Below are 72089 nucleotides of genomic sequence, written 5' to 3'. Positions count from 1 at the left end.
AATAACTGTCTCTCTCACTTGTGAACACACACACACACACACACACACACACACACACACACCTGGATCTTTTTCAGATTATTTCTGCTCTACCTCACAGAGTCATCCTGTTATTTAATAAGGCTCACAGTGTGTTCAGTAGTGTGCCAGGCATTGAGCATTGAGATCTCAGGGTCAAATGAGACATTTGCTTCTGGTCTCACAGACTCTGGTGAAAGTTGGAAGCAGGAAAGCCTTCAGAGAATGGTCAGCAGTGCTATGAGCTACCTGTGATCATGTGACCCATTTTGTGGGAACATGGCTTCTTTTATATTGCACACTTCTCCCAGGACTCTACTCTATGGTTTGTAAAGTACTGACTGCTCAAGGGGACGTCCCAAGGCCTGACACTAATACTGAGGCTATGGAGTGCTCACAAAAAGGGACCTAGCATGCTTCACTCTGGAAGATCCAACAAGCAACTGAAAGACTCAGATGCAGATATTTGCACCCAACCAATAGACAGAAGCAGCTGACCTCTGTTGTTGAGTTAGGGAAGGCTGAAAGAAGCTGAGGAGAAGGGCAGCCCTGTAGGAGGACCAGCAGTCTCAATTAATCTGGACCCCTGAGATCTCTTAAACACTGGACCACCAAATAGGCAGCATACATTAGCTGATATGAGTCCCCCAACACGTATACAGCAGAGGACTGCCAGGTCTGCGTTCAATCAGAGATGATGTATCTAGACCTCAAGAGACTGGAGGCCCGAGGGAGTTTAGATGTCTGGAGGAGTGGGGGGTGTGGACATCCTCATGGACACAAGGGTATGGGGAGGAGGTATGGGATGTGAAACAATCAGAGGGTGGAGGGGGATGAGGAATAAAATCTGGAGTGATAATAATTATAACAATAATTAATAATAATAATCAGTGTACATTTCTATTAAACCTTTTTTTCTGTTTTGTAATAAATGTACTTGTGAATATTTGTCCTTCATAAATCATAGCATCATCCAATGAGTAATACTAGACAATTTAAATATTAAAGCCTCAGATTGAAATATTGGGAGCAAGCCAGAGTCTATCACCCAGGCTGCCCAGAGTCTGTCTCTGCTTGGAGCTTCATTATTTCCTTCATAGAGTTCTCAGTCTAAGTCAGTCTTTTGGGCTCCTCTGTTGTTTTCCACTTTATTGCAGAGGAAAGGATGTTTAAAGGCTCCCTGGTGAGTTGTTTCTCTTGTGTCTTTTTGGCCCAGTCTTCATTCAGTCCAGTCCCCTTCTCAGCACTTGTCGGCCATTGCCTCTTGGCCCTGCCTTTCCCCTCCTCTGATGGATCAAGCTGTCTGAATTTTGCCCCTTCTGGAGGTCATGTCTTCCAATATACACATGCCTTTCTGAGTTTTGCATTTTTTTCTTTTTTCCTTTTACTGAAAGGTGACAAGTTGTCTAGCATTTCAAAGAATGAGAGCCTAAATAAAAGCAATTTCTTGTGTCTTAAAAATTCCTTCTGGCTCTAGGCAACACTGGGTTGCCACTTTTCCAAAGAAAATGTGAGACCTAGACCATTAGTTTACAAACTTTATGAGTCTCAGAAAATTTCTTTGGGGCTGCTTTTTACGTCTTGGGCTCTCCATCCTCCTTGCACGATTGGAGCAGTGTTGGCTGCTGGTGAAGCCGACACAAGACAAACATAGCCCCAACGGCCATATTATTTTTCCTTCAAGGAACCCTTAAGATAATATTAGTCATAACACAGAGACAGGCAGGAAGGGCAACACTGGTTGCTCTGAAATGCACAAATTTTGACACTTGAGGGACCATCTTAAGTTGCTAGAAGGAAAGGAAGCTAACAAGATGGACTTTAGATAGAGCTGCTGAACCCAGACCAAAGTGGCTGAGCACATGATGGGGTAATTGCTCTCTGTCCTGGTTAGCAGCCTTGGTGGAGCACATGGTGGGGTGATTGCTGTCTGTCCCGATTGGCAACCTTGGGGAGCCTCATGAAGCCACTCACTAGGTCTCTGGGATAACTCTTGCCAATATAAATTCTTCTGGGACTTACAGAAATACATACAGTGATGGGATTTTGCTTTGAGTTGTCTTTTCAACTAAACCAGGAGGAAACCTATGTGTCTACTATAGACTTTGGGGAAATATTCAGTCACTTACCCTTGATAATCAGCTCACTTGTGTCTGGATTGTAGGGTACCAATTCACGAAGCGTAATTTGATTAATTTCTTATGGAATATCAAAAGCATGTGATCTGAATCCCTTTATATCATCCATGTTAATCTCTCTACTCCACAAATGAGAATATTAAAGCCCAAAGAGATGAAAACATGCTTTTTTCTTTGTTCCCCCACATCCTCCATTTTCTAGTGCACAGCTCTGCCTGCGCTCCAGGAGGTTTGCTGGTACCTTGCACAGCCAGGTGAGATCCTTTCTTTCTAACCCCTCCCTCCTCAGTCCTCCCTGGGGCAAGCCCAGCAGCTGTCAGCTGTGCCCTGTCCCATGGACCCTCCATTTACTGATGCACAGGAGGCCTGCTGGAACCAGAGAAAAGCAGATAAGACTCTAAGTCTCCTGCCTGCCCAGTGCTCCTGAGACCTGCTGGCACCAAGGACAAGGAGGTCAAAACCCCTTTGCCCCCAAATCCTGCCTGCCAATTCCTCCTAAAGCATGAATAACAGGTAAATTGCTCCTGTTCCCCTGAGCTCCACCTGTAGGCCCATGGCTTTGCTTGCATTCCTGGAAGTCTGCCTACACTAGGGACTACCAGATGGCTCAAGGATAGCATAAGAAGAGAATCAACAAGATCCAGGACAGTGTAGCACTACTAGAGCCCAGCTATCCTACTAGAGCAAGCCTCAGGTATCCTATCACACCTGAAGCACAAGAAGATGACCTTAAATCCAATATTATGAAAAGGATAGAGGTCTTTAAACGGGAGATGAGTGAGTCCTCCTGGCTTTCTCAGCGTAGTACTCTCTTATAGAGCCCTGGGCTACCAGCTCAGGGTGGTTTGTCTACAGCTTCATCTTATGGAGGCATTTTCTCATTTGAGGCTCCTCTCTCTCTGATGGCTCCAGCGTGTGTCAAATTGTCTTCAATTAGCCAGATCATCATGATAAAAGTGGTTCTCACCACGTTGAAAAAAGCTAATTTGTACAACAGTTGCTAAATAGATCCACATTAAGTCAAAATGTAGTGAAGAAGTGGATATGTGATGCCTGCCCCAATAGTACAACACTTATAGCTAAGGTTCAGAAAGCATTATGAAGAGAGAGATGGAAAGACTGTAAGAGCCAGAAGACCAGGATGACTGCTACTAGATAGTATCTTCTGGACATGCAGGGATGCTGCACCGTCAAATCTCAATAATATGGTTGCCTAAACAAGACTTGTATAGTGAACGTATAAGCCAACAAGCACCTCCAGATAAAGAGTAACAATCAATCAGTGGCTGTGCAGAAAGGGAGAATCAGTTTTCTCAAGGGCTAAGCCCCCTGAGAGACTATTCAATTCTGAGTGGTCAGCACTAAATACATACACATAACAGTCTATTAGGACAACATACCACAATATAAATAATAGAAGAAGAGCATATTTATGCATATGATTATACGTATAAATTCTCATGCCTCTTAGAAGAAAATTCTATTTGCAACACACAGAGGCTACTCCGGAAAACTACAATCTGTCAGAATGAAGAGTTGCGGAACCTAGTCCCAACTGATCCATCTACAGTACAACTCTTGCAACCAAGGTTCAGGGAACATTGTGGACGAGTGTCTTAACATTTAACTGCTGTGAACAGACACCATGATCAAGGCAACTCTTATAAGCATAACATTTAATTGGGGCTGGCTTACATGTTCAGAGAGAGGCTCAGTCCATTATCCTCAAGGCAGGAGTAGCATCCAGGCAGGCATGGTGCCTGGGGAGCTGAGAGTTCTATATCTTGTTCCAAAGCCAAACAGGAGAAGGCTGGCTCCCAGACAGCTAGGGTGATGGTCTTAAAGCTCAGGTCCACAGTGTTCATTCAACAAGGTCACACCTACTCCAACAAGGCTACACCTCCAAATAGTGCCACTCCCTGGGTCAAATATATTCAAACCAACTCTGGTAGTGTCTTAGTCATTGTTCTATTGCTGTGAAAAGGTACTATTACCATGAAAACTCTTACAAGAGAAAACATTTAATTGGAGCTTGCTTACAGATTCAGAGGTTTAGTCCATTCCTGTCACAGCAAGGAGCCTGGCAGTATGCAAATAGACATTGTACTGGAGAGGTTGAGAGCTCTACATCTGGTTCTTCAGGCAGCACAAAGAGAGAAGAGCCACTTGGCCTGGCTTAATCTTCTAAATCTCAAAAGCCTCCCCCACAACAACACACTTCTTCTAACTAGACCACACCTATTCCAGCAGGGCCACACCTCCCAATTCCTATTAAGTAGTTCCACTTTTTAACAACCAAGCTTTCAAATATATGAGCCTATGAGGGCCACTCCTATTCAAACTATCACATCCCACTGTCCTGACCACCATAGCTTTGTAGCCCTATTGTAAAGCAAAAATGAATTCAGTTCAACTTCAAAAGTCACCATAAGCCAGGCGTGGTGGCACACATCTTTAATCCCAGCACCGGGAGGCAGATGCAGACAGATTCCTGAGTTCGAGTCTATCATAGCCCCAACACTGTTTAAAAATCCAAAGTTAAAGTCTCTTCTGAAACTCAAGGTAATGTCTTAGCTGTAACCCCTGTAAAATCAAAACAATAAGTAGATCACATAGTTCAACACACAATTTCACAGAATACCCATCAGCATTCTAAAATGGAGGAAGGAGAGTATAATGAGAAAACACTGGACCAATGCAAGACCTAAAACCAGCAGGGCAAACTCCAAACTCTGCTTCTTCAGGTCTGACGCCAAAAGGCTCTTCAGATCTCTAAGTCTTTTCATCTTTGTTGACTGCAACATACTTCTCCCTCTTGGGCTTATTTCATACCCAGACTGCAGCTTCTCTTGGCAGATATACCATGACTCTGGCATCTCCAACATCTTGGGGTCTCCAAGGCAAACCAGGCTTTACCTTCACAGTTTCAAACAATGGTCCCTCTGGGCCTCCATGCAGGGACACCTCTGACACATGCCTGGCCTCAGTGGCTTTCCTTAGTCACAGAAGGAGATTCTATAACCCTTTTCTTGTATCCTTGACTCTAAAGCCAGAACCATGTGGCCAAAGCTGCCAAGTTCTGCTGCTGGCTGAGGCTGAAACTTGGCCTTCCCATTCAAATACATTTTCATCAGCTTTCTGTTTTCAATGGTTTCATTCACTGCTTAAATGCTTCTTTAATCCCTTTACACAAGTTGGAAGCTTCGATGGGTGGGGTCTTGCCCTGAGGCCACCGCTCCCTTCATTTCATTTAGCATCATGCTTAAACTTTTTATCTCCTTAAGCTCCTGAAAGAGCTACTTTACACTTCCTGGTGCTCCTTCTCTCATCAAATTGTACATTTTGTATTTTTCCTCCCTCAGCTTGCTCCTTTTCATTATAGATCTGTGAAAGGCTGGCCACTGGTAACCACAGGACATCATCAGAGATAGGCCACTTTCAATATCCTTTGCCAATGCTGTTAGTCCAAAACTCCTTCATTTAGCCTTAGGCAGATTTTACCACAAGGGCAAAAAGCAACCACAGTGTCTGTCAAATTTCACAAGAATAATCTCTAGGCTACATACTAACACTCTTCCCCTCAGAAACTTCTTGAGCTGGAACCCCACCCTAAACATCTGTGTCTTTTGTACTCCTTCTAGGATGGCCCATTAATCCCAATTTTCACTATCCAATCACTACTGTAATCCAAAGTCCCAAATGTGCTCCATATTGCTCTAAACATAGGCATGGTCAGGCCTATCACAGCAATACTCCCGTTCCTGGTACCAAATTCTGTCTAAGTCATTGCTCTGTTCCTGTGAAGAGACACCATGATCATAGCAACTCTTATAAAACACACACACTCACACACACACACACATTTAATTGAGTCTTACTTACAGTTTCCGATGCCAGTTCCAGAGGTTTAGACCACTATTGTCATAGCAGGCTTCATGGAAGCATTCAAGCAGACATGGTGCTGGAGAGTTTGAGAGTCCTACATCCGAATCTGCAGATAGCAGAAAGAGAGAAGAACCACTGGACCTGACTTGATCTTTCGAAACCCTAAAGCTCACCCTGTGACACACTTCTTCCGACAAGGCCTCAGCTACTCCAACTAGGTCATACCTCCTAATCACTATCAAGTAGAGCCACTCCCTAATGACCATGCACTCAAACATAAGAGCCTTTGGGGACCATTTCTACTCAAGTCACCATAAGGAAGAAAAATCATCAGAACCAGAAGATCAGGCAGTTTGCTATGAGATTGTATTTCTTAGTAATATTGAAAAGTATATCCATAAAGTCTCCCCAACATGATTAACTAAACTTCATGTGTTCACACAGTAACACAAACAAAAGCAACAAGACAATACCATTTAATCATGTTGGCAGAACTTAAAAGAGTGAAAAACAGCCAGAATTGGCAATAACCTTGGGAAAGACGTCCATAAAGGCTGCTATAATAGAGTGTCATAAGATCATTGGAGTGGAAATAGTTTCAAGTTCTTCAGGGAATTTTGGAGTATTTACTCCAAGTATTTACTCCATTTACTCCATATACTGTCCAAGCAAAGGTCCTCATCTTTAGATATAAAACTGTAGACAGCTCTAGACATAAAATATGTATAGAGAGAAATAAGAAAGATGGCTGATGTTACATTATTGTAACTGATCTAGCTAAAGTGGCCACAAATGAAAAAATATGAATGCTGTAGAAGTATTTAGTGATTAAAATCCTTACAGAAAATCCACATTTCCCCAAATAACAAAATTATCCATGTTTAGACTTAAAAACTAGAAAAACATTTGCTCAAATCCAAAAAGGCCACGCTTACCAAACCTGAAGATAAGCTGCTACTACAGCCTCTCCATATCTTTGCCTATATTTCTGCTCAGCCATTCCCATTGTGCGGTGTTACCTCCAGGCAAATTCCTGGGCTCAATTCTAGGTTGTCCCCATTTTGTATTTTGAGAGGAATTATGTCATGCGGCACAACATAATTCATTCATGGAGAAAGTAATAAAATTATGATGATTTTGAAAATTATTCTACATCTTAACGTGGATATAAGTCTTCCTGCCTAAGAATGGAACCTTCAACAAAATAAAGTTCTACTAACAAGGAATAGAAAATAAGCAGTTTTATGGCCAGATAGCCTTGAGATCAACTCTAATAGAGGATAAAAATACAAGTTATAGAAATGGGGTTATCAGAATGTGTTCTTGTAACCAGATTTAAGCTATCAGATACAGTGTTGAAGCACACAGAGAAGATCAACATTCCTGGTATGTAGTGGGAGTTCTAAGTTTCTAGCCTGTATTCTTTTATACTGTGCCCATCTTTGATCTTAAGATTTTCTTTAGTAAATGTATATCTAAGGGAGAATAAGATGTGGAGGTAGGCACCAGCAACAGGCCACACATTTTATTTCTTTTAATAAAGCAACAAATAGGGCAATATGTTAACATTTGTTAACTCCAAGAGGCAAATGAAATCCATCATTTTAAACAAAAAAACGCAGCTTTGGAGTTGAAGCCCAGAGTACAGTTTGTTGTGTTCAAATTCTTGTGTGTTGATTATCTGGCTTTTTGGAAAAAGGAAAACAGTATTTCAAAGTTGAAAATTGGTACGTTTTAACCCAAAGCAAATATATTTACCTTGGCAGAGTTGTCGGTGATTTATGAATGATGATTAAAATGATCAAAATGTTACCATTTCATTGTTACAATTCCAAAAGGGCCATTCCCAGCATGAATTCCCAGACAAATGTGAATGTGGTTTTTGGCTATTTTTTTTAATTGCTGGTTTGTTTTGTGTTATTCATTCATGTAAATCACTGGGGAACAGGTAAGCTCTGTTTCCTTTGGAAATAAATTCCATTCATGTACACACCCTAAAAGGTTACATGTGGGCAGATCTCCCGTTTCAGTCTTGGAAAACAGATTCTTGAACATAGTCCTTATGTTTCTTATGTTTTGTGTGTGTGTGTGTGTGTGTGTGTGTGTATGTAGGATTTGTATTTGAATACATTTTGATTTCCCTTGAAAAACTGTCATGGAGAGAAACATTGCTACTTTGATTGAACCTAAGGCCTCAAGCATGCTCAACTAAGCACACACCTGTTATTTCTTAGTCTCTCTTTAGACTAACTCTAACAATGACAGAGTTTGTATAAATGAAGAGATTAAAATGCCCATGAACCCCAATGACTTCTGTTTGTTTGTTTGGGCAGATAGGGACCATAATAAGAGAAATACCTTGTGGGTCACCAAATGTTCTCACTGTTTATAAAATGACACATTCCTTCAAAAGTTCACTAGCTACTTGTTTTCTGTCATAAATATTTAAAAAATCCAACCCAAAATAGTTTCAAGGAGCTGTAGGCAGTTGGTGACTCCCTGTTTTACATTTCAGGACACCAGCATCCAGGCATCCTTCGCATTTAGAAGCATCTTGATTGGAGAAAGTTGGAGAGCCCAGTACAGCCTTCATCAGCCTTCTCCTTTTCCTACAGCCCATCAGCCAATCAGTCAATCAGTCCTTTGACTAGAAGCAAATCCTGAGCTGTTTACTAGAGTGGAAGCCCAGATTTGGTGTGGTCTAAACTAAGAGGGGTTCTTCTTTTTGTCCCTGTTTTTCTCTCTCTCCAGCACCCCTGTCCCAAATAAGGAAAAGCTACTCTAGATTACTCCATCTGAAGCTATAGGTAAACAAACCTTATTAAAATGCTGCTATCCTTACTATTGTGTAAACATTGGGTTAGGGGGAAAGTTACTTATGAGTTCTACTGCAACTTTCTCAATTGCTCCCGCTCAAAAGTAAATGCCATTGTTTTTTTGTTTGTTTGTTTGTTTTTTTCCCTTGAGTTCCAAACTTATAATCACATTGTAAGTATCACTTCTGGTTGTTGATGTGAAGTTGTTTATAAATGTTATGCTATAGATTTGCATATGTAGCCTTTAGACAGTACTGTCGTATAGATGTTCTCAAAGACATTTAGGAAAGGGTGTAATTTAAATGATACAGAACAATATTAGAGGTTGTTCGGAGACAAGAAAATAGGACCGGTTTCACTTAATTCCACTGTAGACTCCCCTTAAGTGAACCTGTTAGCCACTGTCTAAGTGCTTCCTCTTGTTAGCACCAAACTTTCATGCCTCCCTGTTTAGCATTTTAGTGAATATCTATAGCTACATTTCCCCAAATGCATAGAATCTGTTCAACTTCTAAATAGAATCAGGCTAAGATGTCATTTGGAAGGTTGTATATGTGATTCATCATTTTTTTTGCTTATGGGAAGATCAAGTGTGAACATATTCTGTCTAGATCCCTCCTCTTAAAGACTCAGAGAACTTTTATATGTAAACTTTTGTCTTTATGCAACTTCTATAATAGAAGTCAAGATTGGATTTTAATTATTTCCTCGTGTTCCACCCAGATGAAACACTATTATTTTATGGCAAGTGAAGACTTAAAAGTATTCACTCAAAGTAAAATAAAGAAGATCACTGTTTCTTTTCCCAAAGCCACCATTGCCATCAGGCTTTGGCAGGCCTGTGCCTGACCTTTTGTTCTTTCTATTATCTAAATACTTATTTGGCTTTTAGAACTCAGCCATGTATGCTTGGAATTATTACTAAGTGTAGCCATCAGAGCCTCACACCACTTTACAACCCAGAAAAGGAAAAATGTGATGCATCTGCCATTCCCAAAACTATCTTCTTATTGACAGCATGGACCAGGGTCTTCAGTCTTAGAAGCATGCAGACCGGCCATGCTGTATGAATGAGTTCACTGATTGGTGTCTCTATTACCAAAGATTATAGTAGATCACAATCCTATGATGTCAATATAGTAAAAATAGACCAGAAATGAAGATTTTCTTCTATCTAAATTATACTGTACTGTCTTTATTGGATTTACTCCTCCACTGGAAAAATCTAGATTTCTAGCAGATCTTAAGGGAAAAAACAAAAACCAAGAGACATTTTAAATAAAATTTGAAGTCACATGAATCATTTTTCCACATGAGTTTATAAGAATATTGGCATATGATAATCTCTAGCTGGCTAACCACTTTTAGCTAGCAAGTTTTAATTGGCTATTATTTGTGTCTTTAAGAAAAACATATTGAGATTTGAGACAAATAGAAGTATTGTCAAATCTAGAGTCTGTAGTGGACTCAAGTGGACTCCTAAACATGATTAGTTTGGTATCACTGGGGTCCAGGAATCAGAGTCCTCCATTGCAGAATTCCTACTTCATTTGGCTTCACCTCTTACCCAGAAATCCCAGAAAACCTACCTAAAAAGTTTCATGAGTTTCAAAATTGTACATTAAAAATGAGCAACACTTAACAGCCACCCATTTAGAGCTATGTAAAAACTGTGCCAGGCTTTGTGATGGCCAGACAGACAGCATTTATCAGACAGTCCTATATAAATACAAACAAAATCCCATGTTAAGAGCTTTCATGGAGAGGTGGGTGCATAAAGTCCTTCCTAGTCAGGGAATTCATAAATGTTTGTCCAAAGAAGATAAATATAAACTAGTCAGGGATAAAGAAAGCGGAACCATTAATGTGGTGAGTTGCTAAGTATTAGGTCTGAAGAAAGTCTCTTGGTGACAACACTGGAGAGAGTGTGGAAAAGGTGGGAAGTCCCTCTGTGAAGGGTCCCACCAGGAGAATTTTCACGTTACCTTTAAGGCACAGCAAAATGAAAATTCATTATGAAAAGTTGAGACAATGTGTGTTACATGATCACACTTGTATGATGTTGGGTGTGTGTGTGTGTGTGTGTGTGTGTGTGTGTGTGTTAATTTGTATCCAGGTGTATAGATGTATATGAGAGATACATGTGTGTGAAGTTCAACCTCAAGCAATGTTTCTCAGAAGCTATTTAAGTTTTTCAGGCAGATTCTCTCACTGGAAGTTGGAGCTTGCAGATTGTGATGGTTTAAAAGAGAACAGTTCCCATAGACTCATATATTTTAATTCTATTCCCTCAGTGGAACTGTTTGGAAGTGTTGAAGGTGTGGCCTTCTTGGAGAAGGTATGCCACTGGGGACAGACTTCGAGGCTTCAAAAGCCCATGACATTCCCAGTGTCTCTCTTTCTCTCCTTCTCTCCTCTCTCTCTACCTTGTACCTGTGGCTCAAGATATAATAAGCTCTTGGTTACTGCTCTAGAGCCATGCATGCCTGCCTGCCTGCTGCCATGCTCCCAGAGGTGATGGTTATTGCCTCTAACACTCTGGGACTGTGAGCTCCAGATTAAATATTTTATAAAATTGGCCATGATGGTTTATTATGGCAATAGAAAAGTAACTAAGACACTAGTTAGAAAGCCCCAGAAATCTCCTTGTTACTATTTCTCCAGCATGGAGATTACAAGCACACATTTTTGTGGTGGTGGTGGTGGTGGAGAGGTTATCTGTGGCTAGAGATTGAACTCATACTGATACACTATGCACTTTCCTAGCTGAACTATCTTTGTACCCCATCTTGTTTAATAATGACTGTGGATAGGTTAAAAGGAGAGAGAGAAAAAAGATAAAGTAGGAGTCTACTCTATAGTCCAAATGTCATGGTTAGAATTCCTGCAGAGGTTATGAAAAAAGAGAAGTCAATAGATTCAAGAGATATTTAGGAATCTCCCTTGCACTGTGATAACCTCAGATATCCTGGTCTCTGCATGTCTTCTCATTTCTCTCAGATCATTAAAATTCTCTTGGTTTCTGAAACTCCACCAAAGAACTCCCTCAAACTCATAGTTGGATCCCACATGACCTGATTTGTCTCTTTTTTTTTTTCCCTATGGTTTGTGCTTCATGTTCTCTAAAATGAGCTGCTTTCCAATCTCTTAAATGAATTCTGTCTGAAGTACTGTCTAAGCATAACTCACGGCCTGCTATACAACCAGCAGTACAATCCTACCAGAAACAAAAATGCAACATCCTTCAACAATAGATCAGGGCTCCCTGGCTTAGTATTTAGAGATTAGGAAGATGGAATCCAATTGCAGCATTTGAGCCATGGAGACTGACAGCAGATGTCTACGTTTTTTGCCATTTACTGCTTAGCAAGGCCACCGAGTGACCCATGTCTCCTAGGGTACAGCCAAATTAGCTGCATCTCCCAAATGTTTTGTATTACAACTTGAAACCAGTGTTTATTTCACGTTTATGGCGTGTGTAAATGAATGAGCCCAGCAGAGGTAAAAAGCCACTTTTCTTACCACTCAGAGATAAAAACGAAGCAAAATTGAAACGAGTAGTTGCATCCCTAAATGCAAGCAAAAATTCATCAGAAAAGAAAAAGAAACTCGAACCATGACAGGAACAGAAGGAAGCTGGGGTTGGGGGAGGTGGGGAGTGAGTTCAAGAGAGATTTGGGTGAGGAGGTAGCATGGGCAGAATGAGCTGATTCTGATTCTGGCAGAGACAGGGAGACTGGATGGAATTGGATGAAATTGGCCTTTAATCTGATGGAAACAGTGTGACTGTGTTTGCCCCAGCTGGGCTTAATCCACCTCCGCAGGCTGCTGGGGCTGCCTGAGGTTTCTTGAAGTTTAAGCTTCTGGATTGAAAAATCAGTCTAGACATTTTATTCTCAGACTTTCCAGAGGAAACTCAGATTGGTAACCCTACCAGCGTGTCAAATTGAAAACCTGCGTTGTTCTCACCCCATGACAGCCATTTAGGCCATGTTCAATACAATTCAAAGGAATAGGGAAACTCTTTCCACTCTGTGAGAAAGTAAATGTTTCCTTAAACTCCATTATGTGAATCACATAAAAGAGGGAAACTCTTTATCTGCTTGTTTAAATGTTGACATAGAAACAGGAACACGCAATGTGAGAATTTTCATCTCTGCTTCTTGTTGTTGCTAATCATAGTTTCACATTAAAGTCAAAAATCTTGAGTAATGGAGAAAAACATGGCTAGGAGAAAAAAAAAAACAAAGACAAACAGATTTGCTTTTAAATTATATATAAGTGGTCAGGAGCAAGCCATGGATGCTCACTCCATGATGAAAGTAACACTTGTGTAAATGATCTATTTCTATGTAGAGTGCTCACAGATGCCACTTACAATGAACATCTAAAACTGTAGTACACATTGTAATGTATTTTTTAAATAGAGATATTAAAGGCTCAACTTGGATTTTGCACTATCATGAAAAGTATTTTACCACTCTGTATAAATTATGGTGCATAGCAGGCTAGCTACCTAAGAGTTATCAGTTCTCTAACTCATTCTCTCTCTCTCTCTCTCTCTCTCTCTCTCTCTCTCTCTCTCTCTGTGTGTGTGTGTGTGTGTGTGTGTGTGTGTGTGTGTGTGTAAGGAGTAGGGAGTAGTGGTGGTAGTACTAATTTAGTGGAATTTTTCAAGCTTATCCTATACTTCATACAAATGAGCAGAACTTCAAAGTCACATAAGCAGTTTATAAAATAAATATGAAAATAAGAAATATTGAGCTATATTTAAAGCTGTGGTTGTGTAGTCTTGTAATCCAACTGCTCTATTGGTGGGGAGATTGTGAGTTCAAGATCAGCCTGCTATACATAGCAAGGAAAGGAAGGAAGGAAGGAAGGAAGGAAGGAAAAAGAAAGAAGAAGAGAAGGAAGAAAGACATACATTATATACACACACACATCTTTGTGTGTGTGTGTGTATTCATATGCTACACATAAACTATCCTTATAATCCTCCAGGAAACAATTTGTTAAAAAATTACATCAGATATCTAGGTATTAAAGTGAAAAAATAACCAAATATCTGAAACTTCTAAATATAAGAAGCAAATTAAAATTGTTGGAAAGAAAATATAGGCTAAGTTTATGATGTAGAAGTTGAGAAGTTAGTATCATAAGACTTAAGAATTAAGAATGCATTGAAGAAAAATATTGGCATTCATTAAAACTATGTTTGATAAGATGCCATAAATTTAAAAGAAGTCAAAAAAGTAATTTTAATATTTTAGCATATGTAACCAACATAAATTTTTGTATTTAGTGTATATCAATTATGGTAAGTGAATGATAAAAAGAATCCAATATGCAGAAAAGAGCAAGATGCTTAGAAGGAGGAGGGATGCCTGGGTGGCCAGTAAAATTGAAGTAGAATGCTAACCCCCATTTGACAGCTAAAACCATATGTATTTTCAAATGACCTATGTTTTCTAATGCAGCAACCCAAAACTGTTAAAGCATGGCAAAACCATGTTTATAAAGTTAGGGAGTCTCGATGATTCTTCTCTGTATATTATTAGTTATTTACTTTTTGAGATTATAATATCATTACACCACTTCCCCCTTCCCTGCTCTCTTCAAATTCACGGCCTAGTTTTCATTAATGGTTACATACATGTTTATGTATATAACATATCAATAGTAATAACATCATGCAGACTGAGACAAGTCACATGGAAAGTTACTCTGGATGAAATTCAGTTGTAGTTAGTAAATTGCAATTTGACATATCTTCTTTTCTGTTGCTACTATAACAAATTACTGTAATTAGGCTTAAGACATCATGTTTGTAAGCTTTCAGCTGTAGATGTCACAAGCCCATCATGGTCTCATTGGCTTATCTACTGGATGGCATTGCCTTCTGGAGATGAGAGAATCTGTTTTCTATGCCCCCAGCTTCACATTCCTTTGTTGAAGGCTCTGTTCTTCTCTTCAAGACCCACAACCATGGTAAAGGGTTTCAGATCCTATTGTTCGGACCATCTATTCAGTCTTCGATTCCAATGTCAAGGTCTCATATGATCATATTGGTACTTGGTGAATAAAATGGGGTGGTCTCTGCTGTGAAGCTCTTTGCTTTTACATCTCCAAAGTCCATCTAACTCATCCCAAGAATGGCTTTGGAGAGCTGTTATTCTATGTATTACATACTCAAGATCTCTTTGAATTCGTAACTCTGATTCTCAGGTCTATAGGAACTGGTGCAAATGTGATTGAAGAAATAATCCCACATATATTCACCAGAACCAGTGTACATATTATGAAACATACTTCAATTGTTTGTATCCATAGAAAAATGGATAACTATTATTGCATTGATACAACACAATGGTGGTTACAGTTAAGATAAATCTTAAACACAGTGTGGACCAAAATAAAAATGAATAGTTATGCAATGATGTATAGATGCTAATTGGTAGGCAGGTACATAAATTTGCAAACGTATACATCTAGAACAGAGCTACTTCTACTAATAAGGAAATGTTTGATAGATTGCTACTGTCTTTGTGAAATAGGGCATAGCAAGAGGAAGAGACCCAGTGAAAGAATAATGTTATACTTGCTAAAGCTAGAGAGATTACATGATGTCTGGTTTTGGGTTTTTTAATCAACTTGATAGTTATCTCAGAAGAGAAAGTCAATTGCTGCAACAGTACATTCCCAGAATGCTTATTCATCCCCCAAAAACCTACTTAATATGGTAGAGTTCCAGATTAACTGTAGGTGAGTCTATAGGGCATCTTCTTGATTAATAATTGATGTGGAAGGACTTTCCCACTAGGAATTGTGCCTAGGCAGGTAGTGTATAAGAATTGTATAAGATAACAGGCTGAAGAACACTAGAACAGCCAGTAAGCTGTGTACCAGTATGGCTTCTGCGTCAGGTCCTGCCTCCAGGCTCTTTCCTTGTTAGTACCTGTCCTGGCTTCCCTTGGTGAGGGACTATTACCTGGAGTTTTAAACCAAACAAACCATTTCCTCACTAAGTTGCTTTTTGTTTTGGTGTTTCATACTAATGAAAACTCCAAGACAAATGGGCTCTTGTTAAAATAGTCTCTGTGGTTTTCTTTTAATTCATTAGTTATTTTAAAGTAGGAATTGGTACATTTAGGAATCAGGACATTAGATTGATTGCTGGTATCCTATGACAATGCAAAAGATACGAAGATAAAAGCAAGAAATTAAGTTTAGATAAGCTGGGATTTTCAAAAAGGTGCTATAGACTGAAAACTCAAAAACCCCAGACTCTAATCTTGGCTTTGTCTTGGCCTAGATCAGAAACTTTGGGCAAGTTATTGACATCAGATCCTATTCCTATGTCTTATTGCAAGCTTGCTTGAATCAACACATCATTAGCCCACTGGAATCATAAGATCATTCAATGCTATGAGTTCTATTAATGTTATTCTATTTTTATTATTAAAATATAATGGCATAGCCAGGGCTACACAAAGAAACCCTGTCTCGAAAAACCAAAATATATATATATATATATATATATATATATATATATATATATATATATAATGGGATAAACAAAATTTGCCTCCCTAAAAGTGGCAATAATATCCATGGAACTTGATTACCCACGCACTGTAACATTTTACTTAAAACAACAAACCCCCAATCCTGGGGGTCTGAATGCTGCCTCTGGAGCCTGGAGAGGGATGGTGGAAAGCAACCGGCATCAAGTTTTGTGATGTGATTGAATTTCGAGGTCTTTGTCCTTTTGGTAGCTTCATGGGCCACATTGAGCTTCTCATCTGTTTGATCTCCTTGGAGAACATGCCCAGTGGTGAGCTGCAACAGTACATTTCCAGAATACTTATTCACCCCAAAAAAGCCTACTTAATATGGTAGAGTTACAGTAACTGCCTCTCCTAATTTAGGAACAGTGTTAGACCATGGGGTAAATGTTTCCTGGCAAAATGATATGACCATACAAATCCAAGTTGTGTGGAGCAATCTCCTTGCCCATGCCAAAGTGGGCCCCAGTCTGCAGACTGTTGAAAGCATTCCCTTCACCAATTCAGTGTGCCACCTCAAACATGCTTCTCTTGACCCATGTACAAAATCAACTCAAGGATTGCCCATGTTTTGTACTTTGGTTCATTATTTCAGACACTGCTTGGCATGCCTTTGAGAGAAATGTCTTCCTCAATAAGAACGAGCCACTTACTTACTTCTGATGACATGAATTCTTGAGTGCTACTTTGACTAGGACATGCATTGCCTAAGGCTGGGTTCCTTGGCCCTCAATAGCTCAGCCTTACTTTCATGTTCTAGTTAGTCAACTTCAGAACAGCCAAAAATTGTCTTAAGCCAAGTTCTTCTCAACAAAAATGCACTCAGAAGTCTTGTTCGCTTCAAGTTAGTAGAAGACTCCAGCCGGATACTAGACCCGTCAAGTAACTTTAATAACTGAAAGAAGGACATATTTGATTCTTGTTTTCATTTTTTTTTATTGCTAGAACTATGTTTTCTTTTAGCCATGCCTATGTGAAATATTTATATACTTCCCTTAAATGTTATGTTGGTTTTACTTTTGTGTATGTGTGTGGGTGGGCAAAAACTTTATGATGTGCTTTATAATCATGTTTACACTCCTAAAGGTACACCAAAGTGGGCTTTGCAGTGGATATGTCATAATTGTGCATCGAAGGAGACAGTATTGCAAATGCTGAATGACTCTTCCAGTTCCTCCTCCCTATCTTCTGCTGCTCTCTTATTCACTTCCCCATATTCTTTGATATTTTAATATCAGACCCATGGGTTTCTTTTCCAAGTCATTATAAATTCATGTGAGCAATTTATACAGTCCTATAGGTATTCAATTCCCTGTAGTTTGCATGCATAGTCAGCACCCCTTGCAGTTGGTCACTTTCTGCATTTTCTGTCACACATTTCCCAGCAAACGTCACTCATCTGAGTTCCTCGGTGCTTTCCTAGTTTCCAGGTTTCCCAGTTTACTTGTTCATGAATATCTTCCACCCTTTGGGGTTCTCCAGTTTATTGACTTTTATATTTTCCTCTTCTTTCTATCACCTCTGTTCTCTATATGGAAACAAGATTAGGTGATCCAGGCATGCGTTTGGTGAAATCATAAAGCAGCTTGCTCCTTTGTCAGAAAGCTGTAATATTACATCAAATCAATTATCTACTTTGAAAATAAGTCAATCACAAACCTCATCTCTTTCTCAGGTCAACTTTTCCTTTTACATTCATCAAAGATTATTTAAAAGTTCCTTTTCAATCATTACTGTGGTATAAATATAATCTTGCTTTACTAAATTGACAGAATGACAATGCCTAACTCACAAAGTGATGGTATTTAAACACAGTGTCTTTGGAGGGTAATTACACCAGAAGTAAGGAATTTGCATGGATGAAATTCTTGCTCTTACCACCCCTGGTTGCTTCTTCAATTATATGAACACATAGTTTGATAGCATCATTTAGGAAGAATCAGGCCTTTACCAGACACTGGACCTGATTGGCACCTTCATCTTGGACTTCTGTGTTTCTAGAACTAAGCAATGATTTATGTTGTATATAAATTACCTGGATTAGAATATCTTTGTTTCAGTAGGCCATATGAGCACAACAATCTTCAATTTCATGACTTCTTTCCCAGCCTGCGATTATTTTTTAACCTGATATTATACTTAGCTGTACAATGAAACTCAAAGTACACATGAATATAGTGAATTAAATTCCTGATTATGCTACCACAAGCCTTCCTGTGTTGAATGTATAGTCTGTCTTTAGTCTGCTGATCTGAGAAATGACTTACCTTTCTAAGTTCCTAAGCCCTCTGCTTTCAATGGAATCTTCCATTTCCCCTATTTTAATTGTCTGTGTACTACTTTATATTATATACTTATGACCACTACCACCACCATCTTCACCTCCACCACCACCATCACCTCCACATCCACCACTACCTCCATCACCACCTCTACCACAACCACTATCACTACCACCTCCAACTCCACCACCACCTCTACCACCACCACCACCACCACCACCACTACCACCTGTACCACCTCTGCCATCACTATCACCACTGCCATCATCACCTCCACCATCATTGTCACCCAGTTTTCCAACCTTTCTAATCAGTCTTCATCTCATTGGGATTGAGAATTTTGAACATCTCTGTCTGTGAATGAGAAGATTTATCAGTGATTGGTGATTTATAAAATTGTCCTTTTTTTTAAAAGTTTATAGAATTTATTTGTGGCTTCTAGGTGTAAATCCATTGTCAGCTGAACACAAAAATAAATGCTATTAGTTTTCAGCTTGCCTTTTAGATTTATTTATAATGTTTATTGTCATCCAAGAGTCTTATTTGATTGAAACCAAGTGTAACAGATTTTTTCTTTCTTTAATGGTGTATTGAATTTTTGTCATATATATATATTCTGATATAATGTTGTTAAATTGTTAAATATCAATATTTTTTCCTAGGGAAATCCATGTTACTTTTACACAAGGTTTTAAAGTCATTTAGGGTACCTTAAGAAGGTAATTTATAAAAATATATTTATAGGGGGATGGAGAGATGGCTTAGCAGTTAAGAGCACTGACTACTATTCCAGAGGTGCTGAGTTCAATTTCTAGCAACCACATGGTGGCTCACAACCAACCATCTGTAATAGGATCGAATGCTCTCTTCTGGCATGTCTGAAGACAGCTATAGTATACTCATATACACAAAATAAAGAAATCTTTAAAAAAACAAAGATATATATATATATATATATATATATATATATATATATATATATATGTGTGCTTTGATTTCCCTTTTATAGTTTTTGTTATCATGGTAGTACAGCACTGTTGTAGATCTTGATATTTGGAGTGCATTTCTGAACTGTATCCTTCCTAGAACCCTTGCCTTACTGTCCCACTGAAGTTTCACACAAATTGCCAAGGTGCAACATAATCACTAGCTCTTTTTTAAAAAAAAAAAACTTATACTGAATGAACACTGTTTAATTGCATTATGGCTAAAACTAGTAAGAGTGTTCAACAATTTGAATTTGGCTGCATAAATTTCAAATGGTCTATACCAATGGAAATTCCTAATGCAGTGACCTTTTAATACAGTTCCTTATGTTGAGGTGATCCCAACCACAAAATTATTTCAGTGCTATTTCATAACTATAATTTTGCTACCATTATGAATTATAATGTAAATATTTAATATGCAACCCCTGTCGTGGGCCATAGGTTGAGAACCATGGCTCTATACTGTTTTTCTAACTCTCTGGACTTTGGTTTGAATGATTTCTTGTCATTTCTTCAAGTGCTAGCACAATTTCCACTCTGTGAAGACTACTGCTTGTCTATCAAGTAAGCTATCATGACTTTCTCTTCTAGAGTCTTTATCTTGTCATCATTTGAATTTAAATGTTTGAGTTGATTTGTTATGGCCTTGGTAGACTGCACTAGCCTCTGTGTTGGAGGATTTTGAAGGAGAGAGCAGGACTTTCCATCAGTGGAGTTTGTGATGCACTAGAATATCTGAACACCCGCTTTATGCTTTACATCATTTATCAGTTGTCCAAAACAAGAGGAACAACTTTCTCTCTTAGAGTCCATCTGTCACTTCAGTAATAAGTTGTTTCTTTGTAGCTGCTGTGTGTTTCTCTGAATTAAGGAAACCCACTCTGACTGGTAGCCTGGCCACAGTCTCCTTAAGGCAGTTGCAATGTGTTGTCCAGAAATCCAGGAAGAGAAAGAGAGTAGAGGAAAGAGCTACATCTAGTCTTTGTGCACCACTCCTACATATTTGATAAGGGGAAGAGCTAGTGATTACATCTGGATTTTCTCAGTGTCAGGTGGCCCACAGGCTCTGATCCATCATTTTAACCCATGGGTGAATACTTGAAATTTGGAAATATTTATCGTAAGGCTTATTTATGATAGATCCCTCCTTATTCATGTCAGTGGATAAAGCTGAGGTAAGTTCTTTATTTAAATTTAGGTGCAATCTCAGTTCTATGCTTTGATTTAAATCACGATTTTGTAGCTTTGACAGCTTTTATTGTTTGAGTAGAATTTTACTCGTCTTAAAATAAATACATCCCCTGTGCTGATATGTTTGAAGCTCTTTCCCAATTTCTCTTCTAATAGATTCAGTGTATTAGGTTTTATGTGGAGGACTTCAATCCACTTGGATTTGAGCTTTGTACAAGGAAATAAGAATGAATCGATTTGCATTCTTCTATATGTTGACCAACACTTACACCAGCACCATTTGTTGAATATGCTGTCTTTTTTTTTTTTTAGAATTCTTTTTTTTTATATATATTTTTATTACATATTTTCCTCAATTACATTTCCAATACTATCCCAAAAGTCCCCCATAGCGCCCCCCACTTCCCTACCCACCCATTCCCATTCTTTTGGCCCTGGCATTCCCCTATATTGGGGCATATAAAGTTTGCAAGTCCAATGGGCCTCTCTTTCCATTGATGGCCGACTAGGCCATCTTTCGATACATATGCAGCTAGAGACAAGAGCTCCAGGGTTCTGGTTAGTACATCATGTTGTTCCAACAATAGGGTTGCAGATCCCTTTAGCTCCTTGGGTACTTTCTCTAGCTTCTCCATTGGGAGCCCTGTGATACATCCAATAGCTGACTGTGAACATCCACTCCTGTGTTTGCTAGGCCCCGGCATCGTCTCACAAGAGACAGCTATATTTGGGTCCTTTCAGCAAAATCTTGCTAGTGTATGCAATGGTGTCAGCTTTTAGAAGCTGATTATGGGACGGATCCCTAGATACAGCAGTCTCTAAATGGTCCATCCTTTCATCACAGCTACGAACTTTGTCTCTGTAACTCCTTCCCTGGGTGTTTTGTTCCCAATTCTAAGAAGGTGCACAGTGTCCACACTTTGGTCTTCATTCTTCTTGAGTTTCATGCGTTTATCAAATTGTATCTTATATCTTGGGTATCCTAAGTTTTGGGCTAATATCCACTTATCAATGAATACATATTGTGTGAGTTCTTTTGTGATTGTGTTACTTCACTCAAGATGATGCCCTCCAGGTCCATCCATTTGGCTAGTAATTTCATAAATTCATTCTTTTTAATAGCTGAGTAGTACTCCATTGTGTAAATGTACCATAATTTCTGTATCCATTCCTCTGTTGAGGGACATCTGGGTTCTTTCCAGCTTCTGGCTATTATAAATAGGGCTGCTATGAACATAGTGGAGCATGTGTCCTTTTTACCGGTTGGGACATCTTCTGGATATATGCCCAGGAGAGGTATTGCTGGATCCTCCGGTAGTACTATGTCCAATTTTCTGAGGAACCGCCAGACTGATTTCCAGAGTGGTTGTACAAGCTTGCAATCCCACCAACAATGGAGGAGTGTTCCACTTTCTCCACATCCTCGCCAGCATCTGCTGTCACCTGAATTTTTGATCTTAGCCATTCTGACTGGTGTGAGGTGGAATCTCAGGGTTGTTTTGATTTGCATTTCCCTGATGATTAAGGATGTTGAACATTTTTTCAGGTGCTTCTCTGCCATTCGGTATTCCTCAGGTGAGAATTCTTTGTTCAGTACTGAGCCCCATTTTTTAATGGGGTTATTTGACTTTCTGGAGTCCATTGGATATTAGTCCCTTATCTGATTTAGGATAGGTGAAGATCCTTTCCCAATATGTTGGTGGTTTTTTTGTCTTATTGATGGTGTCTTTAGCCTTGCAGAAGCTTTGTAGTTTCATGAGGTCCCACTTGTCAATTCTCGATCTTACAGCACAAGCCATTACTGTTCTATTCAGGAATTTTTCCCCTGTGCCCATATCTTCAAGGCTTTTCCCCACTTTCTCCTCTATAAGTTTCAGTGTCTCTGGTTTTATGTGAAGTTCCTTGATCCACTTAGACTTGACCTTAGTACAAGGAGATAGGAATGGATCGATTCGCATTCTTCTACATGTTAACAACCAGTTGTGCCAGCACCATTTGTTGAAAATGCTGTCTTTCTTCCACTGGATGTTTTTAGCTCCCTTGTCGAAGATCAAGTGACCATAGGTGTGTGGGTTCATTTCTGGGTCTTCAATTCTATTCCATTGGTCTATTTGTCTGTCACTATACCAGTACCATGCAGTTTTTATCACAATTGCTCTGTAGTAGAGCTTTAGGTCCGGCATGGTGATTCCACCAGAGGTTCTTTTATCCTTGAGAAGAGTTTTTGCTATCCTAGGTTTTTTGTTATTCCAGATGAATTTGCAGATTGCACTTTCTAATTCGTTGAAGAATTGATTTGGAATTTTGATGGGGATTGCATTGAATCTGTAGATTGCTTTTGGCAAGATAGCCATTTTTACAATGTTGATCCTGCCAATCCATGAGCATGGGAGATCTTTCCATCTTCTGAGATCTTCTATAATTTCTTTCTTCAGAGACTTGAAGTTTTTATTATACAGATCTTTCACTTCCTTAGTTAGAGTCACGCCAAGATATTTTATATTATTTGTGACTATTGAGAAGGGTGTTGTTTCCCTAATTTCTTTCTCAGCCTGTTTATTCTTTGTGTAGAGAAAGGCCATTGATTTGGTTGAGTTAATTTTATATCCAGCTACTTCACCGAAGCTGTTTATCAGGCTTAGGAGTTCTCTGGTGGAATTTTTAGGGTCACTTATATATACTATCATATCATCTGCAAAAAGTGATATTTTGACTTCATCTTTTCCAATTTGTATCCCTTTGATCTCCTTTTGTTGTCGAATTGCTCTGGCTAGGACTTCAAGTACAATGTTGAATAGGTATGGAGAAAGTGGACAGCCTTGTCTAGTCCCTGATTTTAGAGGGATTGCTTCAAGCTTCTCACCATTTACTTTGATGTTGGCTACTGGTTTGCTGTAGATTGCTTTTATCATGTTTAGGTATGGGCCTTGAATTCCTGATCTTTCCAAGACTTTTATCATGAATGGGTGTTGGATCTTGTCAAATGCTTTTTCCGCATCTAAGGAGATGACCATGTGGTTTTTGTCTTTGAGTTTGTTTATATACTGGATTACGTTGATGGATTTCCGTATATTGAACCATCCCTGTATCCCTGGGATAAAACCTACTTGGTCAGGATGGATGATTGTTTTGATGTGTTCTTGGATTCGGTTAGCAAGAACTTTATTGAGGATTTTTGCATCAATATTCATAAGGGATATTGGTCTGAAGTTTTCTATCTTTGTTGGGTCTTTTTGTGGTTTAGGTATCAGAGTAATTGTGGCTTCATAGAATGAGTTGGGTAGAGTACCTTCTGTTTCTATTTTGTGGAATAGTTTGTGAAGAACTGGGATTAGATCTTCTTTGAAGGTCTGATAGAACTCTGCACTAAACCCATCTGGTCCTGGGCTTTTTTTAGTTGGGAGACTATTAATGACTGCTTCTATTTCTTTGGGGGATATAGGGCTGTTTAGATCATTAACCTGATCTTGATTCAACTTTGGTACCTGGTATCTGTCTAGGAACTTCTCCATTTCATCCAGGTTCTCCAGTTTTGTTGAGTATAGCCTTTGGTAGAAGGATCTGATGGTGTTTTGGATGTCTTCAGGATCTGTTGTTATGTCTCCTTTTTCATTTCTGATTTTGTTAATTAGGATGCTTTCCCTGTGCCCTCTAGTGAGTCTGGCTAAGGGTTTATCTATCTTGTTGATTTTCTCAAAGAACCAGCTCCTTGATTGGTTGATTCTTTGAATAGTTTTTCTTGTTTCCACTTGGTTGATTTCACCCCTGAGTTTGATTATTTCCTGCCGTCTACTCCTCTTGGGTGAATTTGCTTCCTTTTGTTCTAGTGCTTTTAGGTGTGTTGTCAAGCTGCTAATGTGTGCTCTCTCTAGTTTCCTTTTGGAGGCACTCAGAGCTATGAGTTTTCCTCTTAGAAATGCTTTCATTGCGTCCCATAAGTTTGGGTATGTTGTGGCTTCATTTTCATTGAACTCTAAAAAGTCCTTAATTTCTTTCTTTATTCCTTCCTTGACCAAGGTATCATTGAGAAGAGTGTTGTTCAGTTTCCACGTGAAGGTTGGCTTTCTATTATTTATTTTGTTATTGAAGATCAGCCTTAGTCCATGGTGATCTGATAGGATGCATGGGACAATTTCAATATTTTTATATCTGTTGAGGCCTGCTTTGTGACCAATTATGTGGTCAATTTTGGAGAAGGTACCATGAGGTGCTGAGAAGAAGGTATATCCTTTTGTTTTAGGATAGAATGTTCTGTAGATATCTGCCAGATCCATTTGATTCATAATTTCTCTTAGTTTCACTGTGTCCCTGTTTAGTTTCTGTTTCCATGATCTGTCCATTGGTGAAAGTGGTGTGTTGAAGTCTCCCACTATTATTGTATGAGGTGCAATGTGTGCTTTGAGCTTTACTAAAGTTTCTTTAATGAATGTGGCTGCCTTTGTATTTGGAGCATAGATATTCAGGATTGATAGTTCCTCTTGGAGGATTTTACCTTTGATGAGTATGAAGTGTCCCTCCCTGTCTTTTTTAATGACTTTGGGTTGGAAGTCAATCTTATCAGATATTAGAATGGCTACTCCAGCTTGTTTCTTCATGCCATTTGCTTGGAAAATTGTTTTCCATCCTTTCATTCTGAGGTAGTGTCTATCCTTTTCTCTGAGATGAGTTTCCTGTAAGCAGCAAAATGTTGGGTCTTGTTTGTGTAGCCAGTTTGTTAGTCTATGTCTTTTTATCGGGGAGTTGAGTCCATTGATATTAAGAGATGTTAAGGAAAAGTAATTGTTGTTTCCTGTTATTTTTGTTGTTAAAGTTGGCATTTTGTTCTTGTGGCTGTCTTCTTTTAGGTTTGTTGAGGGATTACCTTCTTGTTGTTTCTAGGGCGTGGTTCCTGTCCTTGTATTGGTTTTTTTCTGTTATTATCCTTTGAAGGGCTGGATTCGTGGAGAGATAATGTGTGAATTTGGTTTTGTCGTGGAATACTTTGGTTTCTCCATCTATGTTAATTGAGAGTTTGGCTGGGTATAGTAGCCTGGGCTGGAATTTGTGTTCTTTTAGTGTCTGTATAACATCCGTCCAGGATCTTCTGGCTTTCATAGTCTCTGGTGAAAAATCTGGTGTAATTCTGATAGGCTTGCCTTTATATGTTACTTGGCCTTTTTCTCTTACTGCTTTTAGTATTCTATCTTTATTTAGAGCATTTGTTGCTCTGATTATTATGTGTCGGGAGGTATTTCTTTTCTGGTCCAGTCTATTTGGAGTTCTGTAGGCTTCTTGTATGTTCATGGGCATCTCTTTCTTTAGATTTGGGAAGTTTTCTTCTATAATTTTGTTGAAGATGTTTGCTGGTCCTTTGAGTTGAAAATCTTCATTCTCATCCACTCCTATTATCCGTAGGTTTGGTCTTCTCATTGCGTCCTGTATTTCTTGGATGTTTTGAGTTAGGATCTTTTTGCATTTTACATTTTCCTTGATTGTTGTGCCGATGTTCTCTATGGAATCTTCTGCACCTGAGATTCTCTCTTCCATCTCTTGTATTCTGTTGCTGATGCTCGTATCTATGGTTCCAGATTTCTTTCCTAGGGTTTCTATCTCCAGTGTTGCCTCATTTTGGGTTTTCTTTATTGTGTCTACTTCCCTTTTTAGGTCTAGTATGGTTTTGTTCATTTCCATCATCTGTTTGGATGTGTTTTCCTATTTTTCTGTAAGGACTTCTACCTGTTTGATTATGTTATCGTGTTTTTCTTTAAGGATTTGTAACTCTTTAGCAGTGTTCTCCTGCAATTCTTTAAGGGATTTTTGTGCTTTCTCTTTATTGTCTTCTGCCTGTTTAGCAGTGTTCTCCTGCATTTCTTTAAGTGTGTTATTAAAGTCCTTCTTGAAGTTCTCTATCATCATCAGGAGATATGCTTTTAAATCCGTGTCTAGCTTTTCCGGTGTGTTGGGGTGCCCTGGACTGGGCGAAGTGGGGGTGCTGGGTTCTGATGATGGTGAGTGGTCTTGGTTTCTGTTAGTAAGATTATTACGTTTACCTTTCGCCATCTGGTAATCTCTGGGGTTAGTTGTTATCGTTGTCACTGTTTAAAGATTGGAGCAGAAGCTGTGTTCCACTCACCAGCAGTCTCTAAATCCTGCGGTGGGGGTCGTGGGTAGCTGATGGTACCCCGGTGCTGGTCCAGCTGGAAGAGGCCTGTGGTCCTACACAGGCCGTTTTTCTGCTTCCCTAACTAATGCAGTCTCTGGTCCCGCGTGCAATTGGATTGGAGCAGAAGCTGTGTTCCACTCTCCAGAAGTCTTAAGATCCTGTGGTGGGTGTTGTGGGTAGCTGGTGAGTGTCAGCCGACCCTGCGCCCCAGCTGCCCCGGTGCTTTTTCTGACCGGAAGAGCGTTGTGGCCCTATGTAGGCCGGATTTCTCTCTCTCCAACCAGAGCAGTCTCAGGTCCCACGTGATTGGACTGGAACAGAAGCTGTGTTCCACTCACCAGCAGTCCCAAAATCCTGCGGCGGGGGTCGTGGGTAGCTGGTGGGTGTCAGGCAACCCTGCGCTCCCGCTACCCCGGCGCTGATCCGGCCGGATGAGGCCTGTGGCCCTACTCAGGCCGGTTTCTGCTTCCCTAACTAATGCAGTCTCAGGTCCCGCGCAATTGGATTGGAGCTGAAGCTGTGTTCCACTCACCAGCAGTCCCAAAATCCTGCGGCGGGGTCGTGGGTAGCTGGCGGGTGTCAGGCAACCCTGCGCTCCCGCTACCCCGGCGCTGATCCAGCCGGGTGAGGCCTGTGGTCCTACTCAGGCCGGTTTCTGCTTCCCTAACTAATACAGTCTCAGGTCCCGCGCAATTGGATTGGAGCAGAAGCTGTGCTCCACTCACCAGAAGTCTTAAGATCCTGTGGCGGGTGTTGTGGGTAGCTGGCGAGTGTCAGCAGACCCTGCGCCCCAGCTGCCCTGGTGCTTTTCTGACCGGAAGAGGGTTGTCGCTGTCTTTTTTCTAATGGATGTTTTTAACTGCTTTGTCAAAGATTGAGTGACCATAGGTGGGTGTGTTCATTTCTGGGTCTTCAATTCTATTCCACTGATCTACCTGTCTATCTGATGTACCAATACCATGATGTTTTTTTTGTTGTTGTTGTTTTGTTTTTGTTTTTGTTTTTTATCACTATTGCTCGGTAATACAGCTTGAGGTCAGGGATGGTGATTCAGCCAGAAATTCTTCTATTGTTGAGAATAGTTTTCCTATCCTGTTTTTTTTTTTTTTTTTTTTTTTTTGTTGTTGTTTCAAATGATTTTGAGAATTTCTCTTTCTACCTCTGTGAAGAATTGAGTTGGAATTTTGATAGGGATTACATTGAATCTGTAGACTGCTTTTGGTAACATGGCCATTTTTACTATATTAATCCTGCCAATCCATGAGCATGGGAGATCTTTCCATCTTCTGAGGTCTTCTTGCATTTCCTTCTTCAGAGACTTGAAGTTCTTGGTGTACAGATCTTTCACTTGCTTAGTAAGAGTCACACCAAGATATTTTATATTATTTGTGACTCTTTTGAAGGGTGTCATTTTCCTAATTTCTTTTTCCTTTGAGTATATAAAGGCTACTGATTTGTTTGAATTAATTTTATATCCAGTCAATTTGCTGAAGTTGTTATCAGCTGAAGGAGTTCTCTGGTGGAAATTTTGGGGTCACTTAAGTGTGCTATCATATCATCTGCAAATAGTAATATTCTGACTTCTTCCTTTCCAATTTGTATCCCTTTGACTTCTTTTTGTTGTTTAATTGCTCTGATTAGGGCTGAGAGGCAGGAGTGGGTAGGTGGGGCAACACCCTCATAGAAGCATGGGGAGAGGGGTGTAATGGGGTTTGTGGAGGGAAAACTGGGAAAGGGGATAATATTTGAAATGTAAATAAATAAAATAACCAATAAATGTTTTTTAAAAAACTATGAAAAATAATACATCAGAAATTTTCTTTACTCAAAAAGTCAAGACATTTTCATTTCATATCAAAGCATGTTACATAAAATGTTTTATTTATTTGCTGGGAAAGGTTTTACTCTGACAGTAAAGGCCGGGATTTTCCTTCCTTTTGGACTCTCCAATCTACCATACAGAACATGAAGACAGCTCTCCTCATGGGTCATGCTGGTTTATGATAAGAAGTGATCACAGACAGGACTTTTTGTTTGTTTGTTTGTTGATTCTCTTAATTTCTGCTAGTTGCAATAAATCAAAATTTTATTTCTTGGTTTCTAATTTTAATGTTTAGGTCAACATCTTTGTTTTGTTGTTTGCTATTAGCAAGTTTTTAAATTGGCAGTTGGTTTTAGTCAAATGCTATTCTTACAAAACTATTTTTTAAATGAAGAAAACACAGAATTGTTTTTTATTTTTTTTAATCGTGAATGGAAAAAGATGTGAATGATCCACAGAGTCATAGGAGGACAGGAGAACCTTAGTATCTCTTTGAAAACATGTTTTCCACAATCCAAAGACTATTCCCACTTGCTTTCTTTTGTTCTCCTCATCCCATTATTACATTCTTTCAGCCCGACAGGCATTGCTGTCTCTTGCTCTAGAATATGAATTTTTCTTAAATGATCAGTTCATGGCATTGGCATACGGAATTCCTACTGCGTCCAATCCAACGGAATGTGTAATGGATTAGTTTAACTGAAAATGTTTTCTGCTTTTACACTAGAGTCATCGAGGAGTATGAACTTGAAATGACAGCCTACTTCACAAGGAACATTCAACACATAGTGGAATTCAGTTCAGCCCGTGGTGGTGCATCAAGTATCAGCATATCTAAATAGTTCTCTGTATTAGAATGTGGTTTTTAGACACATAAAAAAAATAAAACAAGAAATTTATTTCACTTAGGAGTGTAGGTTTGAGTTTGGGGGGGGGAGCTGGAGAGATGGCTCTGCCATTAAAACCACTTGTTACTCTTTCAGAGGACCCAGATTTGGTCACAACCACCAAAATGCAAGTTCCAGAGGATCCGGTTCCTAGTTTGACCTCAATGGGCACCAGGTACACATACGGTATACATGTATACACTGGTAAAATATCATCACACATAAAGTAAAATAACTAATTCTAAAAAATAGAAAAATAGTGTATGTTTTTTCAAGTACAAGATCTAAAGTTTGTCACACAGTGTTGATAAGAGCTGTCTTAGAAGCCTCCATGATTGACTGCCTCAGATGCATTCCTGCCTGTGATCCTGTGCGCTGAGCTCAGTCCACCCTCTGGTCACAGACTCTATTTGGTTTCAAAGATGTTCTATTTTTAGAAAAAGCAGAGACCATAATTAAAGCTAATCCTGACTCCAGTAGAAAGCCATTTGTATATGACTTGATTTTTAAAATTGATTCAAAAATTGTGTGTGTATGTGTGTGTGTGTGTGTGTGTGTGAGAGAGAGAGAGAGAGAGAGAGAGAGAGAGAGAGAGAGAGAGAGAGAGAGAGGGAGGGAGGGAGATAGCAGGTGGTGTCTAAATATATTCACAAATGTGTAATGTTCAAATCAGATTGCATGGCCTGAGACATTTTTTTTTTCATTCTGTTGTGGTGAAAACTCCCAGAAAGTTCAAAATCCTTTCTCTTTGTTCCTTTGAATTGTACAGTGCATTGTCCCTATCTGTAGTCATTCGGATAAACACCAGAATAGAAGAGAATTTCTTTTTTAGAAAAAACAAACAGCTTTCAAATTTCTATTTAAAAATAGCATAAATATCATTATGGCATTTTCTAATGAACTATATTCTAGTCTATTCTCCTCCCCACTCATCCGCATTTCCTGAAACTTTCCTCTGGTCTCAGTGATCCTATCTTTCCATTCACATGACCAGTGTCCTCTACTTTGCCCCTTACACTTCCTTGGCATCTTTTTGTATGAACCCTCTTGTGGTCTCCTTTCCAGATTTTTAGGCTGTGTCCACATTTACAAACATCAGTTCATATCTGCTTATGAGAGATAACATGTGCCTTTTGATTTCCTGTTTGGATCACCTAGCTTAATATTGAACTTTCCAGATCTGTCCATTTCTCCACAATTATCATGATTTTGTTTTTCTTTAGAGTTAAATAATACTCCATTGTGTATATGCACATGTGTTTTTGTTATCCATTCACAATCACAGCAGGATGCTTCAATATCCTTGCAATTGTCAGTGGAGTAGTCACTTTGATCAAATACACTAGTATGTTTTTTGGATGTGGAGTTGATACCATTAATATCTAGTTATTGAAAGGTATATATTAAGCTGGGCAGCGGTGGCACATGCCTTTAATCTAAGCACTTGGAAGACAGAGGCAAGATGATTTCTGAGTTCGAGGCCAGCCTTGTCTACAGAGTGAGTTCCAGGACAGCCAGGGTGATACAGAGAAACCCTGTCTTGAAAACAAGGACAACAACAACAAGACAACCACCACCACCACAACACAACAACAACAACAACAACAACAAAAAGGTATGTATTGTCATGTTGGCTTTTTCTTCTTTCTCTCTTAATTATTTTTTGGGGGTGTTATTTATTCTTTCCTTTAGCCTCATGATTGATTTTTTGTTGTGTCTGGCCAGTAGATCACAACCTGGGTTTTAGCCTGGAAAGGCATTTTGGAAACCTGGAAGAGAAGAGGGGCTGGGCTGCGCGAGATAAGGAAGGAACCAAGACAAAGCTCTCTGCTCAAGGTTTAATTTTTACTATTCTGGCACTCAGTTATAAAGGAAGGGGAAGGGGCCCAATTCCTGCCAAATAATCTTGGGATCCAGTAGCAGGGTGATCACGTGATGGCTTCGGAACAGCAAAGAGGCAGGTTTCAGCAGTGGGCGTGGCAGAACAATTGAGTGGGAAGCTCCATCCAGGTGTAAACAGTGGAACCATTAAGGCTGGGGGAGGGGAGGCTACATCTCCTCCCTGTTGTTAATAAAAATAAAAAAGAAAAGGCTGGCCTGAGGCAAAAAAAATATCTATGCTCAATAGTTCTGCCTGAATTGTTAGGGCTAAAGAAAAAACCATGGGATTCCCTAACTTTTCTTATGGTAAACCGTATCTGGATAAGACTGCCCTTTCTATCCTAGTAAACAACTAACAGAAAAGCCCTGAGCAGTAGGCTCTGACTTTATAATGCTAATTAGTGCTGAGTAGGTAACTTCCTAGTTGAATTTTAAGTAGGGCGTTGGAACCCTGGCTAAGCTTGACTGACCAAATTTGAGATGCACTCTATTAATAATAACACTGAGTTGATATTCCTCCGCATTATTGGATGACAGGGGGTAAACAGGGAGAAGGGGGTAACGACCAGCTCCGTAGTACAAGGCCAATTGGCTTTTTTAGGGTGGAAGGCAGTGAAGGGCTTGCCCTTCCAACAGTATGGTCTCCAACCTCTCTCCCCCCTATTAATTAAGTTTAGAAAGGCCATGCTTAACTGAGGTGATCAAATGATTTTTTTTTATCCTTAGATCAGTGGGCTTTTAACCTTGGCTTGGGTGGACATTGACTTGATTCCTCCTGTGGGTGCTATCACAACCCACACCTGTGGCTTTTGGTATCTTCTGGGGAGGGGAGGCAGAGCCTTAGATATTTTTGGTTTTTAGCTGGAAATTAGATACTAACCTCTATTTTAAACCGGGTATAACACACAGGAGACTCAGGACTGGTCAAGCTGGACCTCCCCTTGTAGTAGTTTTCTGTACTAAGCGGTAGCCATACTGTATTTGTATGATCACGAACCAGTATGTACAATTCTGAGTACTGTGCAGCTCCTAAAGGAGAATTGTCAACCTCAGATTTAGCAAGGCCTAGGCAAGAATTATGTCATTAGTAACACCACGATTTGTGGCTAAAATAGGAGCTGGAAGTCTTTCTCCTCATCCCTGTTATTTTCATAGCCTGAGGAACTAAGGACATCTTGCAGTAACAGCAAGGGTGAAAAGCCAGAGGCCAGCTAAGTGACTAAGCCCGTCTATCAAAATAAAAACCAATCTCTTTTAATACTTGAAATTTTTACTTTTCTAGCCCTCTTGGTAAACCTAAATTTTAACTTAGACTGAAAGCCATGTGCTGGAATGTCCTTGGAATGAAGATAGCAGTTGCCACCTGTGTGCTGGGGGGTGGGGTGGGGGGTGGGGATGCAAGCCCGCTGCAGTCTGGCTGGAGGATGTTGATTGACCTGCTTGAAAAAAAGAAAGAGATCTAGACAATGAGAAAGTAGCAATGTAAATTTTCTTTTTGGGGAAGTCCAGGTACTTTATTTAGTTGCAAATTGTGGAACCATTAAGGCTGGAGGAGGGGAGACTACAATTTTTTTTCTCAGTCTGAAGATCCCTCCAAGTATCTCCTAGAGATGGCTGGCTTAGTGATAATCAGTGCCTTTCATTTATTTTTGTTCTAGAAAAAGATATTTTTTTCTAGCGCTACCATTGTTGATTATAATAGCCTGGGTTGGAAGCTATTGTCTTTCAGAGCTTGAAATGCATTACCCCAAGGCCTTCTGGCTTTAAAACTCTTGTTTGGATAGCCTGTTGTTCTGATGGGGCTGTATTTATATGTGACTTGTGACACTTCCAAGTTACTTTCTTTGTTCCATAGATTTAATGGTTTACTTATGACAAGGGAGGTTATTTTCTGGTCTTTTTGTTTGGTTGGTATCTTAACTGCTTCCTGTATCTGGGTTCACATCTCTTCCTACCTCTAGGAAATTTTGTTATGACTCCATTTTACTGTATTTCATTTTGCTTAGTTTTATCTAATTTTTTTCACACAATATATTTTTATCCTCAAATTGTTTTCTATGCTTTTAAAAAGAGATTCTACTTATTTTAGAACTCACAGATTTGATCTTTTCAGAGTGTCACATACCTCTTAGAATTCCGACTGTTTCCTTAATTCTTCCTGCTTCTTCTCTTTTTCCTCCTCCTCCTCTTAATTCTCCTTGTCCTCTTCCTCATTTCTTTCGTGCCTTCCTCCTCATCCTTTTCCTCCTCCTCTCCTCTTCCTCCTCCTCTTCTTGTTAGATTGTTACAGTTCTTTCTTTTCCAGCGTAGGCATTCTCTTTTATGTTTGATTAATTTTGTTGCTGAGATTTTCCACAAATTTTATTTGACCTGCTATCTTTTATGTTCAGCATTTCAGATGTGGTTTCCTTTAGTATTTCTGTTCTGCTGAATTTCCCCTTCATGTCATGCATCAGCATCCTCATACAGAGATCTAGAATACTGTTTCAGTGTGTATGGAAATTCAATCTCCCTATCATTTATTAAATAGACTCTATTTCCAGTGCACATTCTTGATAGCTTTGTCCAAGATCAATTGATTATAGGTGTTTGAGTTTATTTCTAGACTCTCTATTCCAATCCATAGTCTCTGTGTATGGATTTTGTTTATATGCTGTTTGCTTACAGTAGATTTGTTTTGAAGTCAAGTAATACTACCATTCCTCTTTTGTTATTTGTTTTTTTTCATAACATTTTTAACTACTTGAAATGTGTTTTTCTTTTATGACTGATAAAATTCTCCTTGTCCTCTTCCTCATTTCTTTCGTGCCTTCCTCCTCATCCTCTTCCTCCTCCTCTTCTTGTTAGATTGTTACAGTTCTTTCTTTTCCAGCTTAGGCATTCTCTTTTATGTTTGATTCATTTTGTTGCTGAGATTTTCCACAAATTCCATCTCAAGTTCAGGGTTTTGTTTATTGATTATTCAGTCTTATGTATACAGGATTCAAATTTTATACATTTATATATTTAGGATATTGTTTGTTAGTTGAGAGTTTATAATGCCTGACAACTGTTTGTCTTTCCATGGTATTGCTTGTAACACCTCATGTTCACTATAACTTCCTCCCTCCCTCCCTCCCTCCCTTCCTCTTCCCCTCCCCTTTCTTTTCTCATTCATCTAGCTAAAGATTTGTCTATTTCATCTTTTTGAAAAATCAGCTTTTGGTTTCTGATCTTTTTTACTTCTTAAACTACCATTAATTTCTGCTTTGATTTTATTTATTTATTTCTACCAATCTGGGGTTTGGTTTGCTCTTATATTTGCAGAAACTTGAGATGGCACAGAGGTTTGTCTACTTGATTTCGTTCTCCTTTTCTGATGTGGCCATTGATTGTTACATATTTCTTGTCTAGTATGTTTGCATTCTTTTCTCATGTTCAAATGTTTTCACTATATCTCATGGATTTGGGGTTTTGTGTCTTCATTTCCCTGCTCTAGGAAATTTTTTAAATTACTTTTTTGATTTTTCCACCCTGGTACATTGGTACACAGAGTACATTGTTTAATTTTCATGTATCACCAGAGCATCCAAACTTTTCTTTTTCATTCACGTCTATTTTGTTACATTACATTTGAAAAAGCATTAGACATGTTTTCAGTTCTTTTAAACCTGTTAAGGCTTGCTTTGTCTTCTAACCTATGATCCATAGTTGAGAATGTTTAATTGGTGAGAAAACTGTGTATTCTGCAGCTACTCAGTAGAATTCTCTGTGTGAATGTTTGATTTGTAGAGTTGGATTGATGGTCAGTTTAACTCTGTGGTTTCTTTACAAGTAAGTCTTCCGTACAGATGATCTACACATTGGTGGAAATGAGTAGTTAACGTATTTCTATATTAGAGTCTACTTCTCCCTTACAGTCTGTTAACATTTGTTTTATATATTTAAGTATTCTGATATTGGATGTACCTGTTTAATTATTTACCCTTGCTAAATCAAAACCTTTCTCAGAATATAATTTTCCTTGTGGTTTTTAATGCCTCTTATTTTGTCTCTGATGAACATGGCAACTCCCTTGGAGCCTATAGAATTAATTTGTTGTCAAGTATTCGAGAAAATATTCACAAATACAAAACTTCACATTTTCTAAACTTTTTCACATTTTATTAGGCATGTGTTCAAGTGTTTTCCACATTGGGACATTTTTTTTTGCAGCAGGATCCCTATATTTCAGTGTGTATTTTATTTGGTCTTCACTTACATGTCTTTTTAGCTAGATAAATTCATTTATAAGCTAAATAAAATCTTATTACTCATAATATCCTTGCCTTTTATGTAAAATTCTTTGGCATGCCCAGTACCTATAATGCTCAGATGGTTTTCAGGAAGACAGATAGCAATCAAGTTTTAGAAAAAAACAAAACAAAACAAAATTAACCAAAACAATAACTCCAAAGCTGCTATTATGCAGGCATCTGTTTCAAAGATGTTTCTCTGTAAGAAGACTTAAAATTTTCTTTATGATTAAAATCATTCCTCAAAGAGTTTCAGCTAACAATTTATTTTTCCAAATGATGTAGGAAGAATTCCATAAACACTCAATATTTTTTAAATTAAATATTTTGCCATTACTTCTCTTTATATCCATATTGCACCAACAAACAGCATTACTCCATATTTTCTCTACTTACATTTTTATAGTATAAGATTATTATAAAATATTAAGAAGAAGCATTTCATAAACTTTGAGTCATTTACATACTAAATTGCAACTTACTTCAGTATAAAATATGTACTGAGCAGTTACCATTAAATCCACTGACAAGGCACAATGAAGACAACTGTCAACTACTCAGATGGAAAATGGGGATTCCCCAAACCAGAGGTTTTCTTTAGTTGCTGCTATTATGATTCTTTTCAGTCAATTTAATCAATTAAGAACTCCCCTCCTGCCTCCTTTTCTGTATCTTCACCCTTCTGGTTAGCTTAAACTGTCCAGTCCGAGACAACTGGTATTTGCAGACCTTCATCCCTTGCATGACTGAGCTTGCTAAATTATCTTGCATATGACTTTAGAATGTTCTCAAACATCTTGAGAGATTTCCTACATCTGAACAGAATTTCCATACAAGATGAAACCCATTTGCAATCCCTAGTTTAGATTACATATGTGTAGTAATCATATTTTTACAAATAAGAACTTTGATCAGTATCTGGACAAACTCTAAGTCACTCATGTGAAGACATCTGAAGAACAGTCTGGAAACAAAAAAGCAATGTAAACTAAACTTGAAATGTTAGGAACAAGTGGTACAAAAGAAAGAAAGCAAGGTCGACAGGTATGCAATGAAAGAAACATCCAGGTATATTCTGCTACTCCAAGATATTATTTTGTTGATCTTTCGAAAATGTAAAAACAAGACTAGGGCATGGTCTATCTTAGTACCAGCAATGCCATATTTTCTTCACTGAAAACTACATATTAAAATGTGTTATTTCGTTTATCAAAAGTTTTTATGCCATATCTCAAAATGATTTGCTGTTATAATTATGGGGTGTGTGTATCTCTCTCTCTCTCTCTCTCTCTCTCTCTCTCTCTCTCTCTCTCTGTGTGTGTGTGTGTGTGTACATATGTGTGTATGCATGAACACTTCTAAGTGTGTGTGTATGGAGGCCAGATGTTCTGCATATTGGTTATTCTTCTTTATTATAGCTCAGCTTATTTTAAAATATATGTTATATTTTATTAGATAGATAGGTAGATACAGAGAATTTTGCCAGAAGAATAAAATATATGAGAAAAAAGAAGAAATTTGAGAAATAAAGATGTATATTATATGAAGTTAATTATCCAGCAAATGAAGTCAACCTCTAGTTGGATAAAGCAAAATGCAGGATTTGTAAATGAAATGTCATGGTCAAATAAGCAAATCAAGAACAGAGAGGAAGAATAATGAACACACAAACAAAAAATACGTGATGATATGATGTAAACCTGAAGTTGGGTTTCTAGACGAAGATTATGAGACAGAAGCAGTATTTAAAGGCCAATCACTTAGAAATTTCCAAAACTGATGAAATTAACTAACACACATATGGCAGACATTCAGTGAACTCAAAGACAGAAAGAATTTTAAGTAATCCCAATTTAAATTGAATTATGGTTTTAAAAAAAGCTAAAGAACAAACTCAAGAAAAAGTTCTTAAAGAAATTAGAGACACAGTCATGATATGTTGACTGTAGCAATAGCATTCTCAGTAGAAATACAAATAGAAGATAACAATTACTGTCTTTAAAAGCTAACATTTTGACTTCTGTTTATAAAAAGCCTTGAAAATGAGGGCAAATTGAGCATTCCCCTAAGGCAAATAATGGCGAAAGCTGGGAGAATATCAGTTATCATCATTGCTGCCAGTTCAAAAGTCAGGGGGCACATGTCAATACTTTACTCATTGCTGTAACAAGATAGACATTATGTGCCAAGAAACAATTTTAAGATGGCTCACAATGTCAAAGTACAACCCATCATACTGGAGAGCTCTACTATGACATCATAGTGGACATCGTGACATCAAGAATTTGAGGTAACTGGTCACACTGTGGCCATAGTTAGGAAGCAGAGAAAGATAAATGTTGATGTTCATACTGTTTTCTACTTTTTAATTCAGTCCTGATTCCCAGTATTTATGGTTAGTTTGCCTTTCTCCATTAACTCTTTTTAGAAACACCCATATACATACCCACAAGTGTTTCTACAGTGCCTCTGAATCAAGTGAAATGGGCAATGAAAGTTAAGCATTTCAACCAGAATAGAAGTCCTGAGAGATGATACCACAAATGGTTTCAATATCGGCAGACAACCGAAAAAGACTCAACCCCAACCAAAAGTTACCCTTTTAGGTTTCCCGAAAGAACATTGTTTTCTGTTCATCTTCCCTCCACAGTTTTCAGCATTCAATTAAAAAGCATGAGATCAAGAAACAGTTTACACTTTTAAGCAAAATGATCTACAGAGTCTGACACGCAGGGACTACCAGATAACAAACTACCAGGTAAGGATTGTAAAAGTAAACAATCCATATAAAAAGTTCTGGAGTACCAGCAGAAGGATGGGTTAGTCTGAAAACAATAATTATTAAAGGCAAACTATGAGACAGGAGTGACTTCTGATAGATGTGTTAGAATGAATGTGTTAAAACCTGCCAATATCTTTGAAGATGCGGTAAGGTTTATCAGCCTCATTTAGTACCCGGTGTCTGCTTTGGTTTGTTTTCCTGTTGGTGTGACAAAATGCCTTGACAAAGTCAGTTTAAAGAGAAAAGAAGGTGACGATGATTGAAAATATGTATTGCATGCAGTCGCAGAATCTGAATGTACTCTCTCAGACACCTTTAAATTATAACTATAATTAGAAATATTAGACTTGTTTCTTAAGCTATTTCTAAAGATAGATGCTTTAACAAACTGAATTATTTTAAATCCGATGGGTAACTGACTTGTTCAAACAAGTTAAAATTAGGTTTTCATAGTGAAAATAATTTTTATCTTAAGAGTTTTTTTTTTAAGAGTAATTTTAACTCTTTAAACATTTAAAAGTTTATTTTTGCTCCCAGTTCAGTGGAACCGTCTGTCTTGGTGGTGGCGTGGCCACAGGAACCTGAAGCAGTTCTGTGGCATCAGAGAGAATGGATGCACCTTTAGAGACAGTGCTATGCTTTTGCACCTTTAAGTATATGGTTTTTACAGAAACAATCTATGTTTCTATTCAGAAACAAGATGGTCATAGAAAAGCCTAGGTTTACTAAAAAAAAGACTGTCATGTAAACTAGTCCCTATGATGACATGATTTTAATTTGTTTGAATGAGTCTGTTACCCATTAGATTGAAAGGAATTCAGTTTGTTAAAACATTTGTCTTTAGAAAGAGTTTACAAAGTAAATCTATATTATTTCTTTTATAAAGAAGTAGAAAAATACTTCTGATTGTGGTTATAATTTTTGAAAGAGTACATTCAGATTCTATGACTGAATGAAGTATATTTTTAATCATAATTGCCTTTTTCTCTCCATCCTAAAAGTACCTTTCCCACACTCATGTTTTTGTTTTTCGGTGAAGCTGACTAAGTTTACTTAGCACCATCTGTGTGACCATAAGTCTTGAGCAATCCTTTGGTACTTGGTGGGCTGATCAGTGGATACACAACTAAAGATAATGCTTGACCCTTTTCCAGAATCTAAAAGTAATCATCCTTTTGTATGGTGGATAGGGTCATAGGCCATATGGACTTCCCCAGTCTATGACTGAGTACTGAAGAACACCCTGCAATCTTTTCTCATCAAAATGTCTAATTGAGCCTGGGTATTATTTCAATAAGTGATATTTTTACCTACTTGGTTTTTTTCTCAGCCTTATAGCTAAGACTCTTGATAAACTCCCAAGCACTTAGCTGCTCTCAATGAATACCTGTTTAGTGAATCAATAGCTGAAAGAATTTTTGCTTTAAGAAAAATGCTGCTTCCTGGATTACATAATGTAAAAATAAGAATTTTTTAGGGTGAATTTTAATTATAGTTAAGTAATAATAAAATGTTGTGAGTCACAGAAAGAAATGTTCAAGATACGAAAATGAGCACACAAGACATAGCTTCATTTTAATTTAACTATTAAATGACTATCTTATTGTATTAGAAAGGCTGGATTTATGTGTTTATTATATATATATATTTTTTGTTAAGAGTCTATTTATAATGCTTAGAGTTAAAAAGAAGTTGTAAAACTAGAATTGTGTTCTCCATGGCAGCCTCTAATCAGTAATGACTTTTTCTGAAACAAAGTCAAGATACCACAATATCTCTGTATACAGAAATTCCTACAACAGAAGTTAATTCAGAAACATCCTCTTTAAAATGTACTGCTGTGTTTTCTTATGTAAACGACAGCAGCAGCCTGACATGAGAGAAAAGCAGGGAGGTTGCTATGTTTTTCAAGTATATAACATCTGCTGTATTAAAAGAAATACATCTGTTTTTTAAATTCTGTGGAATTCCAACTAGCCTACAAGAAGAGAACTATAAATGAGGTTCTTCACACAAACACATTTAATATAAAAGCTGTTGCTGTGGAAAGAAAAGCAATGTTTCCCATTCAAGCTATTTTAGCCATCAGGGGAACCTTAGAAACAGAATGCTTGCTTTTTATAAGGCAACATCAAGCCGAGATGAATGTTTCAAACTAAAGCAAAATCTAACCAAGGTCTGTTTTATGCCAGGTGCTTTGTAATCATTATTTTCAGTAACCTGTGCAGTGTATATAACTGTCAGTACTAAGAAAAGAAATGAAGAGTCAATGGGTTGATTGAATTCAACTGTGACTCTGCCCAATCTCCGGTTTTACATTAAGGCTTCTCAAGAGCACTCCTTTTCCTTCTAAAATTCTGTGTTTTCCCAGGTGGTCATGCCCCACACCTTTAATCCCAGCACTCTGGGGGCAGAAGCAGGCAATCTCTGAATTCAAGGCCAGCCTAGTCTACAGAACCAGTTCCAGAATACATGGAGAAGCTTTCTGCCAAAACAAAAACAAACAAAACAAAACCAACAAAAACAAAAACAACACTCTAATAATCTCTCTCAATACCCCATTTCTCTCTAGATATAAGATACAAATTGCTAAACGCATGAAACTCAAGAAGAATGAAGACCGAAGTGTGGACACTGTGCCCCTTCTTAGAATTGGGAACAAAACACCCATGGAAGGAGTTACAGAGACAAAGTTTGGAGCTGTGTCAAAAGGATGGACCATCTAGAAACTGCCATATCCAGGGATCCACCCCATAATCAGCTTCCAAACGCTGACACCATTGCATACACTAGCAAGATTTTGCTGAAAGGTCCCAGATATAGCTGTCTCTTGTGAGACTATGCCGGGGCCTAGCAAACACAGAAGTGGATGCTCACAGTCAGCTAGTGGATAGATCACAGGGCTCCCAATGGAGGAGCTAGAGAAAGTACCCAAGGAGCTAAAGGGATCTGCAACCCTATAGGTGGAACAACATTATGAACTAACCAGTACCCCGGAGCTCTTGACTCTAGCTGCATATGTATCAAAAGATGGCCTAGTCGGTCATCACTGGAAAGAGAGGCCCATTGGACATGCAAACTTTATATGCCCCAGTACAGGGGAACGCCAGGGCCAAAAAAATGGGAATGGGTGGGTAGGGAAGTGGGGGGGAGGGTATGGGGGACTTTTGAGATAGCATTGGAAATGTAATTGAAGAAAATACGTAATAAAAAATATAAAAAAAAAGAAAAGAAAAGAAAAGAAAAGAAGAGAAAAGAAAAGAAAAGAAAAGAAAAGAAAAGAAAAGAAAAGAAAAGAAAAAGAAAACTTCAGTGCTGGTAATGATTCTGAGGAGAAAAAAAAAAAAAAAGAAGCTGCATAGCCTGGCACTGTAAATAACAGATTAAATTTCTGAAATGGGTAAGTCCTAGTTATAGAACTAATTTAAACCTGAGCATCTCAAAAAGAAAAAACTTCATGAAATTCATCTGTCCTACATAAGGGTAGAACTTAGCTTCTTCCTTTTCATCATTTCTTTAGACAAAAGACAAGTCTGCATTAAATTAGTGAGCTGTGCCCATGTCCTCAGCCAAGATGGAGATATTTCTAAATCTACCACTGACTTTTGAAACATGGGGAGCCTTATTACAAGACTACTTTCAGTTAACTTTATATTCGTGTGTATTCTGTATACTTACAGGAGCAATAAAGCATAGCAGAATATTTAAGAGAATTACAGTGTTCAAGAATTATTGTAAAAAATATTTACTAGCATTGGCAAAAGAGCGTAACAGCCTGATGCTCAGATTTCACCGTAGCAGCAGCACTGTTGCGTTGTTTTGAACATGGTCTCCAAACATTTGACATCATCTTCATTGGGAATTCATATGCCCCTTCTACCTCTTTATAAGTTCTTGATGATGGAGGTCCCAGAGGCCCCCAACACAGCCTAGGCTCTTGCCATTCCACTTGGTTGCCCACTTGTAACTAGATTAGCAGTTCTCAACCTGCATGTTTTGCCGTCACAACAGTTACATATCAGCTATTTTGCATATCAGATGTTTACATTATGATTCACAACAGTAGCAACATTACAGTCGTGAAGTAGCAACAAAAACAATTTGTGTTTGTGGGTCACCACAACATGAGGAAACTGTATTAAAGGATCTCAGGCATTAGCAAGTTTGAAAACCATTGAACTACATGATATGTCCTGTTACTGAAGACACCACAAACTTTCATATAGAGGAATCCAGCTGGAATAGAGCTGAAATATCCCTGAAAGTTATCTGTTGTCATTCCAGAAGGTGCAAGACAGGTTTCTAGGAAGTAGGGGGGAGGGGGGAGGGAGAAAAAGACGTTAATGGTCTTAAACCAATGAGACTTAGATAAACTTGTTTGACAAGGTATGCTGATGTATGCATAGTGATACTACCATTATGGGAGCAACCAAATATACTCTGCTTGGATGTGTGGAAGTTTAGGAGGTGTGGTCATGTACAATTGGGTTCAGGCTTTGAGATTATGTAGCCTTAATTCAAAGAGTGAAATGCAAGCTTGAATACTGTAAACTTGGTCAAAACCCCATGGTGATGGGAATAATAGACTCAAGGTGGGGGACTGAATACTACTGTTTCAGTAAATTGAATCAAGCTGTCTTCTAAATTGTTATGTTTATATCTATATACAACACTAAACTCTGCTTAGTCAGGGAAGTCCTTCTTTCTAACGATGAATGCAGAAACTTGCAGCTATAAAATTTATTACAAACAAATGATGAATTAATTTTCAGTCCTAAATAAAACATTTATACCTTTTAGGTTTCAGGGAATATGTGGAAGAGTAGGTAGAAATAATATAAGAGAGGAGGAGGGAGACCCCATAGGAAAACCAGCAGTTTCAACTAACCGGGACCTGTATGCTCAGACACTGAGCCACCAACCAGGCAGCATACAGGAGCTGGTCCAAGGCCTGACACATATACAGCAGAGGCCTGCCTAGTCTGGCCTCAGTGAGAGAAGAACCTAACCTTTCAGAGACTTGAGGCCCCAGGGAGTGAAGAGGCCTGGTAGGGGGTGGAGTGGGTGTGAGGACAGCCTCTTGGAGACAGGAGGTAGGAGGAATAGGACTTGGGAGTATATCAGGGCAAAACAGGAGGGTTAACAACTGGACTGTAAAAAAAAAAATAAAATAAAAGTAATTTAAAAACAAAGACGAAGACGAAGAGTGTGTTTGGTATTTTGGCTTATGACTCCAGAGAGATAAGAGTACATCATCATGGCAAGAACTCTGGCAGGGAAAGGCAAGCATGGTGGTCACAGGATAAATAGAAAGGTCATACTTTAAACTGCAAAGAAAAAAGTGATTAAGGCTACAGAATCTCAAAGCCTGTACCCAATTATACATGACCACACCTCCTAAGCCTCCCCAAGCAACATCATAAACTGAATGCCAAGCATTAAAATAGTCCAGCTCATGGGGGACATTTCCCATTCAAACCACCACAATTATCACTTGGCTTTTAGGTTAGAATAATGAGAACCTTGTTTTTCTGATACATAGCTTCTATAGTGTTGAAACTGAGCCAGTTTTTAGTGGCCTACATCTAGTTAGCATTTAGTTCATTAAGAAAAAAATCATTAGTGAGAAATAGGTGTCAAAATAGCATGTCATGTGGATTTAAGCCTCATGTCTATGGGATGTGATTTCTTGGACTATTTAAAAAATCTTATCAGTCATTTAAACCTTTGGTTTTACTTTCCTATTGGTTGTTGAAGACTATACATATGGCCCAAATTTACCAATTTTCTTTTTTCCTGTCAAAGGAGGTTAACAAGCTTGCCTTCAGAGGTCACTTGGGCTTAAAAGGATATGTTAATATAAACCCTCATCTTATATGTGATTGGTCTATTCTTGGTAACTTTTTAAAATATTGGCTTAAAAGAACAAAAATATATACCTAATCAGGGTTTATTTAGAAGTGTTTGTGTTTTGTCCAAGATTTATCTAAATATCACACTGTACCAAGAAGTATTAGATTGGTGTAAAAGTCTCAAAAGTTCAATAACTGTACTTGGAAGTCCACTGGAATGACTAAACTAGACAATATTTTTTTTATCTTGTTCTCTAAAGGTCAAATAAGTTCCAGGGAACTGTGAGGCAGGTATCTCTTTAAGCATCCTGAAGTCCTGGTGAGTAACCTGTCATTCTTGATGAGAGAGTTCATACACACTCCACCACTCTAAAAAATCTTTAATTTCTTTCTTTATTTCTTCCTTGATTACGTTATCACTGAGTAGACCATTTTTCAGCTTCCACGTGTATGTGGGCTTTCTATTATTTATGTTGTTATTGAAGATCAGCCCTAGTCCGTGATGATCTAATAGGATGCATGGGATAATTTCAAACTTCTTGTATCTGTTGAGGCCTGTTTTGTGACCAACTATATGGTCAGTTTTGGAGAAGGTACCATGAGGTGTTGAGAAGAACATATATCTTTTTGTTTGAGGATAAAATGTTCTACAGATATCTGTTAAATCCATTTGTTTCATAACTTCTGTTAGTTTCACTGTGTCTCTGTTTAGTTTCTGTTTCCATGGTTTGTCCATTGATGAGAGTGGAGTGTTGAAGTCTCCCACTATTATTGTGGGCAGTGCAATGTGTGCTTTGAGCTTTAGTAAGGCTTCTTTTATAATTGTATTTCGAGCATAGAGGACCCAGTAATTCCACTCCTGGGTATATACCTAGAAGATGCTCCAACAGGTAATAAAGACACATGCTCCACTATGTTCATACCAGCCTTATTTATAATAGCCAGAAGCTGGAAAGAACCCAGATGTCCCTCAGCAGAGGAATGGACACAAAAAATGTGGTACATTTACACAATGTAGTACTACTCAGCTATAAAAAAAACACCCATGGAAGGAGTTACAGAGACAAAATTTGGAGCTGAGACGAAAGAATGGACCATCTAGAGACTGCTGTACCCGGAGATCCATCCCATAATCAACCTCCAAAAGCAGTCACCATTGCATGTGCCAGCAAGATTTTGCTGAGAGGACCCTGATATAGCTGTCTCTTGTGAGGCGATGCCAGTGCCTAGTAAACACAGAAGTGGATACTCACAGTTAGCTATTGGATGGAACACAGGGCCCCCAATGAAGGAGCTAGAGAAAGCACTCAAGGAGCTAAAGGGGTCTGCAACCCTATAGGATGAACAACAATATGAACTAACCAGTACCCCCAGAGCTCGTGTCTCTAGCTGCATATGTAGCAGAAGGTGGCCTAGTCGCCATCATTGGGAAGAGAGGCCCCCTGGTATTACAAACTTTATATGCCCCAGTACAGGGGAACGCCAGGGCCAAGAAGTGGGAGTGGGTGGGTAGGGGAGTGGGGAGGTATGGGGGACTTTTGGGATAGCATTTGAAATGTAAATGAAGAAAATACCTAAAAAACCAAACAACCAAACAAACAAAAAAGAATGAATTTATGAAATTCTTAGGCAAATGGATGGATCTGAAGGATATCATCCTGAGTGAGGTAACCCAATCACAAAGACATCCTAGTTCTTTAAAATAAGCAATCTTTAAACAGTCATCTGAGTGGTAAACCAATAAAGGAATGAGTAGCACTAAACCATCACACATTTTACGTGCACACATTATTTATGTGCATAAAACAAGGAAAATGTGAGCTATGACATAGTTGAAGGGTTTTCTGTGACTCGTGTCAATCTAGTGACATTATGGTACAAGAAATGAGAGTGTTTGGTGTTAATGCTCCTTTCTGGGTATCCTCTGCTATTACCTGAATCAGTTGCATTAAAAATAAGAGCTGTTTTATTTCAAATTACATCACCATAAAGCTAAAAGGACTTGGGTAAGTCATAACTCTTTTATCCTTTACTTTCTTGTTGACAAATGTCTTAGTCAGAGTTTCTATTCCTGCGCAGAAAATCATGACCAAGAAGCAAGTTGGGGAGGAAAGAGTTTATTCAGCTTACACTTCCACATTGCTGTTCATCATCAAAGGAAGTCAGGACTGGAACTCACACAGGAGAAGAACTTGGAGGTAGGAGCTGATGCAGAGGCCATGAAGGGGTTGCTACTGAATTCCTTCCCCTGGCTTGCTCAATTTGCTTTCTTATAGATCCAAGGACTACCAGACCAGGGATGGCACCACCCAAATAGGCTGGGGCCTCCCCCATAATCACTAATTGAGAAAATGCCTTACAACTGGATCTTGTGGAGGAAGTTCCTCAAGGGAGGCTCCTTTCTCTGTGATAACTCCAGCTTGTGTCAAGTGGACACACACAACCAGTCAGTACAACAAAGATAATCATTAGAAAATGAGTTCAAATGTCCATTCAATTCAAAGGCTGTTTTTTTCTTTCACTGAGATTTGCCAGTAATAAAAATGTGATAAAAAACAGTTTTGTGATCCCTCTAGTAGACTATGAACTCCACAGACAGAAAAGTATAGAATTCTTCTGATATTATTTCTTTAAAACTAGAATAGTGTCTCCTGTCTTGGGTTAAGCTAGTTCTATTATCATATCAAACCAAGTTCTCTCTCCAGCATGTCATATGTCAAATGGCCTGTGAAATAAGAATCAGGGATGTCTTAAAGAACATCCAGGTCAGGGAGTAAGGGGTAAATGATAGCTTGTAGCTCATGCAGAAAATTTACATTCAGATGTTCCTCCTTGTCCATACTTCAGCTACAAGTATAGATGTGTGTATGTGTGTGTGTGTGTATATATATATATATATACATATACATATATATACATGTGTGTATGTGCATATATACATATATATAGCACATATATATATAATTATATATGCATATATATGAGATAAATATATATTTGATTTGATTTATTAGATATTAACAAGGATATTGACATTTATGAGTTTATATTTTAAAAAGTCTAAATAATTTCCCACTAATTTCAGTTATGAAACTTTATAATACATTTATAATACATTTAATTACCTCTCACTGTCATATAATAATTTTGCATTGTATAATCATTACATATTTAAAAGAGTATCTGCTTGGGCGTGTAAATTCACAAACTTTAATAATGGGGAAAAGAAGTGATCAATGATTAGTAGAAAAATTCATATCTACCTATAATTTTAGGGTGTTAAACCCAGTCCATTTAAGGTTTTTTTTTTATATTTAATAGACCCCCATCACATTTACCTTAGCCTTATCTGACCACATATATTTACAGGAATTTTCTATTAAATTGAATTATTTTGCACCAAGAAAACTCAGCCTTAGTCAGTGTAAGTGACGGTAGCTTTGGAGAATGTGAGCAATGTTCTTGGCCAGACATCTATCCCAGTTTTCAGGAGAGAAGTTTTCAAAAGGTATAAGACATGGCAAGGGTCTAAAAGGGGAGCGTTCTTCGGAGAGATGGAAGAATAACAATGATATTCTGATAATACAGTCACTGATCACATTTTTTTTTAAGAAAAAAAATGAAGCCCTAGGTTCTGTCTGGTATGAGATCATATTTTACAAAGACAAATAATAAAGACAGAATAAACACTGTTTAACCAAAAATGAAAATAAGAATGCTATAAATTTGCAATTTGACTATGACTCAAGTTCAAAAATGGCCTGTGAAGCCAAAGAAAAAAGAATAAGGAAAGACATAACTGACTTTTAAAAGATTTAAAATTAGCTGTATCTAGAATGAAAAGAGCATAAAAGCTAAATTTGGATAAAATGATTTTATTAGTAAAAGATTTAAACTCTGAAGCCAGTAAGACAGCTCGGTGGGTAATGATGCTTGCCACAAAGTCTGATGACCTGAATTTCATCTCTGGCACCCACATGATAGATGGAGGGAACTGACTCCTGGGAGTTGTCCTGTGGTGTCCACAGATGAGCTGTGGCACTTACCTTTCACCAGTAAAGGATTAAGTTTAATACTTTTTCTTTGAGACAGGCTATAATACATTTGTTTAAAGATTTAAATTCCGTTATTGCTTTGCTTCCAACTTATGTATCAAGAGACAGCATTTCATAATGAGCAAATGAAACTGGAGAAGAGAAAAATAATGTGTGACAGAGAATCAAATGTATGAATTAATGAACTCAATAAAACTTGTGAATCAAAAACAACATAATGTTTAAAGAATTCTATAGAGATAACTGAAGCTGAGCAAAACTCTCATCCGGTTATAGTGTTCAATATAGCAGCTGCTTTCCTAGAAAGGACATATGACACGTGCTGCTTTTAATATTTCATACGATGAGTATCTGAAAGAAAGTGCATTAGGAAACTGAATATGTCATAGTTGTTCTTCTGAAGGTTTATCTAAATTTCAATTATAGATCCATGCATGGATATGTACGTGTGTGAGTACAGGTACCCACAGAGTTCAGAAGAGGATGTGGAAATCTCTGCAATGGAGTTACAGACATCCGTGAGCCACCTGACTTGAGTGCTTGAAATTGAATCCAGGACCTCTGACAGATCAATGCATGCTCTTACCCACTCAACCATCTCTACAGCTCCTACTTTACAGTTTCATGATTTTGTCTGATTCAACTTTTTTTCACTGATGACTCAAAAGAAGCCAATGGGTTCCCCTTGTCACGTGCATCGCCAACAAAAGCTGGGAGCAACAGCTAATGTGACAGATGGCTGAATCAATTTTGAAAAATATTATGACAGGTTGAAAGATTGGACTATAGAAAATAAAAATACTGTTGGGTTCCAAAATCACCCTGCATGGAGAAGACAAGGGACACCTGGCTTAATAGAAACGAATGCCAACAAAGTCTAGAAGGTTTGCTTCACTGCAAACAGAAATGATGTAGTAAAGGATGCTCCACAGCAATGTTTTCACAGGAGATAAAGGGCTTGAAGCATCAGGACTCCACAGTCGGCCATGGAAGGTCATGTTAGAATGATAGCAAGGTGTTCAGGTGAAGACATAAGGAAGTCAAATTGTCTAGATATTATTACAGAATGGGAACACAAAAATGGGAATTTTTTCTTTTGTCTAGATAAAAGAGTTCTTAGACTAAGACACTACCTAAGGAAACACACTCTGATTGTTTGTGCCTCCAGTGGTGGAAAATCCATAGTCAAATTGACAACATGGCAAGCTTCCTTTAGGAAAAAGTATTTATTTTTGGTGTGTGTGTGTGTGTGTGTGTGTGTGTTTGTAGGCAGGTACCCAGAGGGCCAGAAATGACTGTCAGAGCCCCTGATCTTGCGATACAGCTGGTTGTGAATTACATGGCATGGACCTCTGCAAAAGCAACCGGTACTCTTGAGCACTGAGCAGTATTGTTAGTCCAACAAGCTCCATTTTGATGCGTCTATTTAAGTCAGACTAAGTAACTATTTGACCAGAATATTAAAGGCAGAATTCCTATTTTCACATCTACTTCTCTAGCTTAGATAGAATTTTAAAAGTCTATCCTACTGTATATTTCAATATTGATTTTCCGGCATGAAACCTTTAAAGGCGTTCATGTGCATGACTGTAGAATGCTTAATGGGGAAATGGTTTTAGACAATCTGTGTAAAACTCTGCTTTTCAGAAGTGAGAAATGAATCCTATTCTGCCTCTGTGGTTTTGTTTTTTTGTTTTTGTTTGTTTGTTTGTTTTGGTGACTGGTATGTGCACCACACTTGATTGTTCGCACAATCAGGGAGGGGGATTGGAGTCCACAGGCTTTTCGTCTATTGTGGAAGACTGGCAAACAACCAAAATAGGGACAGATAGAAAACATACAACAGAGGAGTTGCAATCGTTCTGATTAAAGGATTGGGAAGCATGGGAACTTAAAAGGGATTCAGAGAAACAACCAGGGAGAGCATTTGTTGTTGTTTTTTGAATGAAATCAGGCCAGTGACCTCATCCACAACCAACTCAAGCCAGAGAGCCATACAGCCTTTGAAAGTGGGCTCTGACCAATTTGGATCAGGTATTTCACTGCCTGGTTTCCTGTTGCCTGAGCATGATCTCAAAGACAGGCTTCAGGTAGGTGTAACTTTCTAGGCTCCAAACCTATTTCTTCCCAGAAGGACATCAAACAAGGATCAAAGTGAGGCTTTCTTTCTTCCTTTTTTTTTTCTTTATTTTTTTATTAGATATTTTCTTCAATTACATTTCGAATGCTATCCCGAAAGTCCCCTATACACTCCCCCTGCCCTGCTTCCCAACCCACCCACTGCTGCTTCCTGGCCCTGGCATTCCCCTGTACTGGGGCACATGATCTTTGCAAGACCAAGGGCCTCTCCTTCCATTGATGGTCTACTAGGCCATCTTCTGCTACATATGCAGCTAAAGACATGAGCTCCAGGGGGGAACTGATTAGTTCATATTGTTGTTCTTCCTATAGGGTTGCAGACCCCTTTAGCTCCTTGGTTACTTTCTCTAGCTCCTCCATTGGGGGCCCTGTGTTCCATCCAATAGATGACTGTGAGCATCCACTTCTGTATTTGCCAGGCACTAGCATAGCCTCACAAGAGATAACTATATCAGGGTCCTGTCAGCTAAATCTTTCTGGCGTATGCAATAGTGTCTGGGTTTGGTGGTTTTTTATGGGATGGATCCCTGAGTGGGGCAGTCTCTGGATGGTCCTTCCTTCTGTCTCAGCTCCAAACTTTGTCTCTGTAACTCCTTCCATGGGTGTTTTGTTCCCCATTCTAAGAAGGAACCAAGTATTCATACTTTGGTCTTCCTTCTTCTTGAGTTTCATGTGTTTTGCAAATTATATCTTGGATATTCTAAGTTTCTGGGCTAATATCTGCTTATCAGTAAATGCATATCATGTGTGTTCTTTTGTGATTGGGTTACCTCACTCAGGATGATATCCTCCAGATCCACCCATTTGCCTAAGAATTTCATAAATTCATTGTTTTTAATTGCTCCATTGTGTAAATGTACCACATTTTCTATATCTATTCCTCTGTTGAGGGTCATCTGAATTCTTTCCAGCTTCTGGCTATTATAAATAAGGCTGCTATGAATATAGTGGAGCATGTGTCCTTATTACAAGTTGGAACATCTTCTGGGTATATGCCCAGGAGAGGTATTGCAGGATCTTCTGATAGTACTATGTCCAATTTTCTGAGGAACCACCAGACTGATTTCCAGAGTGGTTGTACAAGCTTGCAATCCCACCAACAATGGAGAAGTGTTCCTCTTTCTCCACATCCTAGCCAGCATCTGCTGTCACCTGAATTTTTGATCTTAGCCATTTTGACTGGTGTGAGGTGGAATCTCAGGGTTGTTTTAATTTGCCAAATGAGGCTCTCTAAAGCTCCCAAGTAACAGAAGTCATTGCCATCCCAGTGTGAAGACATTCAATTCGATCTCAAGGTCATTTTGAAGCTATATAATTTTCTATAGAGAAAAGTAACACTATTTCTCCAGGGTAATGCTGCTAAGCTTTGAACTCATATTTTGGCATGTCTCCATTAAACAAAAATAGCTTTACTCTTTTTTTTTTTTTTTTTTGGTTTTTCGAGACAGGGTTTCTCTGTATAGCCCTGGCTGTCCTGGAACTCACTTTGTAGACCAGGCTGGCCTCGAACTCAGAAATCTGCCTGCCTCTGCCTCCCGAGTGCTGGGATTAAAGGCGTGCGCCACCACGCCCGGCTTTAGCTTTACTCTTGTATAAAATTTGTTCTTACAGAATTGTATGCATGTCTACAATGTAGCATGATCATATCTACCTCCCATTCCTCCTCCGTCTTCCACCAAGTCTTCTCTAATACATTCCACTCCCAATTTCATATCATCCCTTTTCTAAACAAACAAACAACCCACTAAGTCCAATTAATGCTGCTCATGGGAATTTATTCTGAACCTTTAAGTTTAGAACAAAGTTCTGAAACACAGTTCTTGATCAACATCTAGAAAGGCCCTTCTGAATGAACTGAAGGGGCTTGGTGAGGGTATCTGCCATTTTCTGACACATGACTGTTGCATACCCTTATTCTGAGATCCTCACAGAAGTTAGCAATAGGGGAATATTTCCCCTTTCCAATTAGCCTCATTAATATTTAACAACTACTCATACTGAAGTTTTCTACTTAATATGCTAGTCAACCTGCATTTAAGTTGTAAGGTGAAATTAATTTATTTGAGGAAGTCTTTCTCTAAAGTAGGGTTAGGAAGTTCCCAATGTCTGTTAATAACAAGAACTACTGGTTTTATTATCATTTTTTGCATATGTAGGTTGAAGATATGGAATAAGTCAAGCACTGGTAAATGTATAGGAAAGTCCCACAGGGAAACACAAGAAGTGAACACATCTATTCTTCGCTTAGAAAGGGGAGGAACACATGGATGCCTGGACTCCAAAGGGGTTATATTAGGCAGCTCTGTTTGTAGTTACATATGGTCTGTGTAAACAGATGAAGTGTCCCTGGCTTCTTCCAGACTAGAAAGGGTAATGAAAATCTAGCAGCCGAAAGAAAAACATTGATTGCTGGTGACAAACAAGCTTGATCAATGGTCTGAGAGCTTCAACTGGCCATTCTATTTCCTTAGTGACTTCATTTTGTGCCAGCTGCTGCTGTGTGCCCTGTTTGATTTTAGAAACTGGCTATTCATCATCCTTTGCTTTTCTCACCAAGCAGAAGGGCAGAAGGATGCCAGTAAGGCTGCTTGTTGCCTCAAGATAGCAGGTGGCAATGTTGGCAGTTAAGCAGTCAGCACAATGTCAATTTTCCTTTTACTGTTATGTTCTAGAAAAACACTGAACTGAATGGGAGCCCATTTCTCCACTTCCTACGTTTTTTTTTTCCTTTTATTACTTTAGCAGCATGGAAGTTCCTCATATTTAATGAATGTTAACTTGGTTTATTTTGAGAACAAATAAACAAATCTACATAGTAAAATGCTGCCTAAAATATCAGGTAATTTTTTTGGCAAAACAAAATATGCATTGTCTGTAGTAAGTTATTTAGCTGATTGATTCCCTCCATTATATGTACAGAATTTATAGCATCCTAGAATAACATAAAACAGAACACATTTATTTCTCTGCTTAGATATTGTGAGTCATTTCATAATTTCTATCTTGTTCTTATACTCCTAATCCTTGGGAGTCGAGGGTTCATTTCCATACTCTGTTTCAGTAGCCTGTATCTAAATGACCAGAGTTGTCTGCACAACATATGAGACCTGGAACTGTAGGAGAAAACAATGCCCCGAAGGTAGCTCAGGTGTTATGGAAATAATCTGCAGCATAATTTACTCTTTACATTCTCCTAAGAATAAGCTAAGGGTGGAATGCAGCTTGCATTCATCTCTTCTACACTCCATCGTTAGTGTCCCACGAAGAACAAAGTGCCGACACACCAGTGCAAGAATACTGAAGAGGTTCCTCTGGCTGTCATATACAGAATAGAAGGTTTGTCAAGATTCCAGGAGAATGACAGTGGCCTCCACACACTGAACAAGCCACACAGCACTTCCCATTTGACAAGAAAGAAAGAAAGAAAGAAAGAAAGAAAGAAAGGAAGGAAGGAAGGAAGGAAGGAAGGAAGGAAGGAAGGAAGGAAGGAAGGAAGGAAGACTAGGAATGCATGTATACAACATAAAGTCAAAATGGAAAACCCTTCTGAAGTATCCATGATTTCCTTCTTCCAGCTTTACTAGATTAAAAAAAATCTGGAAACTTAGTCTCCTGCAGAATTTCATATGTTTGCAACTATTATAAGCGTCTTCATATAGTGGGCTCCAATCACTTTCCCATTCTTCTCTGCTCTGTACTATAGACTATCACAGATTTGAGCTGACCTTTTCTCCATGTACATGACAATTAATTTTATGTGCAACTAACTGGGACACAGGGTGTCCAGATATTTTATCAAACATCTTCAGTGTGTCAGTCCAAATGAGATAAGTGAAGTTTTGGCCAGGGAGACCACAGAGGCCTCCAAAACAATAGGGGCTATTTTTACCCACCAAACTAGATGGCGAAGCTTCATTACAGAAGTCACCACTGTTCAGTTCTGAACATAGCAGAAACTGAGCTGGAAGTTTTCTTTCTGTTGGCTAGCTTTGGTGGTGTTTGAAAGTGCTCTGAAAGCTGCTTAGGGAGAAAAGTTATCTATCAATAATTAGCTGTAGTAATATGCTCCACTACTGACTTTCCAGGCAAGCTGTACTCGCTGATGTGATATTAGAATGGCAAGTAGGGGAGTAGCCAACTACTTTACTCTTGAATTTGAATCCCACTCCCTACAAAGGAATTTACATCTGGTAACATAAACATGGTCACAGGCATGTGGCCAGGAAGAAGATAGGACCTAATAGGAAACTACATCTGTTGTTTTGCTAACTGGGCATGGTATCCCTATCAGTTTTCATTCTAAATATTTTTATGTTCAGAGATCAGTGTTGATTTCAGGTGCTGTCGTAGAAGCTTCATTATACAGTTGGGGGCAATAGCTGCAGAAGCTCACAATGGATCAATGCACTGGAATGAGTAAGTGTTGAATACTCAGCCATAGATGGGACATCTATATTACTACAGGCAAGGCTCAAAGAACATTGCAGAAGGCAATGGATGGAAGGGTCAATGGAGGTGGTGTCAGGTGGTGGAAACTGTCTTCTAGGCATGACATGGCTGTTATTCTTTAATTCTCAGCAGCTGTGAATACATGCACAAGACCTGGACAATACAAATCCATGTATATTGTACTATGGAGTCCAGAGAGGTGGTCATAAGCCCCCCCCGAGGAAATTAATAATTTTTAGAGTAAAGGAATAAAAAGATCTCATTCACTTCTAATATCTTGAAAGAAGTTAATAGTTATTAGAGAGAAACATTGTTTTCAGTAGCTATTGGTAAGTCGCCCATGCGTCTGTAAGCAATCCTAATTAAATTTATTGGGTCACTATAGAAAAAGACATGAAAGTGGAATGGGGACTAATGGGGAAACAGAAGAGGATCCTCAGAAGGGAGAGGGGGACAAGAGAAGATGCAGAAGGTAAATATGCTTAAAACATATCATATACACCCATTAAAACATCATCAGAAACTATTAATATGTATGATTGATGTACACTAATGGCTTTAAAATTCTTTAATGAATTAATATATGCTAATGACTCTTTTAGAAAAAGAACTGAATGTATTGGTAGAATGATTATAGTATACTCCCAGATGTAGGTGGGCCACATGAAATCAATTGTAGGTCTTAACAGAACAAAGTCTAAGAAGGACTTCCTCATAGCCCAGCTGCTAGAGCCTGAACATTGGTCTGTTCATGCTTATAGACAAGAACTGAAAAATCATCTCTGGTTTTGTCTCAGAACTTAGTAAACTTTTGGGCTAGAATATATTTTTGCATTAATGTGTAACATCATTATATATATACATATATATATATACATACATACATACATATATATATCACAATGGTGCATATATATACTATTTATAATATGTATACCATTATATATGTGTGTATATATATACACACACTATGTGTATATATATATTATGCATACATATGTATACACATACACACACATATATATACATATATATATAGAGAGAGAGAGAGGGAGAGATACACATTATTATCCATACTATCCATGTATTCTTGCATACATCACAGCATCCCTCAGAAATGTGGCTATAAATCCCATTTCTTGATTGGTGATAGAGCAAGCATACCTTATTTCCTGCTCCCTGCCAGAATTCATTGCCATTTGCTGTGCTGCTTTGTGTTAAGTGATTTTATTTCAATGGAATTTTGGGAAAATGTGACTAATATAATAAAATTATACACTAATCATAGAAAAATTCTCAGCACATTATGAGTTTTGAGTGGGTAAAATAAGGAAAACAATGCTTTAATTTGAAAAGTAGACATCTCGATAAATGATTAAACAGAAAGGTAGTGTGTGGTAGACCTTCAAAATGGAGACTTCTGGAGAGTCAGGTGTAGCATAAAGAGCTTGTGGTAGGAAAGGCTGCACAAATACAAACAAAAATTCTTGGTTACCAGTTATTTTTCTGCATCTGACCTAACAAAAAAATTCCACTGGTGACTGAACAATTGCCTAACCTCTGTAAGGTTCTAAAGAAAACTAATCAGTTTAATATTTTTATTTTTCTACTTTATATAGGAGCTATTTTCTCTGAATCACTTTTATATGATGTAGGAAGACATATACTGATATCTGACTTAGTCAACAGTTTTAGATCAACAGTTTTAGAGTAGAAATCTGAGTACATGTGAAATAAAGCCCCGAGGTCCAGTCATTTATGGAGAGTGTATTTTTAACATCCTGAGGCAAATGGATACAAAGTGATTCAAATATGCAGAAAAGTTAATATGTTAACAAGAATAGTTATTTCCAGGGAATATTTCCTTGAGGAGGTCACATGACTCACTTTTAGTCACGAGCACTTCTTTTTGTGTGTTATGCAGCAAGTAATGGGTTAAGGAATGTTAACCGCCCATGAGCTTTTTGGAAATTTGTGTATCATAACTGACTGTACTTACCTAACTTACACCATCCTACAGTTGATAGTAATTTTCCTTTGGTTTCAGAAAAAATAGAATTTACAACTTAATCAGCCTTGCTTATATGCAAAACTTCTAGAGAAAATGTGTATCATTCGTAACTTTTGGTCCTAAATTAATTTTAATATTGTAACACACCAAATTTTAGAGTTTGTTGCCTTCTGAAATAGACATTGCTATAAACTGCAAAGGAATAGAGTCAAAGTTCAGAAATTAACCTAAGGTGAGAAGACACAACATCTATTGCAGAGGACGTCCCACTTCTCCTTAGGCCCACTGACTGTCTCTTTCATTTCAAAAGAGGTTTTGAAGAAAATAATATTTAACTCACTACAGACTTTGAAGTTTAAAATGAAATCAATAAAAATTATTTTACCCAGCATACAAAAAAATAAAGGAAAAAAGAAAAAGAAGAAAGAAATATCAGAAGATCTGGGGCCATGGGGTAGGGAACACATCTTACATGCACATCCGTGTCACAATCTCATCAGATTTTAGGGGGAATTAGGGCTGCTCTTCCCATTGCAGATCCCCACTAATCCTAGACTTAGATCCTAGTTAGATTGGAAAATTAGCTTGTTGCTGAGCCATGAAGTAAAGTGTATAATTAACTAACAGAGAAGAGGACTGCTAGGTCATGTGCCTATGTACCTGCACATATTCTCACTCTATCTCTCTCTCTCTCTCTCTCTCTCTCTCTCTTTTCATCAGCCCTCTGCAAAATCATGTGGCAGCAACAAAAACACCAGAAGCTATCTGGAGTGCTCCCAGAAGCATGTAGTCCATGCTGTTTTCTTATCCGTGACAGACATCATCTCCTATGAGACTTGCATTTAAGTGCTGAGACAACCAGCATTGGCAAAGGAGAGAAAAAATTTTGAGCTTAGGCTCCACAAACTGATCACTGCTTTATTCTTATCATATTTTCAGGTTCCTAACATTCTTGGAATAAATATCCAGGAGTATTTATTTATTGAGCAACTATCTTCAGAGTGACCGAGACCCTGTCCATATGGGAGATGCAAGAATGAATGTGATAAACACTGCTTTTGAAGAGACTAACTAAGCAGGCACACATCAAAGCTAAATGGCACATTTACAGCAATGAATGTACACATTAAGTAGGATAGAACCAATGGAGCTATATTTCATAGAGCACTAGAACAGCCAAGGGCCTTCTAGAAACACCAGAAAGTACACACGTGAGGGAAAGCTTCATGGGGAGCTGTAAAAGTAGTCAGGTAGCTATTCTTGATATGCAAATTATGACATGCATATTGTTATGTAATATTAGTAGCAGATACTAAATTTCAACAAAACATTTCTATTATCCTAAACTTCTGGTGGAAATTTTTCTATGTTAAGGTCAGATACAATGATTTATATTTACACAAGGTTAATAACCATACAGTCCCTACACGAAGCCAAAACAAAAATAAAATATTAACCAAACCACAAGCCATTAATGACTTACATTTTTTTAATTCAGATTATGTCATAGCATGAGAACATGGGGCACGTCAATCTCTGCATTGCTCTAAATTTCAAAGCATCTCTCAGTGAATTTCTTCTTAATAGTTGGGATTATGAAGACATACATATCCTTATTGATTTATTATACCTCCTCAGTGAGTCTAGATTTTATAAAAATTAAATGTTTTAAAGCTAATTTTACTGTCTAAATTCATAATTAATGTCTTATAATATCCATGATCAACTTTAATGCTTGAGAATATACAAATGGATTAGACTACTAGGAAAAAAAAAAAGCTTTTATGGTCCTTGGCATGTACCTGCTTAAGAGACTTATGTGACTTTTAAAGAGACTTCAGTTTTAGACAAATTTCATTTTGTGCATATGGCATTGAATCCTAGATCAATGTAAGCTATCATTCTATGAAATACTTATTTTTTTAAATAAACACAGTAAATAAACCTAGAGATCTTGAAAGGAGACCAGTGAGTAAATTTTGTAGCAATAATATTGGTACAGAGCCTTATCGAATGCATGTCATCTTTGAAACTAATTTCTTTAGTGAAAAGAGACATTATTATCATCATCAGGGGAAATTGTGGTCAGGATGTACGAGAGAAGAATTAAAATAAAATTTAAATAAACTCAAACCTTAAATCATCAATAACTAGATATTAGCAAGAAAAAATGAGAAGCTTATCTTTTAAATATTAAACAATGGGATGATAGCAAATCATAGAAAAGATAAGGTCTTTTCTGAATACATGAAGTTACTGGACCTTGCTGATCTGTCGGTCCTTCATGCCTTCCTGTCTGGGGTGATTTATGCTTTCAACCAAATTCTTCATCACCTTAGAAAATATGTCCAATATTAAAAGGAAATTCTTCATAGTTTATCCAGACACATGATATTTTGTTAGGAGCAAAAATGTTTCCCAATAGTCATGTTTCAAGATTGTAAGATGGTTTGGATAAATACTTCAAAAATTTAGTCGTGTTATATTCTTGCAGAAAAGTCTATTACAATTGGAGAACCGTTCATTTATCAAGCATACTGACATAACAAATCATCACTTGATGGATAGTTTGGCTCTGCATATACACAATCTTTCATGAACAAGGCAGAGTCTGGGTGTGGTATTATCATTGTATAGAAAAGTATGAAGAATGGAATTTCATAAAGAAATTGACCAGGGTCTGTGGAAAGATGATGTCTACATTAAAAGCAGGCCTTCCCCGAAATATACCTTCCCCGAAAGCACCAGATTAGTCTGTTGTTCTGCTGAGTTTAATTGTGTCGCAGCTTTGCTCACTGGATATAGTATCACTCATGTGGGGAATGATCATGTGTGTTGATATTTGAATGAACTCTCTGTAAGCACTTTGTAGTGATACATATATTAGATAAGACATATTATGATATCTGAAAACATGATTATTTTATCATATGAATGTCTAAACCAAGCATAAATTTTCTTTTTTTTAATTGATTTTTTTATTAGATATTTTCTTCATTTACATTTCAAATGCTATCCCCAAAGCCTCCCCCTACCCTACTCCCCAACCCATCCACTTCTGCTTCCTGGTCCTGGCATTCCCCTGTACTAGGGCATATGGTCTTCGCAAGACCAAGGGCCTCTCCTCCCATTGATGGCCTACTAGGCCATCCTCTGCTACATATGCAACTAGAGGCACAGTTCTGTAGGGTACTGGTTAGTTCATATTGTTGATCCTCCTATAGGGTTGCAGACCCCTTTAGCTCCTTGAGTGCTTTCTCTAGCTCCTTTATTAGAGGCCATGTGTTCCATCCAATAGATGACTGTGAGCATCCACTTCTGTATTTGCCAGGCACTGGTAAAGCCTCTCAAGAGACAGCTATATCAGAGTCCTGTCAGCTAAATCTTGCTGGCATATGCAAAAGTGTCTGGGTTTGGTGGTTGTATATGTGATGGATCCCCAGGTGGGGCAGGCTCTTAATGGTCCTTTCTGCCAGCTCAGCTCTGAGCTTTGTCTCTGTAACTCCCTCCATGGGTATTTTGTTTCCCATTCTACGAAGGAATGAAGTATGCACATTTTGGTCTTCCAGAAGGTCTTCTTGAGTTTCAAGTGTTTTGCAAATTGCATCTTGGGTATTCTAAGTTTCTGGGTTAATATGCACTTATCAGTGAGTGTATATCATGTGTGTTCTTTTCTGATTGGGTTACCTCACTCAGGATGATGTCCTCCAGATGCATCCAATTGACTAAGAATTTCATAAATTCATTGTTTTTAATTGCTGACTAGTACTCCATTGTATAAATGTACCACATTTTCTGTATCTGTTGAGGGACATCTGGGTTCTTTCCAGCTTCTGGCTATTATAAATAAGGTTGTTATGAACATAGTGGAGCATGCATCCAAGTTGGAACATCTTCTGGGTATATTCCCAGGAGAGGTATTGCTGGATCGTCCGGTAGTACTATGTACAATTTTCTGAGGAATCACTAGACTGATTTCCAGAATGGTTGTACCAGCTTGTAATCCCACCAACAATGGTGTAGTGTCTGTCTTTCTCCACATCCTAGCCAGCATCTACTGTCACCTGAGTTTTTGATCTTAGCCATTCTGACTGGTGTGAGGTAGAATCTCAGTGTTGTTTTGATTTGCATTTCCTTGATGATTAAGGATGTTGAACATTTTTTCAGGTGCATCTCAGCCATTCGGTATTCCTCAGCTGAGAATTCTTTGTTTAGCTGTGTACCTCATTTTTAATAGGGTTATTTGATTTTCTGGAATCCATTTTCTTGAGTTCTTTATATATATTGGATATTAGTCCCTTATCTGATTTAGGATTGGTGAAGATCCTTTCCCAATCTGTTGGTGGCCTTTTTGTCTGATTGACAGTGTCTTTTGCCTTACAGAAGCTTTGCAGTTTTATGAAGTCCCATTTGTCGATTCTCAATTTTGCAACACATGCCATTGCTGTTCTTTTCAGAAGATTTCCCCCTGTGCCCTTTTTGAGGCTTTTTCCCACTTTCTCCTCTATAAGTTTCAGCGTCTCTGGCTTTATGTGGAGTTCCTTAATCCACTTAGTCTTGAGCTTTGTACAAGGAGATAAGAATGGATAAATTCCCATTCTTCTACATGATAACCGCCAGTTGTGCCAGCACAATTTATTGAAAATGCTGTCTTTTATCTACTGGATGGTTTTAGCTCCCTTGTCAAGATCAAGTGACCATGGGTGTGTGGGTTCATTTCTGGGTCTTCAATTCCATTCCACTGATCTACCTGTCTGTTGCTGCACCAGTACCATGCAGTTTTTATCATAATTGTTCTGTAGTACAGCTTTAGGTCAGGCATGGTGATTCTACCAGAGATTTTTTAGTGTTGAGAATAGTTTTTGCTATCCTAGGGGTGTTGTTGTTGTTGTTGTTGTTGTTGTTGTTATTCCAGATGAATTTACAAATTGCCCTTTCTAACTCGGTGAAGAATTGAGTTGGAATTTTGATGGGGATTGCATTGAATCTCTAGATTGCTTTGGACAAGATAGCCATTTTGACTATATTAATCCTGCCAATCCATGAGCATGGGAGATCTTTCCATTTTCTGAGAACTTCTTTGATTTCTTTCTTCAGAGACTTGAAGTTCCTATCATACAAATCTTTCACTTCCTTAGTTAGAGTCACACCAAGGTATTTTATATTATTTGTGACTCTTGTGAAGGGTGTTGTTTCCCTTGTTTCTTTCTCAGTCCATTTATCCTTTGTGTAGAGAAAGGCCACTGATTTGTTTGAGTTAATTTTATATCCAGCTACTGCGCTGAAGCTGTTTATCAGGTTTAGGAGTTCTCTGGTGGAATTTTTGGGGTCACTTATATGTACAATCATATCATCTGCAAAAAGTGATATTTTGACTTCTTCCTTTCTAATTTGTATACCCTTGATCTCCTTTTGTTGTTGAATTGCTCTGGCTAGGACTTCAAGTACTATATTGAACAGGTAGGGAGAAAGTGGGCAGCCTGTCTAGTTCCTGATTTTAGTGGGATTGCTTCAAGTTTCTCCCCATTTAGTTTGATGTTGGCTACTGGTTTGCTGTATATTGCTTTTATTATGTTTAGATATGGGCCTTGAATTCCTGACTTTTCCAAAACTTTTATTATGAAAGCATAAATTTTCAATAAAAAATAAGATGTGCCCAGAACCAGAAAGTGTGATGGTAGAATGGTCCCTGGATTCTTCAAGTTGACAACTTTAAAAATCTGCTCAATTTGTCCACGTGGCTGATAATGAAAATAGCCACTATGTTCATCTGTAATATTTGGAAGCCTCCAAACCTATGTTATTGTTAATCTTATTTGTTTGTTTGTTTTTCTCAATCTCAGGTTTAGTGAGAATTCTCAAAGAATTAAAAGAATTAATTCTCTCCATTGCTTCTAAATTTTTATAAATAGATAGATAAATAGATAGATAGGTAGATAGATAGATAGATAGATAGATAAAAATAAATAAATAAAACATGGACTTTTGTTTTTCCAGTATAGTTAGATCTATACCATATAAATTACGATACAATAATAAGGAAAACTGACCACTTGATAGGTCTTAAACAGAAAATAAGTTGAAAATCACAGAGAAAATCCACAAAATGTCTTGTTTTCCTTCATGAAAGAAACCTTTCATCTTAACCTTTTATCGTTAAGTATGGAAGTTGACTGTTTTGAGTTTCAGGTGGAAATCAAGCAGGGATTTAGTCAAAGGCAAAGATGACTTCTTTAGGCAGGCAAAATCATCTGATAAAAAATAACAATATTTCAGGCTGAAAAATCACAAGGACCAGCATATCAGAATACTCCTAACGGTACAATAGTGGTACTTAATACTTAAGGGTAATCAATAGATATCTAATTGGTGGTAAGACTCACTAAGGAATGAATAATATCTGGTACTTTAAGCCTAATCAACTTTCTATGAATAGGGAGGCCATAGACCCCAGAGGAGAATCAATTACTATCATTTTCTTAAGTCATTATAATTTCTATCTGCATTCACAATATTTATTCTTATACCCATAGATAAGTGTAGCTCTCACTCATCATTAAAGAAGTTTCTTATTGCAGCATATTTCAGACCATCACAAAATTTACAACTGTTTTAAGTACAGAAAAAAATGACTGAGAGATGCCCAAACCTCTACATCTATAATATAGGCCTTATTCCTAAAAAAAATCAAAGAAGACAAGTATGGAAAAATTGTAAGAGACAGAAGACCAGAACTTTTGCTGTAAGAAGTTCTTCATTAAATGATAGAGAAGCTATACCCATAAAAATTTCAACAATGGAGTTGCCTAAACAAGGACAGCACAATGACAATAGTAGTTAACATGCCAACATGGATAGGAAAATCTTATAAAACTCCACTCCTAAAAGATAATTGATGGGTTGTGAGAGAGGGATATTCAGCATTCTCCAGAGATTAGCATTTTGATAGGTCATCCATTCACTAATGGACATCTCTAAACACATATAAATACAGGCAACACTAAATGAACTTAAAAGATGTGTGCATGTGTGTGTGTGTGTGTGTGTGTAATATATATGCATGTAACAAAGATAAAAAAGAGATCATGACTTAGAGAAGGAGTACAGGGGGCATAGGAGGAAATGGAGGGAAGACAGAAAGGTAGAAAGAATATAAGTACAGTACTCACATATGAAATCCTCAAAAAGAGAAATATAATTTATGAGTTTCAAAGTTAAAAGGAATAACAGGAAGTCTGGAATAACTTTAGCAGAAGGATTATACTGAATAAAAATAGAATTACATTGGAGGGAAAGTCTATAAACTTAAGAATACAGAGTTCAATAAATTATTATGAAAGTAAAATGAAAAACTATTAGTCATTGAGATTTTACAGAATAATTTGAGTTAATATCAGAAGTTGTGTTATAAAACAAGTACTATAAGCTGTAAAATGGCATATTAAATCAAAAATTTATATGATAAAATGTAAGTCATGAAATCAAACCATTTGGTGTAAAAGATGACAATTTTGGTGCTTCTTTTTTTATTAATTTTTTTTATTTATTATTTTCTTTATATACATTTCAAATGCTATCCCGAAAGTTCCCTATACCCTCCCCTCACCCTGATCCCCTACCCACCCAGTCCCACTTCTTGGCCCTGGTGTTCCCCTGTACTGGGGCATATAAAGTTTGCAAGACCAAGGGCCTCTCTTACCATTGATGGCCGACTAGGCCATCTTCTGCTACATATGCAGATAGAGACATGAGCTCTGGGGGGGGGGGGTACTGGTTAGTTCATATTGTTGTTCTGCTGAAAGGACCCTGATATAGCTATCTCTTGTGAGGCTATGCCAGTGCCTGGCAAACACAGAAGTGGATGCTCACAGTCAGCTATTGGATGGATCACACAGCCCCCAATGGAGGAGCTAGAGAAAGTACCCAAGGAGCTAAAGGGATCTGCATCCTATAGGTGGAACAATTTTGATGCTTCTTTCAATACTAAGCATGCTCCAAGAGTCTTGATGTCTATACTTGGTAGCTGTCTTAGTTAGGGTACTATTGCCCTAACAACCATCATGACCAAAATCAAGTTGGAAAATGAAATGGTTATTTGGCTTGCACTTCTGTATCACAGTTAATCATTGAAAGAAATCAGAGCAGAAACCCAAACAGACAGGAAACTGGATGCAGGAGTTGAGGCTGATGCTGTGGAGGGGTGCTGCATGCTGGCTAGTTCTGTAGATTGCAATACTAGTTGTCACTAGGATTTGCATCTATTTACTAACTCTTTTCATTTATATATTCATTTATTTAGCTAGTTACTTGAGAATTAAAAATTACATACATAAATGTGTACAATGTATTATTATTATTATTATTAATGTTGGTAAGTATAGCCAATTCCTAGTGATATGTTGAAAACACGGCTTAATTAAACACTAATATATGTATTGCTTTACTTTTTATAGCTAAATCTACCTTAGTAATTTCAAATGCAATATAAATTTATTAAATGTAGTGACCATGATGTATAGTATATAATGGAGACTAAACTGATTCACCTTAAGGAGACTTTTGTCATTTGAGCTAGAGTGATATTTTTATTTTATTAACATAAATCCAAAATGCTTTAAGCACATTATATTACATACTGCAGCTAGTGAAAGAATGATATAACAATATATTTTATTCAAAAAGGAAAGATTAACTTTTACATATATAAATAAAACAAAGTAGGTCATTACTGAAAAGAGAAAATAATCCAAATATTACAAAAAGAGAACAGGATATTTTATTAAATTTTATATTTATTCATAACAAATATTCAACTGATAATAAAAGAAAACACTCTGTCCTTATGAATTTTTTTGTAACATTTTACATGTGCTGATGTATGACACACATGTTGAAGTCAGAGGTCAGCTTGCAAGAGCCAGTTTTCCCCTGTTATCATGTGACTCCCAGGGACATAGAACACAGGTTTTTGTTCTTTATAGCAAGTGCCTTTACCCTTTGAGCCATTGCACTGGCCTTATCCTATTCTTTTGTTTATAAAACGCAATATATCTCTCCCATCTATTTTCTATGATCAAAATATATTTGATACCTAGGACATGAAGGAGCAAACAGCTTTACCATCTAGGATCATTAGTCGCTTTAGAAGACTAAAATAATAAAGAATAAGCACTTGGGAGAAAAGATTCTATGTATCTTTTATCTTTATTTTATTTCTGTATATGTGCATTTGTATTAATGTATGCCACTTGTGTGTGGGTGTCTGCAGAGGCTAGAGGAGGTTGTTAGAACCCTTATAGCAGGTCTTATAGGCAGTTATAAGCTGCCCACCATCCACCCCGTAAACAGCTTCCAAACGCTGACACCATTGCATACACTAGCAAGATTTTGCTGAAAGGACCCAGATATAGCTGTCTCTTGTGAGACTATGCCGGGGCCTGGCAAACACAGAAGTGGATGCTCACAGGGCTCCCAATGGAGGAGCTAGAGAAAATACCCAAGGAGCTAAAGGGATCTGCAACTCTATAGGTGGAACAACATTATGAACTAACCAGTACCCTGGAGCTCTTGACTCTAGCTGCATATGTATCAAAAGATGGCCTAGTCGGCCATCACTGGAAAGAGAGGCCCATTGGACTTGCAAACTTTATATGCCCCAGTACAGGGGAACACCAGGGCCAAAAAAATGGGAATGGGTGGGTAGGGAAGTGGGGGGGGGAGGGTATGGGGGACTTTTGGGATAGCATTGGAAATGTAATTGGAAAATACGTAATAAAAAAATATTAAAAATTAAAAAAAAAAACAAGAAAAAAAAAAAAGATGAACTCTGGTCCTCTGGAAGGACAGAAATCATTCTTAACCATTGACCTATCTCAACAACTCTATCTATATTTTCATATTCTTTATGGTATTAGAATATACTCAAATGCAGGACACACTTTTAGTATTATATATTCAAAAAAGGAGTAAAACTAGGTCATGAACATATTGATGAAGAGGATATTAATTTTTAAAGAAGTGTCCATGTGATACATGTAATTGCAGCAAGAAGAAAGACAAAATTAAGTTTTTATAATACATGTTTCTGGACTGAGTGGGTGCTTTGTAATATATCCAAGGGAAGACCAGACATCCATGTGGTCTTAATCTTCTTTCTTTGGTTCTTGGGACTGCATAAAATGAAGAAAAAAAAAATCTATCACACACTATGTTCATGAGACTTTATTTGGTTCCAATCTATAATTATTACACTTATTTGGGACACTTGGTTAGACCTGCAATAAAAATGTAATCCAAGAATAAATACCAGCATGAAGGCCCATCACAAGTGCTTTTAATTAAGCATTAGCTTAAAAATGTTAACTAAATACTCCCACAGCATTCCATTCTTCCCAATAATCTAATGACAAGCTCTCTTGATCCAGGCCCAATGTATCTTCAGCTGTGAAATGACTCTTGTTCACATTACCAAAGAATTATATTATTATAATCTCCTAGATACTACATTTAATATTCACAAAGGCTATACATCTGTGTGATACTGACCAGTACTGTTTGTAGATGGTTCATTGGTATATCCAACAGTTCTCTCAATCTGGCTTAATTTGAAGTCGTGAGGAACAAACTCTCCTCCTCCATTCTCCCACTAAGGCCTCCATGCCTTGGGGACCACTTCTATTGCCTCTAGCTATATTAGTATTGAGGTAGTAATGTGCCCTCAAAATAAGAGCCATGGGTTACATCAGCTAAACAATGTTGTCAAGTCTTAATGACCTCTACTAATGCAATGTGTACAAACTATGAAGTGTTAATACACTCCTCTACCGTGCAATACAATTTTATTGCTGTATTCTCAGTGTGTAGCATAATGCCTTTCATGTGTTTGTTTCATAAACAATGTATTAATTATCTGATATGAGACATTCATAGTTCTTTATATTAATTTGTACCTTATCTTTCAATCGTACCATCTGTGACAACCAGATTCATTTGAAATTTTAAAATTAAAATTTCCATACTTCTTGACAACCAGATTCATTTGAAATTTTAAAATTAAAATTTTCCATACTTCTTGGTTTTTTTCAACCAATGTCATACAGCTAGGGGAAAATTATTAATAAAGGAGATTCTAAATTACTTTCTTTGTCATCAACTACCAACGAACAGAAAAGCCCTGAAGGGAAAATGTATTTTCCATTTTAATCTTCAATCTCCTATAAAATCATTTATTTCATTCTTAAAAAAAAACCCGTTCTCTTTGTTTTCATAAAACTTTAAATATATCAACACTCGTTTCCTCTAGTTCATTAAAATTTCCTTTAGCCTAGCCTGTAATGCAGATATACCTCCACATCTGGGTGCAAACACTGGCTGCCAGGATGGGTAACGTGGGGCAGAGCTTAAAGAGCCACTTTAACCCCAAATTGCGCATGAATTTCTTTTCCATACTTAGAATAACAGCCATGGTAGTCATGTTTCTTAAACAGTGTCACTTGTCACATTAGCTATCTACTTAGGCGTTGGAAAGAGGGAGATTCCTGCCCATTCAAGTGTCAGTTCTTCATCAACAACTGTTGTATGGAATGTGGTTGGTGAGGTGGATTTTTATTTTCTAATATGCAATCTCTTTACATACAGGAAAGACTCACTGTGGCTTGTCCAGACTATCACACCTCCAAGCATCCCAAAGTCAAACATCACTTAGTTCTTTCTCTTCCATAGAGTCCTGCTCCCAAGGCTAGCCGATGCTATTTCACTGAAGATAATGCTGGTCAAAGAGGCAAGAGTAAGGTAGAAACTACTCTAGGCATTTTTGCAGCTCCAAAGTGTTTGGTGTAAAACATAAAGGCAGATGTATCAAAAAGGAAGATAAAATGTGACAGAATTAATAAAGTTTACTTGTGGACGTTTAACCTGTGCCCTGTGTTTATATACACGGAAAGAATGAAGTGTCTGTGTGTATGTGTGTGTGTGTGTGTGTGTGTGTGTGCGTGCCTGTGTGTGCATGCCCACCTGTGTGTGTTACAGGAAAAAGTGAAGCGTACATATGAGTAATCAATGGAGCTTAAAGGCCAGTCTTCTCCACTAGTTTATAATCTAGTAATGACAAAACAAACCTACTTGAAGTAGAAAAAGAATGACTCACATGCAGATGTTCAAAACAGAGGAAAAGATTGTGTCATGATACAGCCACCTTTGATTTTCCCATCAGTAACATTCAGTCCTTACTAGCTGAACAGCTACTAAGAAAAACAAATTACTCAAACTTATTCAGACTACCAAAGCTGTCACCTCCCCAGCAGACCTAAATTGAAAATTTACCAAAACAGCGCAGGCTAAATACAAATTCTGGAGTCAGGCTGCCTGTGCTCAAGTTGTAACCTTACTTAACATATGGCCTTGGGTTAGTTACTTTGTTTCTCTGCATAACTTCCCAGCTAATGAAATTAGATATGTCTAGAATGTTCCTAGGGTATAACTGCAGAACAAATAAGTTTCTATCATTTTGTACACAGCATCTGCTGGTAAGGACCACATTCATTATTCAATATTATTTCTAGTCTGGTGCTTTGGTAGTGTTATAGAAGAATTTGATATCATTTCTGGTTTCTACTTCCACATGGTTGGCCTTTGCAAATACGTCAATGAAACCTGGGAACACTGGACTAGCCCAACACCCTGTTATTCAAGGTATGTGATTGCTGAATGAAACACTCTGAGCCAAGCAGGTACAGATAAACTGGGTGTGCCAGAAGACACTAAAATCTGTCATTTGAAAACATGGTCTAATCCTGTTTATACCTCCCCCTTTTGAGAAAACAAATAGGATTGTATAAGAGAGATAAGAAAGCTTTCTATACCGTGGCTTATAAGTTATCTCAAAATATTGAAACTCTTTTTCTTTGAGCTATGTCATCATATGCCTAGATGACACTTCACCTCGCCAGGGGATGCCTGTGTACTTCAACACTTCTCTCTGCTGGCAGGTGTCATGAAGGTGAGATCTTTCCATGTCTTCAGATTTTGAGGAGACAATAAGAGCTTCCAGAAAGCATTAACTAAAGGGCAGGCTACACAGGCTGCATAGAATGAGTTGGCTCTGAGTTTCTACTTCCTTGCAAAGGGACTTGATTCTCTCCAGATTAAACACGAGAAAGCTTACCTTGCCTATGAGAAATCCAACTTTGTCACTGAGAATACTTATGTCACGTTAGATAACAGAATCTTCAGAAGAATTGCCAGTTAAACTTGAGACCACTTTAAAGATGATAGTCCCCCCAATTAGCTGCATGTCAGGAATCTGTAATCTTTTGTTGGATTCTCCTTCTTTTTTCCATCTCACTCTTACATATAGTGTTTGCACATGTCTTCATAACTTTCTAAGACTGAGAAACAAGTCATTATCTTTGTTTTATAGTAAGAGATCTGTGTATTAAAGAGATAAAATTACCCAATTAGCTTTCACAATAAAATGGGGTCAGTCACATTTGGCAAACTTTCAAGCTCATTCTCTTGATAATCTTCATCACCAGAAATGATTTTAGTCATAACTACTGATATGAATGTAAAAATGAGAGTGTAAGCTACTTGGAGGACAGATTACAACTCGAAGTTCATTGGCATTATATCCCATCATGTTTGTGTCTAGGAGAAACGTGTTGTTTACCTTGTCTTTCTCCCATGGCCTCTGGGCCCTTTCCCATGAGGGAGAAACCCTGGATGCAGTTAATGGACACAGAGCTTCAAATTTTTATAGTATCTGACTTCATATTTTATTTATTCTCAAATTCTAGAAGCTTGTCAGACCAAGTGGTCTTTATTTATCTAGCACTTGTGCCTCATCTTCCTTGACTGTCATTCTGACAAGGAAAAAAAATTCCTCCTAATGAGGGCATAAAAATAACAAGTGCTGGTTTCTTCATAAAGGTTAAAAAAAAAGTGAATTACTCATTAAATAATATTCTACCACACATTTATTCATTCTTTCAAAACATTTACTATGAAACAACAGGGATATAAGCGTTGGGAGAGGGACTGGAGAGAAAATAAATTTAAAATGTAACACAAAATAGGTCTCTGTCTCAAAGCACCTACACAGTGGATGACCATCTGTTATAACACTACAGTATGTTACACATTAGATGTGACGAAACATCTAGGGAAGCCTAGATGACATGACAGAATGACAGACTGTACAAAGGATGCAGATATTTTGAGAAAAAGGTGGTATTTGCTTCTTCTGATAGGGCCCCAGCATCACCAAAGGGAACTTGAATGGAGAAGCAGAAGAATTGGTACTGTCCTTTCTCTACTCAAAAATATTTCCATGCAGAAGAAACCAGCCCGGAAGCTGCTTTGAACAGAAATGAGCACACACAGGTGATGTAGTGGCAAATTGTTGGCGTGCGACAGATTCTCCCATCTTCTGCCTTGGCAGTGAGGGGAGGCAGGCCTTGGTGAGTCTGTATGCACAGTTCAGTACTCATTTCCACCCATCAAATGTTTTCAGATTAATCAGAAAGGTTGGGAAAGAATATTAACCCAGGAGACAAAAGAGAAAAAAAAAACCCACAAGGAAATAAAAGATTCATAGATTCATGACACTCCAGTGAGAAACAGATGGGAAAGTAGATGAGAAGAGAAGGGGAGGAGGGGCAGACAGGGATTGATGCTGTTTTCTCTTAGGATGAAGTATTAAGCCAACTAAATATAAGAATGGCTTGTGGGAGTTAGCTCAGAAGAACAAGATTTGCTTACTTTATTGCTAATAGGATTTTGTTAACTTCCTCCCTGTCATTTTCATTTTTGCAAAATGTATCTGAAACGTTCTGGCATACCTGAGATAGTTTTAGACAGGTAGGTACTAAGAAAAAGTCAAATAGGTGCAAATGGATGTTTCTTAATCTATGTA

Source organism: Mus caroli, unplaced genomic scaffold (genome assembly GCF_978045245.1).
Source record: "Mus caroli unplaced genomic scaffold, Mus_caroli_1 scaffold_17, whole genome shotgun sequence".
Lineage (NCBI taxonomy): Eukaryota > Metazoa > Chordata > Mammalia > Rodentia > Muridae > Mus > Mus caroli.
This window is presented reverse-complemented; position numbering follows the sequence as displayed.